Here is a 69,963-nt window from a genome sequence, read left to right as displayed (position 1 = left end):
GCAGATTTGGTGAGTACTGAAAAGTGTGTACGATGGATACAGTATATGCCCATGGCAGTGGTCAGTTAGTCTAAAACCAAACAAAGCCTACAATGCAAGTTAAACCTGGCGCAAGTTACTAAGAATATAGAGGGGAAAATTGCCCACTTTAAATTCTTCCTCATTACGTCGTGAGTTGTGACCCTGAACAATAGAAACATAGACAGCATGACCAAACAAAAAGAACATAAACATGACCAGGCAACATAATCATTATACCAAAATTCCTACTTCTGAAGTTCATGCCTTCATGGTAGGACTTACTGAAGAAATACATTTATGGACAGGTACTTGCTTAAGCATGCTAAATCCTACTCTTAGCAATGACTAGTTTTTTTTTTAACTCGGTTGCTGGGTTTCATATCTAGCATACCCCAACTTGCTTAGGAAAAAGGCTTTGATGTTGTTGTTGTTGTTGTGGTTGCAAATAATATGCATTGTTTTAATGGTGAAAAAAATCTGTATAAGAGTCTAGAATCTTACGCTTCCACCAGTAGATAATCATCAACATCTGCCCAAATTCCTTTCCTAACCATCGGAGATGCTAATGTATCGTACCTGAAAGTGCATCAGAAAGTGCGTAGAGAAGCACAAGATGGGAAAGAATAACGTAAATTAAAGATTGCAATGTACATAGTGTTTAGTACATATTGAGTGAGAAAATAAGATCCCGACCTCCCGAGTAACCTCCCCCCGGCGGCTCCAGAGGATCCCTCCTTCCCCAACCCTAAGAGCTCCACCTCTCCTCCCTCTCCTGGCCGCCGTTGCCGCCGGCGCTGGCGGTGATGGCGGCGCCTATCCGTCCGGTGCGACGGTGGGCAGGGGAGGTGGTTTTCTCAGCCGCTGTTCAGGGGAGTTGGTGGGCGGCAGCGGAGGGCCATTGGTGGCGCGGCTGGGCGTGGCCGGGGCCTGAGAGCCTCCACCGGATCGGCGACAAGGAAGGGGTGGTGCGCTGCCGGCGCCCTCCGCGCAGTGGTACTCTGCGCCGCCCCGACGCCCCGCCGTCAGGCCGTGCTGGACTGCCCTCTCCATGTCTTCCGATCTGGTTGGTAGTTGACCGACAGCGAGGGGGCTGATCGTCTTGCGAATAATGGTGGTGGTCCTCGGATTCCTCTCCCGCCAAATGAAGATTGGTCGGAAGCTTCTTCCCACTGGGTTGGCTGGATTGTCGTGTTCCGGAAGACCCTGCCGGCGAAATTCATTGTGCGGTCAATGACTGAAGATTGCTGGATTGGGTGTTTTCGGTCGTGCGCACCCATGTTTTTTATTTGACCGTTTGGTTTCAGAGGGAGCGCTTCGAAGCTCTACTGGTTGTTAATATCATGGAGCTCGTTTTCATTCCATGGTGCTGGCGGAGAAGGTCATGAAAGCCGAGATCGGTGGAAGAACAATGGTGATCGAATCTTGGTGGTGAGGTGGAATTGGCTTGGTGCTTCGTGACTTCAAATAGCGACTTGTATGTGGGGGCGACTGCATAGGAGAAGTTCAGAGTTCTATCTTTTAGGGTGAAAATCTAAGGTCTGGTCTTAATTGGTTGTGCCTGGCAATGTTCTTATTGAAGGCATTATTTTGAGAGTGAGGACTTTCTTCAGGGTGAAAACCTAAAATCTATGATCGGGCAACGACAGCGTTTGTGCACTGTTTCCTTCTTGGAGGCGTCACTTATGGAGAAACTGATCCAATGTTGATGTTTCAAGTTTTCGATCTCCGAAGCGGGACTTTTATTTTTTGTAATTCTTCTCTCTTTTTTTGGATGTGTGCATCCTTTATGCCATTAGGGCATGATGTTGTTGCAGAGGCTAGGTGTAATTGGTATCTCCGCGATATTAATATATGCTCTTTATCGAAAAAAGCAAACAGAAATACTTACCATTTGAGGCAGCAATTCTTGTGATTACGGGTGGTTAATTTATCACTGATGGTCTCCCAGGAAATGTTATCCCTTAGCTGATACAGAAAATAAGTAAACCAACTTCATTAGATTCAATCATGATTCATGTCAATATGAACAGCTACGACCATGGAAGCTGGAACGGAGTAAGTTCAGACCATGAAAGCTAGACTGAAATATCAACAATAGAGGTAAAATTACAAACCTTCCGATTATCAGGATTTTTGCTTTGATGAGCTTTCATACGCAAATCAAGGTTCACCAAATCAAATAACTTTTGGTACTCATCCTGTTCCCAAGACCCTGAAGAATTACCAGGCCAGGCAAAAAAGGCACACAGAATGGAAGAAGTTAGCAAGCTCTTAATTTTATCACATAATGGTACTAACATACTGGGTATGATGTAAAAAAACATCACATGACGATCCTGCATTCACAGGGTAGGGCAAATTGTTTGCACAGCGAAGCTCCATTAAACACAATTTGTGATCAGTACTTATCTCGTGAACAAACTTTCCATCTACTCTAACTGATATTGAACAACTTAAAACTGGAAAAATAATCATCTAGAAACACAGTTTGTGATCGTAAAGCTGTATTAGCCCCCAACTTTTTTTTTTTGACAGAGTATTAGCCCCCAACTTAAAGATGGTGTTGTTTCAACTATTTTTCAGAAATTTCTATATTAGCATTAACCAAATATGTGAGGTTTGTTGCTGTTGCACATTCCATACCTGCACCAAATATTAACTAGTACTACTAGCAGGTCCACAAAAGTAAGATAATAAACACACATATTTGTCTTCACACATATTACAACATAGTTGTCCTAGCATTCACAGAAATCATGTACCTGATAAGGTAGATCAGTTGTAATGACCACGGCGACGCTTGCGCTCATTGTTGTCCCAACTAGAGATGATTGGCCCCTCAGGGGATGCAGTCCTGGTTCACTATAGTCACAATGCGGGTGAGTTCATAGGTGACATAACCATCAATGGAAGCATACTCCAGGTTCATATCGGATAGAGGCTTCCATTGCCAGAAATTATGGCCTTCGAGTTTGTCGTAATCGTGCACAAACTTCTCCTTCATGCCAGCGTACTTGGGGTGAATGAGCTTGGAAGCCATAGTAGCCATCCCAGCCCTGTTTCCATAACCTGGTATTTTCAACATGTCCTGGAGGTCCAGTTGCTTGACAGGTGGAATGTACAGCCATTGCTTGCTTGTAAAGCAACTTGTGGTCAGTCCTTATGTCCACTCCTACAAATTTTGAAATCCTTATTCCTCAGGAATTCCCTTAGGGGGTATAGAGAGTCCTCGCACCTACATTGCAAAAATTACAATAAGATTGTTTACAATATTGTGCACTAAGAATTAGCAATATGAAACTCATAAGTTCATGAAAAAGCAAGCCTGGCTAGCAACATTTAAAGATCAAGAGTTGGAGCATGGGTTAGTTCGAAGTGTAACATTTTAATAGTGGCACAACACAAAAAAGTTAAGACACCACGCAGGGACATTCTATACTGCCACAGATGCAGACATAAAATGTACATATCTATACTGCCACAGATGCAGACATAAAATGTACATATTATGCAGAGATAAAATCTACATATTATGGCCACGTAGGGACACTCTGTACTGCTAGAGATGCAGAGATAAAATCAGTAACAATATTAAATTAGTGACTATGAGCAGATAATTGCAGATATGGTGAGAATCCTTAACAGATTTCGTACCAAATCGGCTCCAAATAGATTGAATCTGTAGTACAAAATCGGCTCCAAATAGAACCAAATCAGAAAGAGATGGAAGACCAAAAAAAATTCGAATCTCCATAATACATACCTGATCAAGTGGAAGACGAGAACGTGGTCCCTCAATGCTATCTGCATGACCGCAATTTTTTCTGCACGAAGTCGTACTCGAGGCCAACAAACCGGTACCTCTCGTCATTGAGCCACTCCAGGTACATGTCGAGGATGCGTTCGACGGTGTTGATCTCGTTTGTGTACACAGCTTGGATCGAAGTGTCGCCATGCGCAAGGAACTGGTGAACCTCCGTGGTCCGCTTGCCGTCGTCCTTCTCTCAGAGGACCGGCTCGAAGTTCTCCATGGATGATGCTGCCCCTCCCATGGTGTCAGCAATGGCAGAGAGAAGGAAGACGAGAAGGCAACCGACGCAATCAAGAACTGCCTCCTGACAAAGTGGAACTACCAAGCGAACTAAGTGGGGATGAGGAAAGGGGTGTTTTTACACGTGTGTCACTGCAAAAAGAGAAGGCAACTCTTTTTTCTTTGCAGGTTTATTTTTTTCCTTGCGCATTGAAACCAGTAGTGCTGACTCCTATCTATCCTGCATTAATCCAGGGGTGTAAATACCGGCCCAACCGTGCATTTCATTATTTGTTTTTCGATTCATTACATGTTTAAGTAAAGTAGTAATTAACGAACACTCATATTAAAGGGTCAGACACATTAGTTGTACACAGGTGTTTTTGACACAGTAATGTGTAAAAAATAATAGCACCACTAGATGAGGCCGTATTTATGGAATAGTGCAAATAAATTGATGAACACATTCGTATAAGTGCACACATTAAATAAGTGAAATCAAATTTTGAAACGATAATTTTGTAGCACAAGATCACACCTCAATGTCTTACAACCCATAACCCATCTTGCAATGGTGCACAAATAAAAGTCTTGAACGTAAATATAAAATTATTCAGGAGAAATAAAATTTCCCTAAAACTACTCAACTTCAATATCTGGAATATGGGAAACAAACAAGGAGGTGCCATGATCGCCAAGGTAGCAAGGGTGGGGCATGCCACTGATTAGGCATGGAATACTTTTTTACTAACATTTCTGGAAGTTAACACACCATTGGTCTGATAGCCATTACACAAAGTAGTTCAACCCATTGACAAAACACAAACTACAACTCTACACTTCACAGAACATCGAGCTATTTAGGGTGTGTTTGGGGCAGCTCCACTCCAATCTATCTTCGTCTCCTCGTCGGGCCACGGGTCCCCAGGAAATTGAAAATGGCTTCTTTGATCATAAGTACAAAACCCCCACGCAGCGGCACTCCATTTTTCATACCCATCCCCGGTGTCGATGTATGACCACCCTTCACCCCCTGGAGTGCTTGGTGCTGGTCGATTCTTTTCCCTTGCTGCTGCTCGATGCAGCTCGATGCAGAAGCCTTTGTGCCACTCATTGAACTGGGTTGCACTGCTGTTGGTGTTGCTTGCGGAGGTAGCAGGTGGCGCTGTCCATACCTGCAAAGATACAGTTCGTACGCCAAAAAACCATCTCTAGCTGCATACTCAAGATTAATTTCATCGAGAGTCTTCTTCTCCAAAAACTTGTGCTGCTCAGATGTGATTTCTTTCTTCATTCCTTTGTAGGTCTTGTCGATGAGGCCGGCTGCCATGTCAGCCATCCCAGTCCTGTCGCGTTCAAGTTTGAACAAGTCCTGCAGACCAATGTGGTATTGACTTGGTATCTCAATATTCTAACTTTGCGTCATTGCTTTTTTGTCATTTCTTATATCGACGCTAGCAAAGTGTACACCACTGCGTAGGAAATCCATGAGTTTCGGACACCACTGCTCGCTACTGTTCCACCAAAAAAATTGAAAAGAGAAAATGTTAAATATTGTTGTGAAAAAAAGATACTGAAAGTGAGTTGTGAAATACACTGAAATTATGTGATGATATTTCAATTCTACGTGTCAATTAACATTTTTTGTCTGAACTTGAATGGAAGTACCTATCGTTGTTCATATCAGTACCTTCAAATGGATTTGGAAGTTCAGATTGTAACCATAAAGATGAATGAGTAGTACTATGTTCGTGAGGGTGATTTAGCATTACTAAAAGCACATAAATATATAACAACTAACTAACCACATCAACAAGATTGACAAATAGCAGAAATAAACTAGCATGAAGCATCAGATGTAGATGAGAGAAGTTGTGTAAAACCTGGAACACAAAATTATGGAAGTTGTACTATCATACATAACAACAGATTTTCATATTTCAATTTTGTAAGCCCGACTGTAAAAATCGAATCTACATACCTTGACCATTGGTAGACCAATACATGATTCTTCATCGCGAGTTGGACGACGGCGATCCGACAGTCATCTTCGTCTTCCGGATCGCACTACTCGAAGTCGAGGCTCATGAACTTGTGGTCATCCTTGCTCATCCACTGGTCATACATGTCTACAATCTTGGTTGCTTCATAGTTGTCGTCGGTGTAGACGACCTCAATCGCGGTCGTACCATGTGCGACAATCTTGCGGATTTGAGTGTTATAGTTGGTAACCTTCCCTTCCTGCTCCATGGTGTGGCGTACGAGGAAGACGAAGAGGGCAGTGGAGGAACAGAGGAGAAAGGATGGGGAGGGGAGGGAAGACGGCTGGGTGGAAGACGAGAAGGCAACCGGCGCTCTCGAGAACTGATTCCTGATAAAGAGGAACTACCAATCGAACTAAGTGGGGATGAGAAAAGGGGGTTTTCACATGTGTGTCAGAGTGTCTGATCAGGAAGACAAGAAGGCAACTCGGGTTTTTTTTCAGGTTTCGTTTTTTTTTTGCAGGTTTATTTTGCGGCCGATATTCTGCCAAAAAAATTAAGAAAATATTTTTGGAAAGTAATATATTGATGAACACATACACATTAAATAAGTGAAATCAAACTTTGAAACGATAATTTTGTAGCACAAGTTTCCCCTGAATAATTTTCTATTTGCGTTGAAGACTTCTGTTTGTGCACCATTGCAAGATGGGTTATCGGTTGTAAGACATTGAGTGTGATCTTGTGCTACAAAATTATCGTTTCAAAATTTGATTTCACTTATTTAATGTGTGCACGTATACGAATGTGTTCATCAATATATTACTTTCCAAAAATATTTTCTTAATTTTTTTGGCAGAATATCGGCCGCAAAATAAACCTGAAAAAAAACAAACCTGGAAAAAAAACAAGTTGCCTTCTCGTCTTCCTGATCAAGCCCCTTTTCTCATCCCCACTTAGTTCGCTTGGTAGTTCCTATTTATCAGGAGGCAGTTCTCGAGAGCGCTGATTGCCTTCTCGTCTTCCTCCCACCCAGTCGTCTTCCCTCCCCTCCCCACATTTCTCCTCTGTTTCTCCACTGCCCTCTTCGTCTTCCTCGTGCGCCACGCCATGGAGCAGGAATGGGAGGTTACCAACTACATCACTCAAATCCGCAAGATTGTCGCACATGGTACGAACGAGATTGAGGACGTCTACACCGACAACTATGAAACAACCAAGATTGTAGACATGTATGAGCAGTGGCTGAGCAAGGATGACCACAAGTTCATGGGCCTCAACTTCGAGTACTGCGATCCGGAAGACGAAGATGACTATCGGATCGCCGTCGTCCAACTCGCGATGAAGAATCATGTATTGGTCTACCAATGGTCAAGGTATGTAGATTCGATTTTTACAGTCGGGCTTACAAATTGAAATATGAAAATCTGTTGTTATGTATGATAGAACAACTTCCATAATTTTGTGTTCAAATCAGTGGTAAAAACAGGTTTTACACAACTTCTCTCATCTACATCTGATGCTTCATGCTAGTTCATTTCTGCTATTTGTCAATCTTGTTGATGTGGTTAGTTAGTTGTTATATATTTATGTGCTTTTAGTAATGCTAAATCACCCTCACGAACATAGTACTACTCATTCATCTTTATGGTTACAATCTGAACTTCCAAATCCATTTGAAGGTACTGATATGAACAATGATAGGTACTTTCATTCAAGTTCAGATAAAAAATGTTAATTGACACATAGAAATGAAATATCCTCACATAATTTCAGTGCATTTCACAACTCACTTTCAGTATCTTTTTTTTTCACAACAATATTTAACATTTTCTCTTTTCAATTTTTTTGGTGGAACAGAAGCGAGCAGTGGTGTCCGAAACTCATGGATTTCCTACGTAGTGGTGTACACTTTGCTAGCGTCGATATAAGAAATGACAAAAAAGCAATGACGCAAAGTTAGAATATTGAGATACCAAGTCAATACCGCATTGGTCTGCAGGACTTGTTCAAACTTGAATGCGACAGGACTGGGATGGCTGACATGGCAGCCGGCCTCGTCGACAAGACCTACAAAGGAATGAAGAAAGAAATCACATCTGACCAACACAATTTTTGGGAGAAGAAGCCCCTCGATGAAATTAATCTTGAGTATGCAGCTAGAGATGGTTTTTTGGTGTACGAATTGTATCTCTGCAGCTATGGACAGCGCCACCTGCTACCTCCGCAAGCAACACCAACAGCAGTGCAACCCAGTTCAACGAGTGGCACAAAGGCTTCTGCATCGAGCATCAGCAAAGATGGGTTATCGGTTGCAAGACATTGAGGTGTGATCTTGTGCTACAAAATTATCGTTTCAAAGTTTGATTTCACTTATTTAATGTGTGCACTTATACGAATGTGTTCATCAATTTATTTGCACTATTCCATTCTGGATTTTATAATGGTAGTACATAAATACGGCCTCATCTAGTGGTGCTATTATTTTTACACATTACTGTGTCAAAAACACCTGATGGTGTACAACTAATGTGTCTGACCCTTTAATATGGGAGTTCGTTAATTACTACTTTACTTAAACATGTAATGAATCGAAAAACAAATAATGAAATGCACGGTTGGGCCGGTATTTACACCCCGGGATTAATGCAGGATAGATAGGAGTCAGCACTACTGGTTTCAATGCGCAAGGAAAAAAATAAACCTGGAAAAGAAATGAGTTGCCTTCTCGTCTTCACTGACACACGTGTAAAAAACCCCCCTTTCGTCATCCCCACTTAGTTCGCTTGGTAGTTCCGCTTTGTCAGGAGGCACGTCTTCCTCCTCTCTCTCTCTCTGCCATTGCTGACACCATGGGAGGGGCGGGATCATCCATGGAGAACTTCGAGCCGGTCCTCCGATAGAAGGACGAGGGCAAGCGGACCACGGAGGTTCACCAGTTTCTTGTGCATGGCGTCACTTCGATCCAAGCTGTGTACACGAACGAGATCAGCACCGTCGAACGCATCCTCGACATGTACCTGGAGTGGCTCAAGGACAAGAGGTACCGGTTTGTCGGCCTCGACCTAGAGTACGACTTCGTGCAGAAAGAATTGCGGTCATGCATATAGCATTGAGGGAGCACGTTCTCGCCTTCCACTTGATCAGGTATGTATTATGGAGATTCGACTTTTTTTGGTCTTCCATCTCTTGCTGATTTGGTTCTACTTCTATAGAATAAGCGGATTTTGTACTATATTTGTACAGATTCAGTCTATTTGGTACTACTTCTACATATTTAGCCGATTTGGTACGAAATCTGTTAAGGATTCTGACCATGTCTGCAATTGATCTGCTCACAGTCACTAATTTAATATTGTTACTGATTTTTATCTCTACATCTCTAGCTACAGAGTGTCCTTGCGTGGCCATAATATGGCCATAATATGTAGATTTTATCTCTGCATAATATGTACATTTTATGTTTGTGGCAGTATAGAATGTCCCTGTGTGGTCTCTTAACTTTTTTGTGTTGTGCCAGGTACTACTAAAATGTTACACTTCGAACTAACTCATGCTCCAGCTCTTGATCTTTAAATGTTGCTAGCCAAGCTTTCTTTTTCATGAACTTATGAGTTCCATATTGCTAATTCTTAGTGCACAATATTGTAAACAATCTTATTGTAATTTTTGCAATGTAGGTGCGAGGACTCTCTATACCCCCTAAGGGAATTCCTGAGGAATAAGGATGTCACATTTGTAGGTGTGGACATAAAGACTGACCACAAGTTGCTTTACAAGCAATGGTTGTACATTCCACCTGTCAAGCACCTGGACCTCCAGGACATGTTGAAAATACCAGGTTATGGAAACAGGGCTGGGATGGCTACTATGGCTTCCAAGCTCATTCACCCCAAGTACGCTGGCATGAAGGAGAAGTGTGTGCACGACTACGACAAACTCGAAGGCCATAATTTCTGGGAATGGAAACCTCTATCCGATATGAACTTGGAGTATGCTTCCATTGATGGTTATGTCACCTATGAACTCACCCGCATTGTGACTATAGTGAACCAGGGACTGCATCCCCTGAGGCCAATCATCCCTAGTTGGGACAACAATGAGCGCAAGCGTCGCCGTGGTCACTACAACTGATCTACCTTATCAGGTACATGGTTGCTGTGAATGCTAGGACAACTATGTAATAGTTCAGTGAGCGTGAAGACAAATATGTGTGTTTATTATCTTACTTTTGTGGACCTGGTAGTACCCAGCAGATGCATTCTCGCTAAATTTTGGACTGGATTCATTGCTTTCCTTAACCCTCTCCTTGATCTCTCCATGCTCACCTTTACTAGTATTTTTGGGTTGGCTGCTCTTTTCCAGCACAACTGTATGCTTCTTCTTTCTCTTCTTATCTTCTCTTGTCACAACTTGATCACCAGCAGAAGCCTCGCCAGCATCGCTACGCTTGCGTTTGCTCTTCCTTGACTTGCTAGATTGTTTGCCCTCAACCTCGCCTCTCTCCACCACTAAATTTTCAGCCGTGGCATCAAATGTCTGTTTCTGCCCTTTCGTCTCAGCTTCTTCCTCTTTCTTCTTCTTCCCCTCTTTCCTTTTCTTCTTGTCTCTCTTCACACTGTCTTTGCTCATATCGCCCTCGGCACGCTCCGAACAGCGCTCTGCCTCCATCAAGCCAGAAGTTTCCGCCCGCTCCTTACCAACAGTAGTCTGTCTCTGCTTTTCAAAATGGGTACGGGGGTTCAGAGTTCCATTATGCAGGAGAATAATAAAAGACATGAAAGTTCACAGCAAAGATGTTCCCAGTAGTGACATCGTCTCTGATAATTTAGTCGCATCGAAGAACAATCTTTACTCTACTTCCGGAAGCGAGGATATACGTCAACAAAATGCCTGCTTCAATTGATCCATTCTACTGATTCTACTGATGAACCAAATAACACATTAAGGATCATCCTATGTTCTCTTTTTGGGGGAAAACGTAAACTGAGAAGTTGAGACACTCACCGTGACCGTGCGTCTGCTTGCTACGGTGCTGGCCGTCGCGCACTAGCGGTGGACGGGCGGTGCCTTCCTAAGCTCAGAGGACGAGGGGAGCGCGAGGGTGGTACTGGCGGAGAGAGGACAGGCGGCGGCGCAGGGCGGACGGGCGGCAGCCGGCAGGTGTGGGCGCCACGGTGTCTTGGGGGCCGCGCGGGCGGTGCGGGGGCACGACGGTGGCGGTGGAGGTGAGGGCTTGAGGCAACGGCGATCGCCGTATATGGGCCAAAAGTGGGCCTCGGACTGGAGTGGGCCAGTGGAGGGGTAGTGGGCTCGTCCGAAAAGGAAAACTATGCGACCTTGGCTAAGAAACTAAAACGAGTACCGCTCAAAAAAAAAAAAAAAAACTAAAACGAGTCGACCTCGAGGCTGGAGACTGGAGTCGAACTCGAGTTCAAAGTAAGACTCGCTTAAATATAAACTTTTTTTCCTTTCATAATTCTCAAAAACACTACTGTATAATGAGTTTACAGTTGTTAGATTATTAGGCAATTTCTGAGTAAGTTTAATTACCGAAAACAACATTACAGATGCACTAGCATACTTAACCACACACGCCAGACTAAGCACATGCATCAGATCTGAACATAGAATAAGTAGCAGTGCAAGATAATTGAGAAAAAAACCCGTACATTGCGACTGAAAGGTCGCTCTAGCAGCATCACCACCACCATGGGCATCGTTGATGTCGCCCATGGTGTAGTCCGATTTGTCGAGGAAGTAGTTGAACCGGCGAGGAAAAACACGAACAACAGCGAGCAGTCGCGCCGAGACGCTCCCCGAAAACCTTATTGCCCGTCTCCCGGTGCAGGATCTCAACGGACTGGATTTCACGGACGGCCGTGCACGCAGTCAGCGGGATGGGGAATACTAGAGAGTAGCACAGCAAAAGGAACTTCATGAGAGAGAGACAGACGAGAGAGATTTTTCAGATATGTTATGTCTCCTAGTATAGCCTGGGAGGAGAGCCAACCGATCGCGTTGACACGTGCAGGAAGACAGGGACATGCGACGAGCATGCACATGCATGATCAACACGTATCCAACTCAGTTGGTGCACCAAGCAAAAATTTAGGCTTCACAAAAGGTGTTTCGAACTCGAACTCGAACTCCAGTCACGAAACACGATATGCGTGCGTGGCGTGGCGATGCGAGGCAGGCGGAGGAGGAGGAGGAGTACGCGAGGCCTCCTTCTCTTCTCACTCACTTGCAAGGACTAGAAGAGCGGCCCTTGTATACCACTCCAACTCCCACCCAGCTAGCAATGTGGGACTAAACTTTGTTCCCCAAGGTTGTCCCTGCAGTCCAGTAAGATAGCTCATGTAGCCTACAATTTTTGAAATCTCAAGGCCCATCACGTTGACAGCCCATCTACATCCAATAATCTCCCACAAGATCTCAGAGGCACATCAGATGGCACATAAGTTTCATTTGCTGTTTAATATACATGCACTTCAGTGGAGACTGTTAATTTGAACGTTCACCTAGGCAAGGAGCTACGCTTGACTAACACTGAATAATGGATTATACCTTGAATTGTCAGCCTTGTGCAGTAAGTTTCACTCAATGTCGGCACCGTACTAGCCTACCATAGCCTTCTCCTCGGGTGGAGATTATAAGTCATACTCATCGGCCATTCATGAGCTTACTAGAGATTCACCCAAATCTCCCACACTATGACCATCAATGTCAGTCATATAGGTGTGTTCTTCAAAGATCGCCCTAGAGGACAACGTCTTCGCTCGTCAAGAGCCGCACATAACACATTAAGACATTGTCAACCTGCCTTAACTATGCGAGAATTTTGCATCTGCAGCTAAGTGGGAGTATACAAATTTTCTCTCAACTCAGTTGCTCCGGTTTATTTTCTCAAGTCCTAATTCACGGGATCTCCAATCACATAGGTTGGGTTACCCCCTCGGCAACTCACGTGGGTCTCAAACCCATCTCAGTCGATGCAAGGTCTATCATGTTTCCTGATAATCCTTTTTATGAAAGGATCTGCCAGATTCTTAGCTATTTGGACATAATCCAATGCTATCACTCTAGAGTTTTTCAGTTTTTCGACAGACTTCAATCTCCTCTTGACATGTTTGGAATTTTTCATATTATCCTTAGAACTGTTCACTTTCACAATCACAGTTTGATTATCACAGTTCATGAGGATAGCCGGTATTGGTTTTCTAACCATAGGCAAGTCTGTCAAGAACTCACGAAACCATTCCGCTTCGACAGTATAGCTGTATGTAATGTTGTGAGTTCTGCTTCCATAGTTAACCTTGTTAAGATGGTTTGCTTGCAAGACTTCCAGGAAACAGCGTCACCATCAAGAGTGAAAACATATCCACTTGTGACTTTCATCTCATCAGCATCTGAAATCCAATTGGAATAACTATACATTTCAAGTCCTCTTGGATACCCGGTATAATAAATTACATAGCTTATGGTTTCCTTTACATAGCGCATCACTCTCTCAAGAGCATGCCAATGATCATCTCCCGGGCTGGCCACAAACCGGCTAAGTTTGCACATAGCAAATGAGATATCAGGCTTCGTAACGCAAGCTAAATACATAGCAAATGATTTGAGAGTATCTCAAGACACTAGGATCCAAGTGGGAGAGGATTTGCAATCGGCATAGCCAAATCTTCTCAACACCTTCTCAACATAATGAGATTGCACTAGTGTAATCTCATTATTCTCATCTCTCAATAAGTTGATGTTTAATATAACATCAGCTTCTTCAAGATCTTTCTTCTTGAAACACTGAGATAAGAAGGTTTTGACCTGCTCAATCACTTTGAGACTTGTCTCATCCACATACAAACATAGGACAACTCCCTCACCCTCACCATGGCGGTAATACACATATTTGTCAGCTTCATTAGCAACAAAGCCCATAGATATCAAAGTTCTTTCAAACTTCTCATGCCACTGTTTGGGTCCTTGTCGAAGATCATACAAAAAAAATTGTTAATTTACACACCTTTCTTTCTTAACCTTCTAGTACGAAACCATCAGACTGTTCCATGTAAATTTTCTCGTCCAACTCTTCATTCAGAAAAGCGTCTTAACGTCCATTTGATGACCGTGTGATGACGGGAGTGATGTTTTGGAACATGGGAGCATATGCTCCCTATATTTTAAAATGCATCTTACACATATTTTAAATTTCAAAAAAATTGAAACAAAAAATTTGCACGTACATCTTCATGTGCTACGCGCTCACAAAGTCGTTTCATAAAAAATGAACTTATCATGTGACGTATGTAAAAAAGACAAAATTCAGTGCTGAAAACAATGCTTTTCACATGATAAGTTTTCTCTTTTTTACATAGTTCACAAAAAATATTATTTTTTCGTGAAACTTGACGCATACACATATATTATGGAGATGTACATGTAGAATTTTTTGTCAAAAATTTTCCACACTTCGAAATATGTTTTGTTGGTATAGGGAGCATACGCACCCGGGAGCCGGAATTGAATTTCCGTGAACTAACTTGCTATTGTAGTACATCGCTGTTTTATTATCCATGCATGCCTCCCATGCTGATAGAGACATACAGTAAATATTTACTCATGTGATTTGACACGCAGGTTGGAAATGGAGGCAATTTTGCATCATCTTGAGCACGCGGGACACGGATGAATAACAAATAATATAATTAGATGCGTGCACGTTAAAAGTGGGTAGGTACTCCGTCAATCACTTGTACGTACTCCGTAGGGTAATATTTATATCTCTTCTTCTCAAACCAAACTGTGTCAAATCATTATAAATTAGTACACAAAAAGCGTGCCTAGAGGGTAGAGGCAGACGACGAGAAAAAGAAAGCAGAATGTCCTTGAAGCCTGTCCAAGCGCGTACCGCCGGGCGATGCCACCTCTTGCCGTTGCTCCTGCTGCATCTCGTTCCCGCCGTCCTCCTTCTGCTGCTTTCGTCCTCGGCGTCGGCGTCGGCGTCGACGGTGGTCACCCACCTGCCAGGATTCGATGGCCCTCTGCCTTTCTACCTTGAAACAGGGTGAGCACCCACACCTAACACTTCGCCGTCGCCTCGTCGGCCGGTTCAATCCTGATTCCTGAAACGGACGCGAGACTCAGCAAGACGGCACGCGATGCGCAGGTACGTGAGCGTGGAGGAGGACACCGGGACGGAGCTCTTCTACTACTTCGTCGAGTCGGAGCGGAGCGTCAGCACGGACCCCCTGATCCTCTGGCTGACGGGCGGGCCCCGCTGCACCGTCTTCAGCGGCCTCGCCTTCGAAGTTGGTCAGTACACCGGATCAACAAATTTTCTTCTGCATATATCCATGTCACACACATCGTCTTCTTGCACTGCAGGTCCCGTGAAGTTTGTGTTGGCACCGTATAGTGGTGGTCTGCCGCAGTTGGTATATAACCCGCTATCATGGACCAAGGTAAGAAGATCATCATCCATGATGCTTAAGATGATCCATGTTCCTCATTTTCTTCTCAGTTTTGTTGGCTTACTGACAACGACGATTATCAGATGGCAAGCATCCTCTTCTTGGATTCGCCCGTCGGCTCAGGTTTCTCGTATGCGCGTGATCCCAAAGCTTATGATGTCGGAGACTACTCCTCTTCTCTGCAAGTCCAAACATTTCTGAATAAGGTGGGGACAGTTACCATTGTTGGTGTCCCAAATGTTTCGTGTTGCTCGGCTGGACAATAATTTGCGCTGATTTCTTGCTTGCTGCTCCATATATGTAGTGGTTCATTGATCACCCGCAGTACCTTTCAAATCCTTTCTACCTTGGAGGAGATTCATATGCTGGCATGGTGATCCCACTTATCGCACAGTATATTTCAGAAGGTGATCACCCCTGCAGAATACTGCACATATCCTAATAGCATCACTTAGTTCATTCTTAAAGAAACATAAAGAAACCAATACCATTTCAAAAGAAGTCGAGTCACCAACTCACTCCTGAATTTATTGTTTTACCAGGAATTGAGAAAAGGCAGCAGCCTCTGATTAATCTCAAGGCAGGTTATTCTCTGGGCTTCAAACAATTATTATTTGCAATGACAACACGAAGTGTGCGCGATCTTGTAACACGTTCTTTTATTGTATTGACACAACTATTTTCAGGGCTATCTAGTTGGCAACCCTAAAACAGACCCAAAGTTTGATATAAATTTTAGAATTCCAAGTGCTCATGGCTTTGGAATAATATCTGATCAAATATACGAGGTAATTATGCATTCACTAATTTGCACTGGAAAAAGTTTGTACAATTTGTAGTGTGTGTCTATCGATCAAAACAATCTGTGGCATTTTTTTTTCACAGGATGCAATGAAGAGCTGTAAAGGGGATTACGTAAACCCAACGAATCAATTGTGTGCTGGAGTGCTGCGTAAAATCGAAAATGTGAACTTTATATACTTACCTATTGTTCTTCTCTGGACTTCTCTTATTGCTGCCAACATCAGCTGATGCGTATCCTGTTACCGCAGCTTATTTCTGAAATTGCAGATGCACACATTTTGTACAAAAAATGTGTCGTCGCTGTGCCTAAACCGTTTGACGATGCTTCACGAAGAAAGTTTCTGATGGAAGAATCTATTAAGATAAATGCAGCGCCTGGCCGACCCTCTTTAGATTGTTTTGTCAGTGTTTCTTCATCACTTGAGTGTTGAGTGTCAATTCGACGGAAGATTTTTTTTCTGAACGTGACAATGTCAGGTAGCACTTTGGTATCGAATCATGAACTTATTTGTATCCCTCTTTTCTAAACTGCAGACATACGGTTACTACCTTGCATATTTCTGGATGAACGACAACTTGACTAGAAATTCTCTCGGGGTCAAGGAGGTAAACTTGCTTTATGTTTTGCTATTTTTCTTTCCAGAAAGTATTTGTAGTATCGTGAGGTAGCATTAGCTTCTTTGCCCCTCTAATTAGATCTGGTGTGTAAAAGTCTCTTATTGCAAAGTAGAATAATATGAACAAAACAACACACTACTTAACCCTAAATTTTATCTTAAAAGTTTCTGGACACATGTAAAGTTGAGGTAAATTTGGGGATTGAATAGTTTACTTTATCCTAATCTCAATCATTTGGAACAATATTTGACTATAAATAAATCTGACAATAGGGAACAACCAGTGAGTGGATAAGGTGCATCAAAGGACTTCCCTACACATTTGATATGCCAAGCAGCATACCGTACCATCTCAACCTTACCACAAGAGGTTACCGTGTACTTGTATACAGGTGAAGGCAAAAGCATCAATGCAAGTTTTCTTATTCATATTGACTCAAAATTTTCTTTCGCATCCTCTAACTAGAATCCTGTGTGAGCGTAGTGGTGACCATGATCTAGAGGTGCCATTGCTCGGGACACAGGCGTGGATCAGATCCTTGAACTTCCCCATCGTCGATGACTGGAGGGCATGGCATCTCGATGGCCAAGCTGCAGGGTTAAGTCATCTTTCCGGCAATTTTGAATATTTGCCACACGGATTGTGTGCTATTTCTTGTATGTATCCATCTTTTGAATGGGTCATTTCTTTTGCACAGATTTACGATAGCATACGCAAACAACTTGACATTTGCAACCATAAAGGTGATATTGTTTGACTTTGCAGATCACGTTTCTTGTCCATGCATTGAATGGGAGAACTGTACGTGTTATCTATTGTTGGAGCCCCTGATGGTTTACTTGTGTGTGCAGGGTGGTGGTCATACTGCTCCAGAGTACCAGCCTGAAGAATGCTTTGCCATGGCCCAACGGTGGCTGAACAATGAGCCTCTTTGACGCCTCTGCTTCGATCGCTTCAGGGTTCAGATATCCCAACAACTTTTGAAGCATCAACTAGCTAACAGTCTCATGATCCAGCAAGCGCAAGACATGTCTTAGGCTGAATGACATCATCATAAGGGGGTACCATGACACACATTTATGTTCAAGAAAAAAATGCAGAGCCGATGTACCGCACCATATATTCTACCAGGCAACACCATTTATTTGAAAATGCTGGAAAATTATGGGTCTTTTTACGTACATCAAATGGATTTGGACAGCTTATTTTGGCAGTTCTAACGAGATGCGAAATGCTACACCAAATTTCGTGTATATTTCAGCATGATGGGGTATTGCAAGAATTACACATAGCCCACTTCGGTTAACATTTACACATCCCACACTGGATTGACTCGCTGTACGAGAGGATCTACTCCGGTGCCAGGTTCCACGAGCCCAACACCAACCTCTTCTGCAAGTGCATGGAGCTCGTCGAGAAGTCCCTCGTCAAGATGGGTGAGACCCCCAAATCCACGAGATGTTCTCATCAAAAGCTCCACTTGGATCGCCAATGGCTACTCCAGAATTTCGTCAAACGAAGGAGAGCCCTACAAGAGCATCAATCCTCATGAGGCTGCCGCCGTCCAGGCTGCCATCCATAGTGGCGAGGGGAACCAGAAGTTACAAGAACCTTCTGCTGATCAGTTCTGCACTACCCCCGCTCGGGTTGAAGATAAACGAAGGGGTGGGCTACACATCTTTATTTACGTCCACCTGGAGTATATAAAAGCGTACCATGTAACTTGTATATGCAATATGTTTAAGCCCAAAATACGAGAGCATTTCAATATAAATAAGTTAGTTGGCTGTGTTTCCTTGGTATCTAGAATGTGAGTTTATGGCCTTATATATAAAAACGGAGGGAAACCCAAAATAAAAGGTTAAGTTTACATTACAAGTTTGAACATTCTGACTATGTATAACTCGATCGTACAACATACATCCAAAACTGCTCTCTACTCATCTTTTCATACATTAAAATTATATAGTTACCTGCTAATCGCTGTTTGACATAATCCATAGAAAGAGGTATACAGATTTTCTACAATTAGCCTAGATCAGTTTTACCGCAACCAAGCTCGAGCTTCTAGTGTATCAAGCAGTTTGCCGACTCCTAAAATTAATTATCCCGAGCTTCTTTTGGAAGTACTTCACGCCTCCATAACCGTGAAGGGAATCTCCACGCTGAGAATAATAAAATTATCAGCTATGGCTAACAAAAATAATATAACTGGTGAAGCATTTGCAGAAAAACTAAAAGTTTCAAGGAAAATGTGCAGTTAGATAACATACCTCTAGAGCTTCTTGAGAAAAATTTCAACACCTCATCAATCAAAATTACCTAATAATTATATAAAATTACTTCATCAAATAGTGATGAAGGAAAAGCTAAAATAAATGTCAAGTTCTTAACTAGCCACTGCTTTAAAAACTTAAGTAGATGCGGAATTCCCGTGTGCCATTTTCTTATATGTGAAGACTAGATTCACTAGATATTTGAATAACATGGCAAGTCAAGGTTGAAAAAAATACTAACCGGAAATGACAGATAAAGAACAACTTTCCACTCGGCCCAAGATAATGGAGATACCTGCACAAGTAAACCACCATTTACTAAGACTTCCTGGGGAATACTATAAGCTTACTATAAAGAGCAAATGACCATATGACTAACTGCGTAGTGCGGGTACACAACTGCACAAAAGTGAAGATGGGCGACTTACTGAGAAAAGAGCTGACAGGGGTTCCATATACAAGACTGATATGTGAAGAAGCATTGTCAGAATGATTGACCCAACAAGCCATAGGTTACTCCATGGGTGAATGACACTGTTGAAAGAGAAGTGCAGAAAATCATTTCAGGTTATGTGCTAATTTACATATTCAACATGTGTCCTACATTAAGGATACAGGCCAAAGGGCAGGATAGTGCCACTGGGCCAGAATTAGTAAACAAATATTTTGCATGTGCCACAAGCTTTTCGGAGCACTACAAACTGTAAAATATCTCAGCCATTAACTGGTTACTGGTGGTTACCAGCCTTACTGCCGGGTGCCAACTAAGGGGCCACCATTTATTTGAAATATATTGACATCCATCTATATTTCCGCATATATTAATTTCATGCATGCTTCACTTCGTCCATCCAATTTTATAAGGCTCCCTGTATTTCGAGATTTAACTTTGACCATCAATTAACCAATAATGTATGAGGCATGGGACATAAAAATTACACCATTGGAAACTTCTTCCAAACGTGAATTTGATACTCCCTCCGTCCCAACAAAAGCTGCTCAACTTCTTCTAGATATGGATGTATCTATAACTAAAACGTGTCTATATACCTCCGTATCTAGACAAAGTTGAGCAGTTTTTTAGGGATGGAGGGAGTAGTACATTTGTTGTGATTTTTGAATGGTTTGTGGGAGAAGAAAAAAATGACGTTTAAGAATATGTAGTAAGCCAGAATATAAGGTACACAGGCCACCTAAAATGGAGATTCTCAAATGTAACCAAAGGGAAGAAATAAAATACATGAATTTCTTTTTTACGTTTCAAAATTTAAAGAAATCTATTGGTGTGGCGCCTAAGCAAAGAAATAGCACAACTATATTTCCTTTTTATGTTTCAAATTTAACAGAAGTCTATTATATTGGTGTGGCTATTACCTGGGAAATTGGATTGCTAAACAGGTTAAGCAGATATCTAAGAATAGGATTACCTTCGACAACTTACTAGAATAATTATAATTGCTGACTCGCAAGTCAATCAAAGAGAAACAGACACAAAAAGAACTAAAATCACTAATGAAAGCTAATTGTTGCAGGCACATTACAACTAGTAGATGTCAGTATGGCTATTGGGTGCTATGTAGAAAAACCTTAGGTTCAAAATAGTGATAGAGATGAGGAATAAAGGATCTTACAGGAGAGATTGATTTTCACTTAGGTTATTCAAGGCATTGAACATCTCAACTACAACAAGAACAGTCATTGAAACAGTTGATGGATGACGATCCTCAAAGATGCTGCATGGATAGGAAGTTTGCCTGGTTGAACATGAATCAAAATTGACCTGCGATAGGAAAAGAAAGATATTCAAAAGTTACAGAATCAGTAACGTTTGAATAAGAGACACGATAAGGAACTGCAAACAAGAACAAAGAAGGGATGATAGACAATAAGATATATTGTCAAGCAGGCATGAAGAGGGAGAGGAAGCATATAGTATTAATGATTTAACGTTTAGTAAATTGAGCTATGCTAATATGCAAGTGAACTACCATTCTGTGGTGGTAAATATCTCGATAACCACAGTGAGATCCAGAGGCAATGTACCATCCTGGAGCCGGATCAAAGTCTGTTCTCTTTAAAATTTTGATCAGTCGATAAACCAGGAGGAACAAACCAAATTCAAAGTACATGCACAACTTTAAAATAGAAGCTACCAAGGACAAAACCCATTCCTAACAGGCACTGGCTGTGAGCCAGAACATTTTTATATAGAATATAAGCGATTTTCTTTAATACATGGGTACATCCAAACAACCATATGAATTGGAAATCTGAAACTTCATTATCTGTCCATCCATCGGCCCACCAAAGGGTATATCTTTGTATAAGCTAATTTGAGCATGTTGCCAAGATATGGTCATGGTCAATCCTGAACCATCAGTTCATAATGTTTCATAATGCACATCAGTTCATAATGTTTTCCATTTGACAAGGAAATAATGAGGTTTCTTGGCAACACTCACTCAAACATGTGGGATCAATATCTCCTGGAAAATGCAACCCAATGATATAGGCAAGCAGTGCCACTGCCAACAGCAGAGACATATGATAATCTAGATGAATATATTTTTAAGTATAAACCTATGCGGTTTACTGTAACCCTTGTCATGTGCAGGTATTACAGAGCTTTGAGACTCTCCAATAAGGACCAAAAAGTAACAGAGCAAAAACTAGAAAGAATTTCAGATCCCCAACTTACCAACTCAGAGTATGGCAACCTAGGACCATTTTCAGAATAAACAAACCACCAAACGAACCCCGCAATAGTAGCAAGACCAACGTAAGCTGCATAAACAAAACTATTATAAGAAAAAAAAATGGAAGCAAGTGTAACAATATTTTTCAAAAGCAGAGCTAACAATAAGTAGATGCTACATAGAGGTAGCAAGTGCATACCACCAATGACCAAATAGCGGAAAAAGAGCCATCCACTAACTACAGCTTCGTTCACCTACAATTCAAATATGCAGCAGAAGAGCGCATTCAATTAATCAGTCTACAAAAGATAAATCATAGCTACCACTTGAACTGGCCCACCCAGTACTGTGTGGTTTCCTTTTAATTACTTTTTGACCAATACCTAGAACTTAAAACCACACAGTAATTAAAAGGAAACAAGTCAACAGTTCTCATGGACGCAACAAGGAACCCAATGTAAACATGACATAGAGCATAATGTGCATGCAAAAGGAACAGAAAGCGATTTGATGAACTGCAACATCCAGCACTTAGCAATATCCCTGTGCCAAAAGATTTTTACTAGTGAAAAGTGATGTTCCATAAGTCCATTATATTGTGGACTTTCTCTATGTCACAGTTGATAGAAGATTCAGAATTTCCATCTTCAGAAAAGCTACATGGTCATAGATGAATTACTCACTATACCAACACAGTCAACTGATAAACAACTTTTAACTGAAGTCAGCATAATCACTAAAGTAATGACGATGATAAACTAAAATGTACATTAGTTTATACAAATAATTGAACAACAATGTACCAACATGAATATTGAGAAAGCACTAATCACGTTAATGAATAAGATGGAAAGTTCCCTTTCATCGGATACATTACAATTTTTAGTTACCTTGCGGGGCTTAACTGTCATGATGTTGCCATCGGGCTTGTTAAAACCAATTGCAGTTGCAGGCAACCCGTCAGTAACAAGGTTTACCCAGAGTAGCTGGACCTACAAAGTGGTGAGTAGAGACCGATTAAAAATCAGCAAGCTCCACACATATGAATGTGATGGATGTTAAGAAAAATCATGTTAGGAAGTACAGTAGTACACAGGGGAGAAAATTTAATGGCAAGGTAAACATTATACATATGACTCTATTTATTGCCACATTAATTCAAAACAAAGAATGTGATTGAATACTAGTTACTAATTCAACTAAAGATGATAGATTGTAAACATAAGTTGATGTATCTCATCTCAAGAAGCATAGAGCCTAAGGAGTTTTGACTTACAGGTACAAGTGTGTCAGGCATCCCAAGCACTGCAGCCACAAAAATACAAACTACCTCCCCAATATTTGATGATATCATGTACCGAATAAACTGCTTGGTGTTGTTATAAATGGCCCTCCCCTCTGCAACAGCCTATGAATAAACAATAATCAAAAGTTTAAGTACACAAAGAGCATAATAAGATCCAATGGTCATGTATTATTTGTATGTCAATCATGAGAACTTAATCTTACTGCAACAATTGTAGCAAAGTTGTCATCAGCCAATACCATGTCTGAAGCACTCTGAAATAGAAAGGTAAACATATGTTTAGAAAATCCAAAACGACGGTAACAGCAACTTAAAAAAATGAATAAATGAAATGGCTGAAGATATCGTTAAAAGGAAAAAAGGCTCAAGATATTTGCTAAAAAAAAGCTCAAGATAATGATCACTAATGTTCCTCTTTACTTCAAGAAAAGCAATACCTTTGCAACAGCAGTTCCTGAACCCATTGCTATTCCTATATCTGCCTTCTTCAGAGCAGGTGCATCATTGACGCCATCACCAGTCATTGCAACCTTGCATGTGAAATGAACATGGCTATTGTGTAAACTGGATTATTGCATGAAGAGGGGGAAGCGAAGCATAAATTGCCATAACCAATTACATGGCAATTGAATAAATTTCATTTATCATAAAGCTACTGAAGCCCAGTGGAGACTTTATCAACAGGTAGAATTTGTGCATAAATTTAGAAGCTTACCACTTCATTCTGTGATTGCAAGGCTTCAATGAGGATCTTTTTATGAGAAGGTTCCACTCTGCATCATCCAGTAAAACCTCTCAGATACAAAAAGGAAGTCAAGAGTACAAAACTGGAAGAGCGGTGATTAAGCCATACATCTGTTGATGGTACAATCATTTTAGGAACTTTTTGTCTGATTTATCACAAAGCCCCATGTAGTCATTTGACACATAGGTAAGTTGGCATATATTATGTTCCACGCCACTAGGTTGCCATAATTACTATTTCAAATTGTGATTGTCGATGCCATATTATTCTTCTGAGCTATATAAGAAGTAACAATGCACACGATACTAGAACAAATCTAGTAGGAAACACACTAAAAAACTCCTATCGCAGTCACTGGATGAACTTATGACCATTTATAGCAGCACTAGCTGTGTGAATCACTAGAGCTACTTCATCAGCAATGAACTGGGTGACCTGGACAATTAATAAGAACATTTTCCATCCAGTAGAATAATGCTCTAGCATTTTGCATTATACACTTTATGTCCACGGAGCTGATTACAAGAGAAACTGGGATGTCATTACCCATTCGGCAAGGGGGTAGCTAAGTCCTAAATTTTGCTCAAATTACCTGGAGATTTTGAAGGGGGGAAATAGCCAAGTCCCCTTCCATTTTTTCAATGAAATGAAACATAAAGGTTTTTTGTGTTTTCTCTAAGAAAAAAAAATCACCTGGAGAACAGAACCATCCTTCGCAATGCATTCGCCCTTTCCAAAGGAGGAAGCCCTTCAAATTCTGATGCTGTATATGAATACCCCGTAAAATCATCTAAATGCTCAAAGGCCCCAATTTGCCTACACAGAGATTCTGCAGTGGACTATAATAGCACATATTTATTTTCTCGCCAGTAGCAAAAGATCATCTCAGAGCAATGATAAACCAGTAAGTTGACAAACCTTGTTATCCCCAGTAACAACAATAACACGAATCCCTGCAGACATACAAGACTGGATCGCACTGCGAACTTCTTCTCTTGGAGGGTCAAGCATCCCAACCTAAACCAATAGCAAATGAACATGTAGTCAATATTAATGTCTACATTATCTTAACTAACATAAATTGATGCCTTACTGCAAAAGCGAAGCACAAAACGAAAAAAGTAGAAGACTACTAAAATAGTAACAGCTGAACCAGAAGGAGTGACAAAGCATACCAATCCAATAAATGTGAGATTTGCCTCATCGTCATAGGAAAGACTTTGTTGGCCTTCTGGTATTCGTTTTAAAGCTAATGCTAAGCACCGCAGGGTGTCTTTTCCTGCAAAACTGGAATATTCAGAGATTATTAGACATAATCGACTACAAAATTCAATGTAAAAAAGATGTTACGAGTATATTTGGAAAAAATAACAAAATCATTAGTAATGATAATATTGCCAAGTTCTAACTCAGAGGCAGGGTTTGATCAAAATTATCGAGGTCAAATGGCGTCAGAAATATAATCAGTTCTATTGTTAAATCTGCCTCTATGAAGTGAATATTCAACTAATATATTCACATCCATCAAGAAACATACAACCACATGAACCTACAAATTAAATATGTGTGCATCTAGCCTTTACACTTTAAGGGGCATATCTGAAAACATATTCTCTTGCCGTTTTGGGCTGCAGAGGATGCTAACCTTTGAAATCTAGATTCCAGCTCATTGCGTATGTCCATAGTCAATGGTACAGAAGAACCATCATCATTGCACAATATATGTGTGCATCTAGCCATTACACTTTCAGGGGCACCTTTTGAAAACATAATCTCCTGTCGTTTTCGACTGCAAAGGACGCTCATCATTTTGCGATCTCTGGAAAAGTCTAGAACTGATATCTAAAGAATAAATCAGAAAAAATTTAAAACCATAAGAGCTTTCATACTATAAATCTGAAGAAATGGAATCACAAGATAAACTAAATGAGCCACAGGTAGTCAGACAATACAGCATACAGAAAATGATATTTCTCGCAGATAGGAAGTATAGTCAAAGTGTGTGCAAATATTTATCCGTGACAACTGCAGTTTAACTAAAATAGTGACTTAAAGATGAATAACTTAACACTTAATAGTTACACAAATAGGTACCTAAATAAACAGTTGGAACCTTCCAGTATATCTCCTGATACTTTAAGAATTTTGGAAATACTTCTGTAGTTGCATAAAGTATCAGAAATGTATTTTTTTAGTAACTAAACAGTATTGCTGCCTGATACAATTAAGGATGGCAATAGTGCAAATGGCATCACAACCACAAAATCCACAAGATAGGAATGCATGTGTCATGTGGGAAACTGTGCATGTTCAGTTCGGAATGAGAATATGCACGATGAAGGATGGAACATCTATTCATCAGACCAGCAATTTCCATACAACAGCTGACCTTACAGTACTTTGTCCAGTTATACATGGATAATGATTTTAATGCCTATGTGTGCTAGTAAAATAACTCCACAATGAAGGAAGCTCTGTTGAAAATGGAGTGGACAAGGGGAGGGGAGGGAGGGGAGGGGGATGCCACTCTTAAAAGAACTGCAAATACAAGCCACAGAAAAGAAGAAGAATAAATCAATGCAAGCAAGTAGAGGAATATAACCTTTCTGAACTGATTTTCCCAGTAATGATTGCAGTACGATGCGCGCTCATGCTTTGTTAGCATGTTCAGAGCTGAAGGCATCGAATCAAAACCAGGAAGACCAACCTAAGCAATAAAAATTAACATGAAATTGAGATTGACATTTCCTATGAAAGCAATCAAAAATGCACTGGTAAGTCAATTCCATAGCTAACAACTGACCTTCTCCACCAGCACACGCAGAGCAACTTCAGTGGACTCCCCAATTTTCTCATAACATTTTTTATCAGGATTGTACTGTAAAGTGGACTCATTGCAAAGAGCTGAACACATGGCTATATGAAGAAGACATGGGGATTGAGGAGGAAACTCCAGCTGCAGCAGATGAGAATCCCCTCAAAAGTTAATTCCTCAAGCCAAATGGTACATATCAATGTTTGCAGCAGTAACTAAGGGACATCGTGGATCACTCAATAAATAACCCGAAGGGTTCCCCAGTCCTGTAGTATAGTGAAGCAGCTGCTCACGCGATTAATCCATCTACAGAGGCCCTAACACTTGCCTCAATGTGTGTACAGGTGTTGCATAAATCTCAGTCAAAGTTTGCATCCTAACTCATCGTACTGTGGAGCAAGTCTGGGAGTCCTTTCCACTCATTGAGGATTCTATCTAAAAAAGAAGGTCAACGGGGGAGACTACAGTAGCTCGAACTACTGTCGATTCAACAGTCACCTACCGGTTACCTTTGTAACTATACCAAAGTAGCTGTACAACAGAATGCCCTTCGCCTTTAGTACTTTTTTCTTATATATATTATGTTATATACTAAATGTGTCAAAGCAATAGAACTTATTGAAAAAAAAAAAAAACAAGCCCATCTTTCTCAAAAAGGAAGAGAGGGTGCGCCCCCCCAGAGAGAACCCCATTCTTTCCAGAAAGTTCGAATTCATTATGTCTAAAAAATTTAGAAGGCTATGTCTACTGTTCATATCATATGCACCATCATAATCTGTTGTTCTACTCTATTGCAAGACACACTGGTAAAACTGATGTTAGAAGAGCAATGAGTACAAGACTAGTGAATAGTGATAATCTTGGTCAGATGGCATGGGCTGTACGAGTTGGTATCGTTCAGGAAATGTGTTATCATACTGCAGTCAATAAAGCATAACTTTAAGCTGTTAGCCACATGAAATTACAGGGTTTAGGCTGCTGCACTATAATGATCCACAAATTAATGAAAACTGTGAAAAACATCTTTATACCTGCAATTTACTGGCATCATATATAAACCCATCAGGAGCAAATGTTGTTCCACTAATAGAATACTCGTCAGTTATGGGTCTCTGGTGCACAGACCGCACAACGCATACCTGTGATATTAAAAATAATTCTTAGTTCTGGGTGAAAATAATATAATGGCCTAAGGGAGTGGAGAAATGGAGGCCAAGCTACATGTAGCCCTTTATTTTTTTAAAATCGAAATCATAATTTTAAGTTTCAGAAAAATCTGAAAAAAAAATCCTGGATGTAGCCAATGATGAAATCTACAAAAATACAAAATCTCAATGTGAATTTCTTTGTATTTTAGGCTACACAGAAATGAAAAATGTGTGAATCTGAGTATAGTGAATGGTTCACATTTCAAAACTACAAAACTTGCCAGATTTTGTCATTTTTCTGTATCCTAGAATACAAAGAATTTCACATTGAGATTTTGCATGTTCGTAGCATACATCATTGGCTACATCTAGGATTTTTTCAGATTTTTTTGAAACTGTAAAATATAATTTTGGATTTTTTTTAATAAAGGGCTGCATGTAGCTCGGCCTCCATTTACAGTTTTTACCGAGTTTAACAGACTTTGACCTTCAATGTATATAGCATTTTAGTCAAATACTACTGCGATTTTATGCCATAATAAATGAAAATAAAATGAAAAAGGCCACCTAAATGATATTTGATGTTGTAAACTGAAATATTCACCTTAGACACAGACATCATGTTTGTTGTAAGAGTACCAGTTTTGTCACTGCAAATGACTGTGGTGCATCCTAGTGTCTCCACAGAGGGTAAAGACCTGACAATTGCATTCAAGCGAGCCATTCTCTTGGTACCAAGAGCTAAGCACCTATAAGCAAAAACAGATCAATGATATGTTACATTCACTTCAGGAAGGAACAACCCAAACCAATGAACTTGAGCATAAAATGAACAAAAAACTTAAACATCTAGACGGAGGATAGGATTGGTAATGCACAGCATATGTTCTGATGTTTTTAACTGGAGTCATGGCTGACAAGGCTGCACACAACCGATTCTCCCCCTCTCCTCGAAAAGTCAGTCAGGTAGAATTGACTAATTTTGTAGAAAGCGGTAGAAATGGTTGACAGCATATACAAGGAAACGAAATTTGTTAAGTAGCTAATAGCGACAAAGGGATCTCGTTATATTACAATACACAAACCTCCAAAGCTTAGCTACTTCGCACTTGTTTAAACTTGATTTACAAGGTGTGCCCATAATTAGCATGTTTACGGACTGGTTGGGTCGAGGGACAGGAATGAGGGTTGAGAATCGCCGGGTGGAAAAAATGGGATCGACGTGGACATACATCTCTCAACAGACCTGATCGATCGGCAGAACACGACCCAGAAATTTTGGGACGATAGCAAAACCATACGACTGGAGTAGATGGGTCACATCTAGTCATAGCCCACAACAATCTGAGACCCAGTCGGTGTCTGCCCAAACCATGAACCTGTACGTCAACTTGATTTTCCTGCCAGGTTTCCCCAGACATGCCACCGGGCCTGGATGCTTGTCGTCGGCTACCTAAGGCGCACAAGCTCTCGAGAAAGTCATCAGTGCGTCGCCTCCGACCTCTGGCTGCTATGCGGCCATCGGCTGCCTACAGAAGCTGGCGCAGCCGAGACCATTTGGCAGGTTTAGCGAACCTGGTGGACCTCGGCCCCAACCCTTGATCAGGGTGGATGATCCTTGGTCAGGGGATGCAGCATCATTCCATGTTTCCGGCTACTATGGGCGTGCCCTACACTCCTTCAAACTTCCGAACTATCACACTTCCCATTTTAAGATGACTCCATATCCTGCTTTACTAATAACTGACTGAGAAACATCATAACATAGCAAAAAATCATTAATCTGGAAATAATAATTATACCTTGCATTAACTGCTTGAATTTAGATAGTACTTTATATTGATAGTTTAACTGGATCCCATAACAAGATTTACTTGGGACTACTGGAAATCTATAAATTGTATGTATGGAAACTCACGTTGTTACTACAGCTGGGAGACCTTCTGGAATGGCTGCGACAGCAAGGGCAACAGCAACCTATCAAAAGAAAGTGTAAGTGTAGAGCGTGTATATTTTCCGAAAATTAAAGTTGGGCACGATACTTAACAATTAACAATGGTTAAAGGCAAGCAGTATAATTAGTCACCAAGGTGGAAGTACCAAAACTCAACTAATCCCTCCAATTGTAAGTACAGCTCATTCTAGCTTCAGGTACATGAAAGTACCGAGTAATACAGCCCTTCACTATTCCATTTTTTTCTCTCAGTATGTGGTACAGCTTCATTTAACGGTGATAACGTGAACATTTACTATGCCATGGTATAACTACGACACAAAGGAATGAGTAAATAAGCTTCAGGTTGTAGAACAATCTATATTTAATGGGAAGTTCATAGGTCATAGGTCTAAAAGCAGTTGGAAGTAGTAGAAACAGAAATGCCTAAATGAAGGTAGACTATTGACAGGTCTGTACTAAAGCATGTAGGTAGGTGGACTTAATGGACACGATTAAACATAATTATACGAACAAGGATCACATTTAAGATTTTAAGTCAGTCAACTTGACATGAAATGAAACCAAATTTGCTAGCATCAACCATATCTAAGCAATCCAGATACAAGGCATAGACCATACCAGGCAAGATCATGAAATGGCCTGCACATATGACTAAACAATGCCATTCTACACGTGTATGTAAGTGTAGATCACAACAACAAACTAAGGCTAATTTTTGTGGATGTAGCATCCATGAAAGATGAGGTTTCTCAATAATAATCAAGTCAGAAGACCACCACTACTAGGTCATGCAGATGCAGTCTAGAAAAGAGAACCAACTATACCAAATTCTGCACTTCGTCTTAACACTCAACGACCAAATTTCTGCTTATTGTTTTACAGAAATATTTGTCAACTCTCACGATGTAAAAAAGAGATAATATATAACGGACTGCTGGTCAACCTAAAATGAACGAATGCTAGGAAATATACATTCAAACAGAACAGGAACAGTGATATACCTTAAAATAATGAATGGCACCCCTAAGAAAACCACCATGAGAAGGATCACGGAAATGGCCAATATTTACAACCCAAACAAGAATACAGATCCCTGCTATCACCTGAAAAGAAAAAACATAATCTGATGAAGCCTCAAAGAAGTATCCTGAAACAACAGCGGTGATTCACGGCCACTCACAACTTATATGCAATTCATCATTTGTGCCATTGCAATAATTCTCACATTGTTACAATAATTCTCACATTGTTACATGTAATATATTCATAAGATACACTAATATCACTTGTGTTCAAAGCTTTGTACTGATTAACTTCTAATCTGCATTGGCGTTTGTTTTGAACTAGACTATTATTCCTCTCTACGACTTTCCGCTAGTCAGTGTAAAAATAGAAAAGCTACATACTCCCTCCATCCCAAAATGCAAGGGGCCTAAGGATTAGTCAAAAGTCAACGTTTTTAAAACTTTGACTAAGTTTATACACAATAATATGAACATTTACAATACTGCATCAATATCAATAGATTCATTCTTAATGTGTCCATCCAATATTGTGGATGTAAATATTTTTTCCTAAATATTTGGTCAAATTTAGTAAGATTTGACTTTTGACTAATCCTAAGATGCCTTACATTTTGGGACAGGAGGAGTAAATAAGTAGGAGCAAACTAAAATATTACTGCCTCCTTGCAATAATATAGTGCATGAGTTGTTTTAAAAGTCAAACCTCATCAACTTTGACCCAAGTTTATTGAGAAAAATATCTATATCTACAACACCAAATGGATACCAAATGAAAATATACACCATGATGAATCTAATGGTATTGATTTGGCATTCTAGATGTTGATGATTTTTTCAACATACTTGCTCAAGCTTTACATCGTTTGACTTTTAAAAATTCTAATATGCACTACATTTTGGTGAGGGAGTACAATGTTATTGTTATATTACCAGAAAAAAATGGATATAGCAAGCCACTAAGGCCCTTGAACAAAAGGAACCCAATTCAGTTTTGTTAGTTTTCATTGAGAAGCCTTCAATCCAATAAATGTTTCAATCAATTCGCTTCAGTCATAATATTTCAGGCAATATTTTCCCTTGATTTTGGAAAGAAAACTACTCATATGTATTGAAAAACCCATGGTCAGATACCTTTGCCAAAAAGGTGCCAAATTCATCCAGTTTTTTCTTCAGTGGAGTCGCTTCCTGAAAGTGAGTGGGAATGTTGTCAATGCTTAGAATCATCACTATACATAAAGCAGCAGGGTAATGTCACCATTAACCAAAGTTCTAAGAAGAAAAATAATACTAACGCAGCAAAAGGCCTAAAGTGACTACATATAATTTGAATGAGAAACATAATTGGTCCATTTTATCATAAAATATGCGTAAGAGGGGCAAACCGCCGATTACTTACATCCTCTGTTCTCAGCATCGCATCACGTATACTTCCCATTGCAGTACTAGAACCAACACCAATAACAACAGATCTTGCTCTACCAGCTACAACAACAGTGCCCTGGGAAGCAAAGACAGCAGACAGCATGCAAAGCTCAGAACAAGCAACTGGAGGATGGTTGCAATGAGCAAAAGTTCAAAAGAGGATGTGTTCATATAGATGTAATTTAAAATTTGATCCAGGAATTTGAGCAGTTCATAAAGATTTATATAATTACTATATGTGTTAAAATGCTCATTAATAATAAGAAAGGACAAGAGATATCTAGCACCGATTTCAATTATTTGTACAGGTATGAGCAGTGTTTCCACAGCGAAAAACATGGAGTGCGAACTCAACTGTAAGTGCAACCCTGCAAATATCAAGTACAGGTATGATGGACATTTTTCTGGGTAACCGCCTCACACGGGCTCCAACATTTTCAGTAACATCCAAATCTGATCCATTCATCTCTCATCTAATGGTTCGCATGGGAGCTCATATATTTTCACTTAAAGATGCATGTTTACTTGATTTGTCCCCTACATTTATAACACTCAAAAGGACAAATCTATGTAATATACATGATTGTGACTACCAAGATGCAGAGTGCAACAGTTTGCTTCATATACACCTACCGAGAAAAGAATGTTTGTTTTGTCCTGGTAGACAGCATTCATTGCTGAAGTTGAATCGAGCTCTTTAGCCACTGAACAGCTTTCCCCTAGAATAATCCAAAAAATAAACAAACGATTCAGAAACACTAAGTAGAGCTTCTGACAGATTTACAGCATGCATTTAACAGTGTTTAAATTGATAGCTACATTGCCAGAACAATGCATGGATCAAAAAAGACATAAACTATCCATTCTGCATAAAACAACAGTGCCACAATGAATTGCTCATATTAAACTTCAGTTCATATTAGGACGAATAAGAAGATGGCACGGGACAACACTAAGAGTACCTGTCAGAATCGCCTGGTCAACACGCAATTGATGACTTAGCATTTCAACCATTCTCATGTCAGCCGGAACTTTGCAACCAACTTATCCATAAAAAAGGTATGACCAAGTTACATCAGGAACATACTCAGCATGGTACTAAATGGAAATATTCGGAGGAATTGGACAGTACCTCCCACTTCTACAATATCCCCAGGAACAAGTTCCGTTGCTGGAAGTATAGAAAAGCAACCTACCAAATTGAACATTGACAAGTACCTCAGCCATATGAATAACCATGATCCAAAGAACATAAGGAATATTTAATAATGAGTCTTTAAAGTGAAGATAAATCAGTCCAATCACAAATATCCTGATAAAACTTCATTTTCATATATACAAATACAAGGACCTTTATGAGATTAAAGGTGATACAAAATAGCACTTCTCAAGCAAGGAAGTATGAATTGAATATGTTGCTCTTAGCCAAAGCATTTTTGCTTGAACTCGTCTTCTTCCAAACCAGTTTGATTTCAAAAAAAAAAAAAAAAAAAAGAAGAAGAAGAAGCTAAAAACGAAGCCCAATTCCTACGTTGTCAATACATATATATGCGCGTACAAGACGTATGCGCAAACCAAATAACTGCAAGGAACTAGGGTTTGTACAAGAGTCTGCTTAGCATGCTGCTACCACAATACAAGTATAGAACGGACCAAAGCCGCTGATGTTTGCAGGGGAACTTTAATCCATATTGCAGCTTATGTCTCAATGACATGTCAGCTCGTGCCTCCCATGACAGTGCCACAGCAAGTAGATTATTTTGAATTTAAATATTTCAAATGAAATGGTTATATTACATATGTTAGATTTCAAAACTAAATGAGTAGTTGCAACTCGGTCACAAATTAGCAGACGTTCAGTCGGAATACAGCAAAAATAAAATTGCACGGAAATATGCTTGCACGATTGAGATACAACAATCAATTCGAAAAGTTAAGTACCATTGCGCAGTACCGTTGCAACATCAGCTTGATATGCTCGCAATTCCTACAGAGTTTTTTTATCAACAGGTCATTATGGATGGTCATCAAAGTTGGCCATTCTGATGCCAATTGTGGTTACATACTGTAAGATAAAGTTAAGTAACAAGATTAGCAATGCATAGAAAAATAACAATTAGGACCAAAGAGCCTGCTTCCTATTCCCTACGCATGACAGGAAAAACGAACGAACTGTAACATGAGATTTGAGTGGATGGAAATCCAGATGGATCCAATCCTGAGAATCAAACAACCTATAGAGGAAAAAACCTAAGGATTTGAATCCTCCAAAAATCCTGAAATTCCTTTGAATCAAATAAGACATTACTGTTGCTCTAAAATATCTGAAACAAGCTACAATGAAGACGAAAACAAGAGAACATAACCAGGATAAACATGGTGTATACACAATTATGCATCCTAGTGATTAGATAACAGTTTTTAAAGCACTTCGAGTTCCAGTTCTACTCAAGTTATATGCTCCCTCCATTCTCTTTTAATTGACTCTAATTTACAAAGTTGTACTAAATTAGAGTCAATTAGAAGGGAACAGAGGGAGTAGATGTTTGAAGGAAAGTGGAAAATAAAAAAGCATAGGGGCAGCCAAAGATTAAAGGCACTCATATCAAAAAAGAAAAACATATCAAACAGCAGCAAAACATATCTGCAGTACTAGGTACAACAATAGAGCCTTATTTAAAGAAAGAACCTCGAGAGCTTTTTCAGCATTTGTTTCTGTGATCACTCCAACTGCTGCATTTGCTGCTAGTATCATAAATATGACCTTTACAAAAATAATCCACCCTGTTAGTTACTGCCTGCATGTGACACTTCACACATCATTTCCACACAGCATATATCCACCAAACAGTACGACTTACAGAGGGTTCCAAAAATGCTGTTAATCCGGTTTCCCCATTCAGTCGAGCCAAAAGGAAGGATACCACAGCAGCTGCTACCAGTATTTTGACAAGTAAATCATCAAACTGCTTCAAAACTAACTTCCAGAAGGGGGTACCTGGGTCAGAAGTTTCATGTTAACAGATTGAAAGGTACACAAAACTACAATACGGCAGATACCCCTAACACACATACTATTATGCTACTATCCTTAACATTTCGACTGCCTTAACAAGAAAGAATCGTTTTAAGATCAGAATTACCAGACGTACAGTTCAATGATACTCTCATTTTCATAATATAAGTCCAAAATTCCGAAATTGTTGTCCCACTAAATAAGTACATTGAGAAAATCAAGCATACATCCATTACAATATTTTCGATCTATATTCATATTAAAATTCTAGCAAGTAATATTGGTAACTATCTCTTAGTTTACATGCATCATTTGTTCTTATACATGGTGCACTTGGACTTATATTCAGGGAGAGTAGATGATAACAAAAAACAGCACTCGTGGGTATGGCTAGCAGGAAACAACTTATTTGGATTGCGTGCAGTTACGGTATATGTTGACTGTACAATTATGGAATAACATATCAGAGCTATGTCAAGCTTACTAGAAGATAAAATTCTGAATATTTTCTGTAGAGAAATTCGTTGACCATTTGTGCTCCCATACGATTAAAAAAGAAATGCAATACCAAGTACCAAGATTTCTGATGGCAAACAATTTTGAAAAAGGGCATATACAGGAAATGTGTTGCAGCACATAAAATAAACATTAGAAGTTAGATCCGATAACTTACTTTCTTCATGGGGCAGCTCTGGACATAATCCATGCATGATAACAAAGCACAGAACTCGGTTAGAGGCCACAATAATGATAAGAAGAATCAAAGTAGGTGAGCGCAATGCAAAATCGGACGAAAACATAGATATGCCTGCCCTCAAAAACTGTGGAGAGGTCTCAGTTGAAGGTTTCAAGTTTTACTGAGAAAACAGTAGGTGTCCAAGGTCTAAACTACATTCCAAGCATGAAAGCTGAACCAATCCAGTTAAATCGGCATTACGGTGAGTTTTCAAGTTTCAGCCGGGCATTGGAGAAGGTAAAACCTGTGAGTTGTGGCACTGCTATGTCTGTATTGAAACGGTTGTGCTGGATAATCTCAGCGGTTAGAAGGTATATGAGTTTTCTAGAGGTACAAAGAGCTCGTAGAGCAAATTCATGCACGCCACATTTACTTGTTGAGGAACGCGTAGGGCAGCACGAAGCTTCTCACCGTTTTTGCCGTAGAGCACGGCATGCTGCTCCACCTGCCGAGACAAAAGCCAGAGACCAAATCAGTCCACAACCCAGACCAAAATTCCGCAGCGCGGGACGGGTCGGAAGTCAGAAGCAGCACCTGCGAGTCGGAGAGGCCCTTGGTCCGATCCACGCCGAACGCTTCGAGCACCTGCGAGGACGGGCGGGGCGGGCGACCAGATCCGTGAGAGGCGGCGGCAGCGAAGGGGGATCAAGTGGTGGTGTGGGAGCAGTGCCCTACCTCCGAGACGGATTTGGCGTAGGCGTCCTCCATGGTCGGCCGGCGCGGGAGCTTGGAGGCGGAGAGGAGGGGTGATCGCGGCGGTGCGGCGGTGCGGCTATGGGGAAGTGGCCGGATTTCTCAGTTCGGGTTTTTGGCTTTGGTGGTGTTTAGCAAGCAACGGTGGGATTTGCGCTCATCGGTGGACAGGTGGCGATGGGATCTCTTTGACCGCAGTTGGTGTGGTCCGGCTCGACCGCTGGGAACACATGGGACATGGGGAAGTGAAGTGCGAGACAAGCGATGCACGCTTTTGCTTTGCTTTCCATCGTCGCCAACCGGTCAAGAACAACTAAAACTGTTCCTATATTTGTGAACTGTGGTAGTTAAATGGTTAGAAGGTCAGTGGCATTCTGAGATCATCATGTCTTGTTAAATGGTTAGGAGGTCAGTGGCATTCTGAGATCATCATGTCTTATAAATGTGGAATATTCGGTGATGTTTTTATCGACAGCGAGATGAATGTGGTGACTTTGTTAATCCCAAGACCTGTTAAACCAATTTCTTAGACGCGGTTCGGAGTTGCTTATAGAACAGGATGCATGTGTGCATTTATAGGGGGTGGGTCTATGTACATATATGTGGGCTTCTTTTGTGTTTCGCAAAAAAAAATTATCCTCCAAACTTATAGAAGAAATATAAAAAAACTATCCATCTGGACGTGTAAAAAAAGGAAGAAAAAAACTATTCATCTGGATGTGTAAAAAAGGAAGAAAAAAAACTATCCCTCCGAACCTGTCAAAATGGAGAGAAAAAATATTATAAATCTTTTGTTAGTAGAAGCCTTAAATATATATATAATAAAAATAAGGGAAGTGGTTATGGTCTATGAATGAGATCGATCTTCTTCTACACAAAAATAGTACTCTATGTCAATTTGATGGTCATCAAATTAGAACTATCTCACTTTATTCGTTTGCATAATTTCTAAAGTTTAAAATAAAGACCAAGCCAGCCCTTGGTGACAATTTTTTTACAGAAGCGGTTCTTAGTGAGAATTCTAAAAATTTGTGTGCCATTGCTACGCTAACCATTGGGTCTCTTCCCCATTCTCAATTTGTGAAGTCTCATTGGGCAACTCGATGTGAACTTAAAAAATAAAAATAAGATCTTGAAAATAATTTGTACCACTATGGACAAGTGCTTGTTTTGGTACTTTCATAGTCAACGAATTGGAAAATATGCAACTAAATTAAATCGCGTAGAGAAATTGTAGCCAAAGACTAACTTAAACTACGTATAAAAAATCACAAATTCCACACCCGTGTTAAGAAAATGACGCTCACACAATCTCTTTTGTTAAATTTGCATTTAACACACGATACTCCATTGTGGGAGTGATAACTATTCACACGAAATTTTAAGATCTATAACGAATAAAGCTAAAAATATAGACACGGAAAAAATTGTATTGACTCGACATGATTCTACTTTCAGCGTGACATCATTCAAAAAATAAAAAAAACTTTCGGTTTCCAATACATAGCTCCCAATACGAAGATGTTTCACTTCCAGAAATCTCACATGCTTGAACTCAAGATCAGAGCTTTCAAATAAATGCACTGTTCAAAAAATCATCCAATTCAACGATTAATAGGTCAATTAATCGCTACTTGATGGTCACCGATTAGCCGATAAACTCATTGATCATCCGATTATCTCATTTATCGTCCGATTACTAGGCTAATTTGCATATTAATCGCTAATCGCGAGCTGACCGAGTTGACATCGATAAGCGATTTCCTCAACATTGAATAAATGTAGTTAGAATTGCCAAAGCTGAGAGTGGCAATTTGCCAAGTTTTAAAAATAAATTGACATTGATGTGTAGGCTGCTTCTGAGCGCGAGGTCATGAACATGATCATGACTTAAACGTTGACTTTGAGAAGACTGGTAATGTCGACGTGTCAGTATCACTCTCATTTGAATCTATCAGCATGTGGTTTCTATAGATAATGGGGTTGCTAAGTTAGCAGTGTTGACATCTGTACATAGAGCTATGGTCACTAGGTAGATTTGTGTTTTCCTCGCCACCTTAGTTGTTGCCTTCCCTAGATCCAATAAAGCTTTTGGGTGTAAGGTTATGTCCAAGAGAGTTGATGTTATCCCAAGATCAGAATTTGGGAATGAGAAATCAAGCAAGTGTAGAAACAAGAAGAGGGGTGCTACAGGGGAGGGTTGTTTGATGGATGCCACTATCCCTTGGCATGTCATTGTCGGTGAGTTGTAGGCGTGTACTATTTAGAGTGTTCATTCTTGTGTTTGGCTCTTTGGTCTCATGTGGTTGACAAGAGTGATTGCGGCCTTGTTCTTCGGGTCTTCTATTAGGCTTGGTGGTGACTGTGGGTGTGGCTCCTGCCTGGTTGGTGTTTGGGTCGGCTAGGCCATACTATTGTAGGTTTTTGCTCTGTTTTCTCCTAAAAACCTGAGTACTTTCTTCTTAATTAATGGCCTCTGTTTCAAAAAAAAAAAGGCATATTATTGATTCTCCGTTGTAACGTGCTACCTCCGTTCCAAAATATAAGCATTTTTAGAAGGCTTGTATTTGGGTATGGAGGTAATAACTAGTAAGACTGAAGTTTGCGGATCATAAAAAAACACAAATGCTTACCAATACGTACTATGCTCATCCACATGTATACACCCATACCCCCATGAACAGCTTCGAGAGATTGAGTCCAACAAATCGATTCAGTGGGTCATGTGATGAACAATGTGACCACAAACTCCTTGCTATCAACGGAAACATCACATCTCACAAAAGAAAAAAACATTGTATCCACTAAAGTGTGAAGCCCGAGTTGGATCTGTGGTGGGCTGGAGTGCCGGTGCCCTCCTAGCCATCCAACCGAAGATTGATCATCAAATTTGCATCACTCCCTCTATTTCATAATTCTTGTAGTGTTATTTAAATTTAAAATAAACTAAAATCACAATAAAAGTTATACTCCCTCCGTGTAACCCTAGCATGTTTTTTCGTAGGGTAAGACGCTAGCATGTATAGTACGCGATGTTCGGCGTTGATTAAATGGAAATGGAAGAAGTGGTACGTATACAACGGATGGACGGCGGGACGATCGAGTACCAGTACGGCAGTACTGTACTCTGTACTGCGTAATTTGGGATTCCACGGCGCAACGCGCATGGGCAGTAGATCCCCACAAACCACGGTACACGTCCGCAGTTCCGCACGACTTGACGAGACCACGACGGCAGCACCCGCCCCAGCCCAAGGATCTCTCTCGCGTCGCCTTTGTCAAACCCGCAATCCACAACATCTCAACGAACCCGGTCCTCCTGCGCCACTCTCCGTAGCCTACACCTCCCGGAGACCCATAACCTCTTTCTCCCGTAGACCCAGTCCACCATTACTGGAGACGACACCCGTGACGCTACTCTTCCCCCGAGGTCCCCGGTCCCAACTCCCAACCCAAGGCTGGCCTCCAGTTCCAGTCCAGAAACCCACCACCGCCGCCGCCCCCCACCAGGCCACCGCCACCAGCCGCTACGCCCAATCCAAGTCCGCGCCGCACCAACCACCGCCCTTCTCCCCCCAGATCTAGCCCCCGCCTACGTGTTGCCCCTCGATTCGGCGCGCCCCTGTCCCGGCCTCGTGCCGGAGATGCCACCCGCGGCCTCAAATCTGGCAGATTCCTCCGCCACCTCCTCCTCCTGGTAGCAGCAGCGGCACGATGCAGGCGCGGGTGGCGTCCATGGAGGACATGAAGGAGCCGCGGCAGGCGGCCCAGGGCCGGCTCTTCCCCACGGGGATGCTCAAGCTCTTCCTCGGCTTCCTCCTCCTCGGCGTCGGCCTCTCCGCCGCCGGCATGTACATGGCGCGCCACACGCTCGCCGCCGCCGCGCCCGCCCTCTTCCGCCCCTGCCTCGGCACCTCCTCGCCCCCCGCCTCCTCCTCTGACCTCGAGACGCTCGACCGCTGGACCCGCCCGCCGGCGCGCGCGCGCCACGCCATGGCGGACGACGAGCTGCTGTGGCGCGCATCCTTCGCGCCGCGCGTGCGCGCCTACCCGTTCCCGCGCGTGCCCAAGCTCGCCTTCATGTTCCTCACGCGCGGCCCGCTCCCGCTCGCGCCCCTCTGGGAGCGCTTCTTCCGTGGGCACGAAGGGCGGTACTCCGTCTACGTCCACGCGCTGCCGTCCTACCGCGGCAACTACACCTCCGACTCCGTCTTCTACCAACGGGATGTCGCCAGCAAGGTTTGCTCCTCGCCTCCTCCATCACGCGCGCGCGCGCGCTCGACCCCATGCCGGTAGTGTGATCGTGTACTCAAACTTTGCAACGGGCCGTTTTAGTGTGATACTACTAGGTATCTTCCTGCCTACTCATGCTCATCTTGTGAGACCACAGACCAACAACAGAACATGCAGTGCCAACTTCTATACTAGGTTTATCTTCGCACTAGAGGGCAAACTGTGAGTTTAGCAGGGTGCTTCAATGCCTAATTGATGTGAACCAGATCCGTGTTCTGTTACCAGCTTACTCTGGGGAAAGATTCTTAAATTCAGTAACCTGTATTAGTTTTGTCACCCATCTAGCAGCGACTAGGCAGCCTAACAGTCTGACTGGTCAAGCTGGAAACGTTTATCCTTTGAGCACCCTGCACTCCTACCGAGGCAACTACACCTTCGACTCCGTCTTCTACCACCGGCATATCGCCAGTAAGGTTAGTTCCCATCACGCGCGCACCACTTGGCGCCCCATGCCATCGCAGACTAGTAGTGTGACCACGTACTCAACTTAGCAACAAGCCGTTTTAGTGTGATACTAGGTATCCTGCCTACTCATGCTGGTCTTCTGAGACCACAGACCAACAAACATATGGTGCCAACTTCCATGCTTGTACAATTGAGCTGTACTGTAAGGTTCCTCTGCCATTCCTTGGTTATATGATAAGCTTGTTACTGAATTCCAACGTTTCAGCCCTTCTAATGAATTCCATGGCAGTATGGTTTTTTTTCTTTGAAACGGAGGCAAAAGCTTTGCCCCATTCGTTAATTAAGAAGAGAGTGCCCAGTTTTTAGGAGAAAACCGGGCAAAAACCTACAATAACAGAGACAGACCATGACATTGGGGGCACTCATCAAACCACTCCGGATCCAGGGTAGGCAGCAGCTAAGGTGGCGAGAAAATAAGTCTGGACTGTCGGCAGCGGTGCCCAGAGCTGGAGTATGGGATATTGGTACACTAAACTGTGGTAGTACTTACCCAATAGAAAGTTGCCATTCCATTCTGATGTAATTCGCTAGAAATGTTTGTTTGCCCCCTGATAGCGCTAGCACTGTTCTAGAAAACAACTCTACTAGGTCATCTGCTCGGCCGACACAAGGTGTACCTGTTTTAGAGTCTCCTAACTCTTCCTGCTGCATTATAAGTTGGCAGACCTGCAATTGGTCAGACTTATCTCCATCAGTTTTCTCTCAGAGAAAAACATATGGCTTCCCCTTTCAGGATTTCCACATATCCATGTAGGAGAAGTTGAAATTTTCTGTAGATTCCCTGTTGTGTTGAGAACTTAAGATATCTGAGTGCCCGACACTAATATTTGATCTGCTTTGCTGCTCACAGGTTACAGAATGGGGTCAGATGAGTATGTGTGACGCTGAGAGACGCCTGCTGGCAAATGCTTTGCTGGATATATCTAATGAGTGGTTTGTGCTTGTGTCGGAGTCATGCATTCCTATATTTGATTTCAACACCACATACGAATACTTTCAGAATTCAAGTCAAAGCTTTGTCATGGTGTTTGATGATCCTGGACCATATGGACGCGGCCGGTATAATTATAACATGACCCCGGAGGTTGAGCTCACACAATGGCGCAAAGGCTCGCAATGGTTTGAAGTAGACAGAGAACTTGCTATCGAGATCATTAGAGACACACGCTATTACCCGAAATTCAAGGAGTTCTGCAGGCCTCATTGTTATGTTGATGAACACTACTTCCCTACCATGCTCATGATTGAAGCTCCGCAGAGCCTTGCTAATAGAAGTATCACTTGGGTGGATTGGTCAAGAGGCGGTGCACATCCAGCCACGTTTGGTAGGCGAGATATCACAGAGGAATTCCTGAAAAGGGTTCAAACTGGGCGGACTTGTTTATACAATAATCAAAATACAACGACATGCTTCCTATTTGCTCGGAAGTTCGCTCCAAGTGCACTGGAGCCATTGTTAGCGTTAGCGCCCACTGTGCTCGGTTATGGCTGATGGATGATTTAACAGGTGCCCCCTGTAAGTTTTGGTATAGATCAGTGTAGATTTACATGTGTTGGGGCATGAGCTTATTTTGATGGATGACTACCTGTACTCTGCCCACATCATTATACACAAATTTGTACTATTATTTTGTACAGTAACCTGACAGTGGACAAGAGAACTATTCTCTTGGGCTATTGCGCTGTATATTTTGGGTTAAAAGAATGTATTACTAAAATTTTGTTTGGGGTAATGTTGAGATAAAGGCAACAAAGTTGTTCAATTATATGGCCTGAAAATAAATAAAATACAGATATCAGAAAAAGCAAAAAAAAGGTTAAATGGAAGAATGTATAACATATTCCCTCAATTCCAATGAGTAACACATATTTTATTGAAAAAGTCAAGCTAAGTAAAGTTTAACCAAACTTTTAGAAAAAAAATATCAAGAACCATGATATTATATAGATATCATATGAAAATATATTTCGTGATGTATCTAAATGTGTTGATTGTGGATTGTACATAATAATTATTTTTTCTAAAAACTTGGTCAAACTACTTTTAGAAAAAAATATAAGCCTGATTCATTACAACGGAGGTAGTATCAAACAATGTGACGTGTGACTGCTACAAAACCGAAGCGGTACTGCATTTGGTCGGATTTGCCCCCATCTGCTTTCCATCCAGAGAAAAAACCTGTGGCCTTTGTCCAATCCAGGATTTTAACATATCAAGCAGTAGCAACGTGGCTTCCTTTCCATGTAGGAAGCACACTGGAGAGCAAGCTAGAGCGTCATCTCATTCCATGGCTCAGTCTCCAGGTAAACTGATGGACGCAATCAGAAGGCCAGTCACAGCAGCTTCATCTGTTCATCAATCAGCGGCAAATCATCTCCAGCCAGTCGTCACCTTGGCTCGGAGGAATGGAGCTAGCAGGAGGTGTCTTCTCACTCTGCTGGCATCCGCTGCAGCCATACCCGAGGCCAGTGAATCAAGAAAGGCCCTATTGCAAGGTATGAAAGCATATGTTCTGATTTTCCAGCCGTTTGCTGCACACCTTGGATAGATAAATGATTCTGCCTGGATATATGTAGATTATGTGAAGAGATCAAAGGAAAACAAAGAAAAAAATGACAAGGAGGTATGTGGCCTTCTATCGATTCTTTTACCTTGGTATCCCATCATGGGCCATGGCTAATGGAAGAATCCCTTTGCTATTGCTTTGACTCAGTAATCTATACGCACCTCTATATTGAATCATGAGCTCGTTGCTTCAGTTTACTTTATACTTCATGAAAAACTTGAGGGGATTTTTTTCTTTTGAGAAAACAGGCAATTTTTCCTAATTTTATTTTTAAAAGTAGAAGGTAAGTTTGACCTGTGACATCTGCGAATGCAGCCTACACATTTAAACATGACTATTATACTGCATTATTTAAGTCTCGGGTTAATTCGGCTGTAGCCTCTTTACAGTGGCAGTTCTGTCAGCAAATTTACTGGAGCAACAAAATTGATCTAGAAGAATTGTGGTTGCAACTAATTATGTGTTGCTTTTTTCTCATATTCAGAGACGGGATGAAGTCTACAAGAGGAATTACAAGGATTATTTCGGTTTCATGGAGGGCCCGGTTAGAGAGAAGAAAGAGGAGGATCTCACAGAGTCAGAGAAAGGAATTCTCGCATGGCTTGACAAGAACAAGTAGCTTTTGTATAGGAAAATTCCTACAATGGTGAAGTTTGTTAATGAGAATGTATTACTGGAAATTTGTTGGGGAAATGCTGAGATAAAGGCAAGAAATGTTATTCAAATATATGGTCTAGAAATAAGAAATATAGTGTACATAACGGAAAAGCAAAAAAGGTTAAATGGAAGAACCAGTCTGACATGTGACTGGTCCAAAACCTGGGGAGTGCTGCACATGGTCAGATTTGCCCCTGTCTGCTTCTATCCATAGAAAAACCTGCGGCTCATATAAAATCCAGGATTTCTTGATATCAAGTACTAGTAGGAAGCTGGCCATATCTACAAAGGAGTTAAGAGAGCACGCTGGACAGTCATCACATGGCTCAGCCTCCAGGTAAACTGATGGACGCAGTCAGAAGGCCAGTCTCGGCAGCTTCATCTCTTCATCAATCAGCGGCAAATCACCTCCAGCCACTGGTCACCTTGGCTCAGAGGAATGGAGTTGGCAGGAGATCCCTCCTAACTCTGCTGGCATCAGCTGCGGCCATACCCGAGGCTAGTGAATCAAGAAAGGCCCTATTGCAAGGTATGTGAGCATATGGTCCGATTTTTCGGGTCTACAGGCAACCATTATTTGTGGCCGGTTTGCTGTTCACCTTGGATAGATAAATTATTCTTCCTGCATATGTAGATTATGTGAAGAGATCAAAGGAAAACAAAGAAAAGAACGACAAAGAGGTATGTGGCCTACATTCGATATTTTTTCCTTGGTAATCTCATTCATGGCTAGTGGAAGAAGCCTTTTGCTATTGTTTTGAGTCGATAATCTATATGCACTTCTCTATCAAATCATGAGCTCTTTTCAATTACTCATCTGGGTCCATATGTTCCAATTTCATTGTTTCGGTTGATTTAATACTATTGTCCCTTTGCTTTTTCATTTTTCATGAAAAACTTGAGGGAGGTTTGACCTGTGCTGTAATTTACTACCCTTGTTCGTAGTACAGGTTCAAGTTTCTTGGCGTTGGAGGAGATGCCTCTGATTCAAATAGGGAACCTTCTGCCACATATAAACTCAACCTACATAGTTAAATGCAGCTATCATAGCAGTTTAAGTCTCGGATGAATTCAGCTGCAGCCTCTTTACAATGTCAATTTTATCACTATATATAAGTTTACTGGAGCAACAAATTGATCGAGAAGAGAGCTTTCGCTGTGGTTGCAACTAATTTTGTGCTGATCTCATATTCCAGAGGCTGGATGACTTCTACAAGAGGAATTACAAAGATTATTTTGGTTTCATGGAGAATTCGGTTAGAGAGAAGAAAGAGGAGGAGCTCACGGAGTCGGAGAAAGGAATTCTCGCGTGGCTCGACAAGAACAAGTAGCTTTTTGACCACGAGAGGGGCTCGCCAACCAAATAGCTGAAACAGCTTTTGTAGTTCGTTCCGCTATTAAGTTCTCAAGGAGTTGTTGAGCTTAGCAGGTAGTCCTCACTTGCCTCTGAAGCTGGTGAAGCTCATTTTGTTTCATCATTTTTATCTCAATCTGTGCAGTAGCACAACTCTTTGCTTGATCTGATAGTATGATTCAGCTTTGCAAAATCGGGAATTTTCATTAACTTTAGATTCCAGGACAGAGAAATAGGGAGAATTCTTCCATCCCAAATTCCCAATTCATACATTAGTACTAAGCCATCACCAAATAAACTGAAAGTAAACTCACTGTCATGGGTAACAAACAAAATTTGCATAGGTACTTATTTGAAGAAAGACTGAGTACAAACATACCCCAGAATGACTGAAGACTGAGTACCAAGTCTTCTGCTTGTTTCATGGAGGAAGTAGAAGCCATGGCATACCAAAGGGAAGGGAAGTTCCAAAAATTATAACTTCAGGTTAATGATAGTTTGTAGGCTTCAAGTGCTTGATTTTGTTGCCAAGTTCAAATTTCTGTTGCAACCCACAACCCTTAACCCTTTCCAAGTTTTCATAGCAAGTACTAATCATGAACATGCTTCAAACATAAGCATGCAGTCTTACTGGTCAACCCAAATAAAATCCTAAAACCAACCATCCATGATTATTGAACATAATACAATGTTCTCTTTAGAAAGAGTAAAGATGCTAGTACCAGAATGAGGTGCCCATACACGGACCCAACACACAAACCCTGAATTATGCAAATAAACCTACGATGAGGGGAATAGCAAATGCGACAGTTAGGGAGAGCGCTGGCGCAACATTATCCATTCAGAGCACCCAGTTGATGCTATCATACCCGAAGTCATAACGTGCACACTTGTGCTTGACCACCTTAAGGCTCTGATCATCACCAACACCAGCTGTCATCTCTATGCCGGTGAACACAGCAAACTGCTCACTGGTCTCATCTATTTCAAATATCCTAACGATGAGAAACTTGCCATCGCCCAGGTTGACAAGCTCGAGTTGTATTGGAATCCAGAACTCTTCGTCAGGTAGGTTCAGATCTTGCCCAACATGCAGCACCGTGGGTGGTCGTTCACCGTCGACGTCTATTGCAGAGAGGTCCACAGCACACAGGTGTTTGGGGTCAAAGAAGCCAAACCATAGGTTGAACTCAGAGACGTACTGAGCTCTGCCATCAAAGGGCAGCTTCCATGCCCCAACGTAACTCCATTCCTCTGAGGGACTCCATCCTAGACTGCTACTAGGGTCAAGGTGTGCCGTCTCGAACCTGTAGGTGCCGATTCCGTCATCGCATGATACAAAGATGGTGGAACAGCCGTTGCCGTCGAGTACTGTGCCATAGGCAGTGATGGAGGAGGGTCCGAACCCAGGTTGGCGGATAAATGGAGGCGGTGGAAGAACCCGCCAACGCCAGATCGGCATCATCAAGTTGCTACCCAATTCTCTGTGTCTGGACACAGGCTCAAGGACCTCAAAGCATCGACCATTGGCCTTACCAGGGAACCTGTCGAGGACATACATGCTGTTTTGGTTGGTGCCAGGATGCGGCACTGTGGACATCCACATGGGGCTTATTCCCTTAGAGCATGTCTAACAGACCTCTTATTTTTCTACCCCTTAAAACACGAGTAGAGGGCCCTGTATTCACTTTTCGCTGGCCAAAAACTCGTCTGAGCTAGCAGACCCCGTATCCCCACCCCGTAAAACAGAATCCGACGGAATATTCTGTTTTCAGCGGCGGCGCGCGGGTGGCTATGGCGGCGGCGCGGGGAAAACGGTTGGGATTTCTGAAATGTCCGCGCGCCATAATGAAATGGGATGAGGGGTTGGCCCTGTATTCAGCCTCCCGCCCCTTACAAGTAAGGGGCGAAGAGCCGCCCCGTAGCCAAAACTGTAAAAAATCGATGCGGGGGCTTGTTTTACATGGTCTGCTAGACGGCCGGGTAGCGCCCAACCCCTTATTTTAGCGGTTATTATACGGGTTTGCCCCTTTTACGGGGTCTGTTAGACCTGCTCTTAGGCGCCTTGAGGGCGCTGAGGGTGGTGTGTACATGTTTGTCAGCGTCGTACAGCCCGGCCTCGCCGAACTTAGTGGTATAGACAATTCTGCCTTCGCTGGTGGCGTGGGGCCTGAAGAGCGCAAACATATCCATGATGCCCCCATAGTCTGCTGCAGTGAAGTTCGTGCTTGAGGGCGGCAGCTGCAGGGTCTGCAACCCTGGAATAGATTGCTTCATGGTTGCTTCATCTGCTGCTTCAGTTGCGGCTTTTGCTGACTGGTAGAAGAAGTGCTTGTAAGGATCCATGCGGCGCACTGAATGGACGCATTCGTCACAGTTAGTCGTCACCAGATTCACAAACCGCCTCATCATCTTCGTCACCAGTGGTGCAGTGCGGCAGCTGGGCGGCGATTGGGGCGGCGGCGGAGACTGGAATTGGGGCGTGTCGGGGGGAAGCCGTGGGCGCGTGTGGCCTTTTTTGTTGCTGGGCCGTCCGACGCAGCAGTGGCGTTTTTGTTACATAATAGGTAGTAGGCAATTCGATCGTGTCCGGCCCATCCTATTTTTCATCTACGTATCTACGTATAAAGCAAAGTCAGAAACCCTAAAGCATCCTCGGCCGGCGGCTTCCGGCACATGATGGAGCACGGCAAAAGGAAAGCGACGGATCTTGAAGGAGGAAGAGGCGTCCAGGCTTCCCCTGACAAGATCGTCCCGGCGGGTGATTTTGATGAGGTACAGGAGGGGCGGTCGGCCTACCTTGTGGCATGCCACTGGGACTGGTCTAGGGCTTCCAAGCCGTTCTCCGTGTACAAGATGGACGTAGGCCCCTCCGATGCGGCGCTGGCGAGCGGGAGGATCCGGCGCTCTAGACTTCGCCGCGCCGCGTCCCTGGAGATGGCAGCGGGGGGCAAGACCTTCGCGGCCGTGCGGTCGAGGCGCCGCGCGTGGATCGTCGGCGCCGGGGGCACTGCCGGCGACACCGTCTTCTTCGACACCGAGACGCGAAAGGTGATCGCTGGGCCGGCTCTCACCTCAGCGAAGTGGAACCCTATCCTAACGGCCGTGGGGGACCGGGTCTATGCCATGTCTAGCACTCCCTCATGGGTCCTTGATCCCAACTTCCCGCCCTGGTTCGAGGTGCTTGATCTTTCCGAAGCCAGAGTCGTCACCGTCGACGACCGCTCCCATCTCGAGGGGTGCTCTTGGAGCGCCCTGCCGATTCCACCTTGCATGCCTTGGATGCTCTCCCCGTTTGAATACCACTACAAGTGGTTGATGGTAGTCGTCATGTCCTACGCGGTGGTCGGACCCTACATCCTGGTGTCGTTCAATGAAACCTGGGGCACGCATGCACTCGACACCAACTCGCTCCAATGGCACAAGGTCGACGACGAGAGGCTGCCTTTCTTTGGCTGTGCCGACCCGGAAGGGGGATCATCCATCTTCCTTGCCTTGTCCAAGAGAAACGGGCCTCTCAATGCTTACCGCATCCGTGTCGCAGATTCTGGCAAGGACGACCATGCCCTTAAGCTATCCATCACCGTGCTCCCGGTGAGATGCATGGAACAACCTGAAGTGGACGAGGAGCCCTGCTTCGCTTCGTTGGATAATGGGCGCTTCTGCTCGTTGAGTTTGTCGGTTGACAGCAGCAGCATGACTCTTCACCCCGAGTACCTCGAATTGTTTCCAAGGAAGGCTCGTGTGAATTTGAGAATCTATCAAATAGAGAACCCGGAGTCACTCCTGGATGCTCCAGAGGAAACGCTGCTTGCTAGGAAGCCAAAGATCAGAATCTCCAGCCAATGGGAGCGGGCGTTCAAGATTTCCAATTCATCCCAAGGATTCTGCCCCTTTTCATTCACTCTTCTATTTGTATAAGATAGTATTTTACAGTGGAGATTTCTTAGCGATGATCATAGGTATTTTTTTCTGCTTATCTGACACTATATTTAATGAGGGAAGATATTACTGTTGTATCTCCAATGCATCGGTTCTTAGCGTGATCTCCTAGATAGGTATGCATTTTAGGATATACTACCTCTGTTTCAAGAAATAAGACGCACGCGTATTTCAAGACGAATTTTGACCTAAAAATTAAGCAACAAAATCTTGATTATATTATGTGTAATTAGCACCGTTGGATTCGTATTGAAAAGCACTTTCTAATGATGTTAATTTCATACAAATAATTTTTATATATTTGAAGTAATTATTGGTCAAACAAAAAGCACGTAAAACGAGGATGCTTTATTCCGTTTGTTAGGGCTATATCTAAATGATGTTAGGCTAAATGAGTTTAGGGATCATAATTGCATTTCAACATTGTGGCCTAGATGTGGTGACTCGTGTGTATCCATTCGAAGTACAAACGCATCAAACTAAAACGGAGGGAAAGAACGGTTTGCCCTGCCTAGGCATAAGTGCCAAGAGCGGTTTAGCTCTAGCACGTGCTCCTAGATAAGTTGTGTAAATGAAAATTGAGTCATCCACCGAGAAAGTAGTAGTACATTCTTATAATCAACTAGTTGAATGCCCGTGCGTTGCTACGGCTCCATAAAATTTTAATTGTCACTCGAGTAAATATAGTGAACAAGAAAATTCACATGAATTCGGAATTAGATGTTTCGATCTAATAACCCTTATTTCCTAAAATCACGGAGTGACCACTTGCAGAGCACTGGTTGGAATGATCTTTCCAGTGACATGTAACATGTGGCATAACAATAGGTAGATAAAACATAATATACACCCCAATAATTGACCATATATAAGAGTTAGGATGTAAAGATCACATACCATCAGTTTCATATAAAATTCAGAAAAGATATACAGAAAACACATCTTTATTTTTTAATCCATTCAATAGCATATAACTGCAGGAAAGATCTTTGAACTTGTTTTAACTTTCCTTCAACAAATGGAAGCAAATTATTTCCATGCAATAAAATTTCCACACACACATGTAAAACTTTCTTGTTCCTCATATAATGTAACTTCATACACAAGGCAGTTCTCTAATAGACCTCTCCAGGCCACTTATACAACCTAGAGCACTTTGTGTGCATGGTGCCTTCCAAATATGCATCCCTGCAAAGTAAATTGATACTGCCACTTTGGTATTGAAACCTTAACCTGAAAAAAAGTTCTGAACACATTATTAATACACGGAACATCAAAGCATGCACTTTTAGTTTCAGTCTTGAATGAAATTGTCTGTCACCGACTCACCGTGTCGACTCGATGTATTTATTTCCGATATAAACCAAACACATTCAGTATGAAATGTATCTATACACTAATACCTAGTAAACACAAATCAAAATTTAGTCTAGTCAAACATAGTAAGGTTTTACTTGTATATATCATGATCCTGAATGTACCAACTTTCATTTTTGGTCTGACAAAGTAATTCTTCCTGACGGTAAGTAGACAACATAAAATGTACAATTATAGTTTCTGATTATCCTCCTAAGTCTAACTGAGCAGATACTCTTTGGACAAACATACTCTTTGGCCATACAAACATATATATCAGAAGAAAAATGAATTGTCTTTGAACATTAACAACGTGTTTAGGGACGCAAACCAACCTGGCACAAACACATCGCTTCTTGAGATGGCACACTCGTAACCCAACAAACCGGATTGTTGTACTATAATAACTTTCCTGATGGTTCTTCGGACAACAAAAATATCAGCGATCAACACCTATGCAGTGGGGGAATTACCATGGGAGTATTAAAAGAATATATCTTATCACCACACAAGAACAAACTAACAACATGGCAAAAAAAGAAGCACACACCTTCGACTACGTCAGTTTCTTCATGCATGGCAGCTGCTTGCTTGGTAGAACACATCATATCATGGGTGAAGAAGGAGAATCTAATTTAGTAATTAAGCTAGCATCAGCAATATCAAAGTTTATAAGTAAAGCAGAGAAAGATCATATGCGGCAGATATGAACCAACATTATTTCTTAATTAGGTAGAGTTAATAAAGCATACAAGAGTATACAAAATGTAACCTTTGTACAAATATATCAATTAAATGAGCATCAAAAAGGCATACTTAATTTATGACCTGCATGATGATACATCTGATGAAAACACAATGGGACAGTGCAACATTAATTTTAACCCGCAACAAAATATGCCAACATTTCGATGCACTGAACTGTCTGGACACAAGCACATCAATATATTCATACCTGCCTTCTATTAGGAAAATACTGCCAAAAGAAGCCTGTGCTAGGTGTCATTACTTCGTTCTTTATCACATCAATGAAAGCGGCAGTGATCAACACACGTAAAGTAACACCTACATATTCTATACGCAAACAGATACACAATACAGAATACGTGCATAGAAGAACAAAACAATCAGATAGAGAAACAAACAGAGTCAATCACCTAGTGTTTGGGTGAGATCCTAGACATTTCTTCTAGCAGCATAACGTGATATGAAGACATCAACAAGACACCCTGTCTATTAAGCATGGTTTTCAAGGCGTGCAAGGGGGGGGGGGGGGGGGGGGGCGCAACGCCTAGGCACTTAAAGCGCGAAGCGAGGCAGCGACTTACTTAATTTTTACACAAACATGGTGATGAATATTAGGTAAATACCTTGAATTTTCTGGTTGTTGAGCCCACATAGCATCCATTCCTCCCATCTTTTCTCCCATTTCTTCCTTGCATAATAGAAATCTGCATAAAGATGAACAAATTGGTGAGTTAAAACTTGACTTAATACTTTAATAGATCAACAAACTGATGTTCCCTCTTTCTCTCTCCCCTCTATTTTCCCTATCTTTGGCTCCACATTCCCGTCCCAATTTTTATTTCCCGCCATGGTTCCTGCTCGGCTACTCTGCTTCACGCGCAAGCTTGCAAATGTGTCCAAAATCGCTTAAGACGACGCCTACCTCGCCTAGTCGACGACTTGGACGCCTCAAACAGGGAATCTGGATGCCTTACGTTATTGTCTAAGGCGACATTGAGGCCTTCCCATCTCGGGCCGCTCAGACGCTTAGGCGACGCCTATGCGACGCCTTAAAAACCATGCTATTAAGAGGGTCAAACACCCAGTATCAGGAATGGAGAGCTTGCATCAAGTTAAGGTTTAGAAACATACATGAATACTCCATCCTAGCACGGTACTCCATATGGTGAATATCAAGAGGCACTAACTCAATATAGGCAACAATTGAAAATTAAATATAGAAAAAATGCAGCACGAAGAAAATTAGCCAAGTTGGCTGCATCGTTTCACTGCATATGAGTGGGTTATCTGAGATGCGCCCATCTACTGAATGTGTCACCTCACTAAAAAGATCATAGGTTTCGAACAATCTAACTGGTTGTAAAAAGTTAAAAACTGAAAGATAGAAATAGGAAAAACAAAAACCCAAAGATTTGAAATACCAGAGACTTTCATGACATGGTAATTTAAAACAACATATGCGGCTGCACCTTTGTTCACAAACATAAGTTTGGCAAATGTGAAAATCCTTAAATTTTCTCTCATGCCATATCCTTCGTGGGTTGTCATTATTGCCGCACCCTTCTTTTTTGTTGTGGAGTTTTCATATCAACCTGAACAAAAGTCGACAAATATTTCTGAGTAGTGTACCATTGAGGCATTGACTGAAGAAGGAAAAAAAGAGTAGATATAATACCATAGATATGGTGTTTCTTGTGTCTTTTCATATGCATGCGAGATTTGAAACAAAAAAACCTAGACAAGAAAGAGACTCACTCAGTTAGTCCAGTAAGTACCAGAGATAGATCTCCATCTCCCTCGCCACTTATACTGAAGCAAAAGAAAATAAGCATAAGCTAAATAATTAGCACAAGTGTCCCTGATTGCACGGATAGTGATTCATGTTCCTACAGTTAAAACTAACACTAACATGCTTGCAAAGATCGGAAAATAACATGTTAGTTTTGGCAGGTTTGATTATAGTAGCCAATGCATCATTGGACATGACTAAAGATTCATGCAAGTGATATTAGCACTAAGCCAAACAGACAATCAATGATTCTGCTGCAAAATATAATCATACCTTTGTAAATAATTTATGTTATTGGTATATTGAAATAACTTAACATCAACCGATTGAATCAAAGGACACAGTGTAGAAGGGCATAACCAATTCAATACTCTATGGGCATATAACCGAACACCTTCAGTGCATATTGGTATTTACTCCATGGAGGACAATAAACGTCTTCGTTGTGTGTCGTGTGAGGGGAAGGAAACAAGGCAGACACCCTGCAATGACGGCGAGGAGGACAATCCAGAACAATGAGCGGCAGAAAGGAATCGTTCATGGCGAGGCATCGTGGGAGAATTTTTCTTCCAGCGGATCTTCCATAGCCACCTCACCAATTGTGTACCCTTCCTCGAAACCGCAAGAGGTTCTTCTCCTTCCTTCATTCCTTAGATGGACAGGAATTGGGTTCCACTGCTCGCCACCACTCGGTGCCACGAGGAGGAGATGACACATGAGGAGGAGGCCGGTTGGCTGCTAGGGTGGGGTGTGCATCGCCGTGGGAGGAGACAATATTAAACCATGATTTATTTCCTTTTCTATTTGGAAAAAGAAGGAAGCTCTTTCCAAGTTATTCAAAAGTTGATTACCGTGAGCACTTGATATGGCTGTTACATTTTTTGCAAATAAATATATCTTTCCTAATTACATCGGATGAAGCAGGTACGGAAAGTTTTGATTTGTGATTGACTATTGATTGGGATTGAGCAATTAGTGGGATATATGCAAAATGGAAAATACTTCATGCGTGAGGATATTTGTTTCCTTGTACGTCAGAGAAAAAAAAGGCTGAGGGCAAAGCATTAAAAGATTTTTTCCAAGTATTTTAATGCTTGCTGGATTTATTGATACCGCACATGATTGTTTCCTAATTAGATTGGGTGAAATGAAAACCGTGCGATTAGATTGGACGGACAGGGTGCTTTCAACGACGACCACCAAAGTGCGTTGAGTGTCAAATGACCAACTCCCATTTAATAGTAAAGACTATTGTACTTGTTAGCTATAGATGACTGATACGTCTCAAACGTATCTATAATTTCTTATGTTCCATGCTACTTTTATGATGATCCTCACATGTTTTATACACACTTTGCATCATTTATATGCATTTTATGGCACTAACCTATTGACGAGATGTCGAAGAGCCAGTTGTTGTTTTCTGCTGTTTTTGGTTTCAGAAATCCTACAAAGGAAATATTTTCAGAATTGGACGAAATCAACGCCCAGGGTCTTATTTCTCCACGGAGTTTCCAGGAGACCGAAGGGGATACGAAGTGGGGCGACGAGGCGCCGACACCACAGGGCCGCGCGGCCAGGGTGGGCCCCACGCCGCCCTAGTGTGTGGGCCCCTCCTGACTCCTCCAACCCTACCCTTCCGCCTACTTATAGCCTCCGTCGCGAAAACCCCTGTACCGAGAGTCACGATACGGAAAACCTTCCAGAGACGCAGCCGCCACCAATCCCATCTCGGGGGATTCAGGAGATCGCCTCCGGTACCCTGCCGGAGAGGGGAATCATCTCCCAGAGGACTCTTCATCACCATGATCGCCTCCGGATTGATGTGTGAGTAGTTCATCCTTGGACTATGGGTCCATAGCAGTAGCTAGATGGTTGTCTTCTCCTAATTGTGCTATCATGTTAGATCTTGTGAGCTGCCTATCATGATCAAGATCATCTATTTGTAATGCTACATGTTGTGTTTATTGGGATCCGATGAATATGGAATACTATGTCAAGTTGATTATCAATATATCATATATGTGTTGTTTATGTTCTTGCATGCTCTCTGTTGCTAGTAGAGGCTCTTGCCAAGTTGATATTTGTAACTCCAGGAGGGAGTATTTATGCTCGATAGTGGGTTCATGCCTCCATTGAATCTGGGACAGTGACAGAAAGTTCTAAGGTTGTGGATGTGCTGTTGCCACTAGGGATAAAACATCGATGCTTTGTCTAAGGATATTTGTGTTGATTACATTACGCACCATACTTAATGCAATTGTCTGTTGTTTGCAACTTAATACTGGAAGGTGTGCGGATGCTAACCCGAAGGTGGACTTTTTAGGCATAGATGCATGCTGGATAGCGGTCTATGTACTTTGTCGTAATGCCCTGATTAGATCTCATAGTACTCATCGTGATATGTATGTGCATTGTTATGCCCTCTTTATTTGTCAATTGCCCAACTGTAATTTGTTCACCCAACATGCTATTTCTTATTGGAGAGACACCACTAGTGAACTGTGGACCCCGGTCCATTCTTTTACATCTGAAATACCATCTACTGCAAACATTGTTCTCTACTGTTCTTCGCAAACAAACATCATCTTCCACACTATACATCTAATCCTTTGTTTACAGCAAGCCGGTGAGATTGACAACCTCACTGTTACGTTGGGGCAAAGTATTTGTAGGATAACGTTGCATAGAAAACAAAAAATTTCCTACCGCGAACACGCAATCCAAGCCAAGATGCAATCTAGAAGATGGGAGCAACGAGGGGAAGATCAAGACTAACCCTTGAAGAGATTCCAAAGCCTACAAGATGAGGCTCTTGTTGCTGCGGTAGACGTTCACTTGCCGCTTGCAAAAGCGCGTAGAAGATCTTGATCACGATTGCTTCCGGCGCCACGAACGGGCAGCACCTCCGTACTCGGTCACACGTTCGGTTGTTGATGAAGACGACGTCCACCTCCCCGTTCCAGCGGGCAGCGGAAGTAGTAGCTCCTCTTGAATCCGACAGCACGACGGCGTGGTGTCGGTGGTGGTGGAGAAATCCGGCGGAGCTTCGCTAAGCGTGCGGGATGTGGTGGAGGAGAGAGGCCGCTAGGGTTTGGGGAGAGAGGGGGGTTGGGCACCGGCCCTCTAAGGGGTGCGGCCAAGGCTGAGGCTTGTTGTGTTTAGCCCCCTCTCCTATGCCCCTCATTATATAGGTGGAAGCCCCAAGAGTTCTAGTCCAAGTCTTCGAATAAGACCCCAACACTAAAACCTCCCATATGTGGGAAACCTACTCAAGGAGGGAGTCCTACCCAAGGTGGGACTCCCACCTTTCCTTGAGGTGGGTTGGCCGGCCACCCTAGGGGAGTCCACCTTGGACTCCTCCCCTTTAGGGTTGGCTGGTCATGCAATGTGGAGTCCCTCCGGGACTCTACTTTCCATGGTGATTTCTTCCGGACTTTTCTAGAACCTTCTAGAACCTGCCATAAATGCACCGGATCATTTCCAAATTTGGAATATGACTTCCTATATATGAATCTTATTCTCCGAACCATTCTGAAACTCCTTGTGATGTCCGGGATCTCATACGGGACTCCGAACAAATATTCGAACTCCATTCCATATTCAAGTTCTACCATTTCAACATCCAACTTTAAGTGTGTCACCCTACGGTTCGTGAACTATGCGGACATGGTTGAGTACTCACTCCGACCAATAACCAATAGCGGGATCTGGAGATCCATAATGGCTCCCACATATTCAACGATGACTTTAGTGATCGAATGAACCATTCACATACAATACCAATTCCCTTTGTCACGCGATATTTTACTTGTCCGAGGTTTGATCTTCGGTATCACTCTATACCTTGTTCAACCTCGTCTCCTGACAAGTACTCTTTACTCGTACCGTGGTATGTGGTCTCTTATGAACTCATTCATATGCTTGCAAGACATTAGACGACATTCCACCGAGAGGGCCCAGAGTATATCTATCCGTCATCGGGATGGACAAATCCCACTGTTGATCCATATGCCTCAACTCATACTTTCCGGATACTTAATCCCACCTTTATAACCACCCATTTACGCAGTGGCGTTTGGTGTAATCAAAGTACCTTTCCGGTATAAGTGATTTACATGATCTCATGGTCATAAGGACTAGGTAACTATGTATCGAAAGCTTATAGCAAATAACTTAATGACGAGATCTTATGCTACGCTTAATTGGGTGTGTCCATTACATCATTCATATAATGATATAACCTTGTTATTAATAACATCCAATGTTCATGATTATGAAACTAATCATCCATTAATCAACAAGCTAGTTTAAGAGGCATACTAGGGACTTCTTGTTGTCTACATATCACACATGTACTAATGTTTCGGTTAATACAATTATAGCATGATATATAAACATTTATCATAAACATAAAGATATAAATAATAACCACTTTATTATTGCTTCTAGGGCATATCTCCTTCAGTCTCCCACTTGCACTAGAGTCAATAATCTAGTTTACATTTGTAAGATATAACACCTTGGCATTCTGGTGTTTTATCATGTTTTGCTCACGGGAGAGGTTTTAGTCAACGGATCTGACACGCTCAGAAACGTATGTATTTTGTAATTCATTTGCGTCGCAACGCATCACTCATTTTCAAATGAGTCGGCATTAAATATGTTTGATCTTCTGGTGTAACCTTAATTCCGCTGTCTGAAATATGTCACTAATATTGTCACACACAATATAGCTTCAAAGTTCTGACTCTGTCGGAACTACACTAAGTTCTCAAAGATCCTCTTGACTTTAATATCCTTTGTCATTGTCAAAACAATGACATACTCTGCCTTCTTTTGTAGAATCCGTCACAATATTTAGAACTCTTCTAAATCTAGCATAAACAACTTCTAGCTCATTGTGCTACCTTTTAAACAACACTTAGTCTAATTTGAGATTGAAATTATATTTTATATGTGACAAAACCAATATTGGTGTAACACCTTACAGCGATTTGTTTGTCATTTCTTCATACAAATATATATATATATATATATATATATATATATATCCTTAGTTCTTCTAAAGTACTCAAGGATATTCTTACTGTCGTCCAATGATCATCATATGAATCATTCTGGTAAATGCTCATAACACTTTATAGCACATGATATCTGATTGTGTACATATTATTCGTGATCTATAATCACTCATGTGTTTTTACTCATTGAGTGTTAGATACACTCAAGTCTTGTTAAAACTTTAACATGACAAGAATATTTTCTTAATATTTCTATATTGAACTATTTCAATATCTATTCTATGTACTTTGACTTAAACTTATTTATGTGTTTCAATCTATCTTCATAGATCTTGACACTAAATTTGTTTCAGTCCATATCCTTTCATTGAAGTTAATTTCTCAATGAAAACTTTTAATCAAGTATATAATTACATCATTTATAACCAACTATATGTCACCTACATAAAGTATTATAAATATGTCTTAGCGCTCCCACTTAATTTCTTGCAAATGCAAGCCTCTTCATCGTCTCTGATGAAATCAAAAACTCTTTGACTATTTCATCTGGTGAAGATTCCTACTCCGCGATACTTACTTCATCTAATTGAAGTTCGTATACCTATCTAGTATTCCATAGACCAGCAAAACTCTTGGTTGTATCTTGTATACACCTTTAATACATACTTCTGATAAGTAATGTATTTTGCCATCCTACTAGCATATTGATACGTCTCCGACGTATCGATAATTTCTTGTGTTCCATGCCACATTATTGATGATATCTACATGTTTTATGCACACTTTATGTCATATTCGTGCATTTTCTGGAACTAACCTATTAACAAGATGCCGAAGTGCCAGTTGTTGTTTTCTGCTGTTTTTGGTTTCAGAAATCCTAGTAACGAAATATTCTCGGAATTGGACGAAATCAACGCCCAGGGTCCTATTTTGCCACGAACCTTCCAGAAGACCGAAGAGGAGACAAAGTGGGGCCACGAGGTGGCCACACCCTAGGGCGGTGCGGCCCAGGCCCTGGCCGCGCCGACCTATAGTGTGGGCCCCTCGTGCCGCCTCTTTACCTGCCCTTCCGCCTACAAATAGCCTCCATCGCGAAACCCCCAGTACCGAGAGCCACGATACGTAAAACCTTACTGAGACGCCGCCGCCGCCAATCCCATCTCGGGGGATTCTGGAGATCTCCTCCGGCACCCTGCCGGAGAGGGGATTCATCTCCCGGAGGACTCTTCACCGCCATGGTCGCCTCTGGAGTGATGAGTGAGTAGTTCACCCCTGGACTATGGGTCCATAGCAGTAGCTAGATGGTTGTCTTCTCCTCATTGTGCTTCATTGTTGGATCTTGTGAGCTGCCTAACATGATCAAGATCATCTATCTGTAATTCTATATGTTGTGTTTGTCGGGATCCGATGGATAGAGAATACTATGTTATGTTAATTATCAAGTTATTACCTATGTGTTGTTTATGATCTTGCATGCTCTCCGTTATTAGTAGAGGCTCTGGCCAAGTTGATGCTAGTAACTCCAAGAGGGAGTATTTATGCTCGATAGTGGGTTCATGTCTCCATGAATCTGGAGGGGTGACAAGAACCTCTAAGGTTATGGATGTGCTGTTGCCACTAGGGATAAAACATTGGTGCTATGTTCAAGGATGTAGTCACTGATTACATTACGCGCAATACTTAATGCAATTGTCTGTTGTTAGCAACTTAATCTTTGGAGGGGTTCGGATGATAACTTTGAAGGTGGACTTTTTAGGCATAGATGCATGCTGGATAGCGGTCTATGTACTTTGTCGTAATGCCCAATTAAATATCACTATATTTATCATGACATGTATGTGCATTGTTATGCTCTCTCTATTTGTCAATTGCCCGACTGTAATTTGTTCACCCAACATGCTTTTATCTTATGGGAGAGACACCTCTAGTGAACTGTGGACCCCGGTCCTATTCTTTACATCGCATACAATCTACTGCAATACTTGTTTTACTGTTTTCTGCAAACAATCATCTTCCACACAATACGGTTAATCCTTTGTTACAGCAAGCCGGTGAGATTGACAACCTCACTGTTTCATTGGGGCAAAGTACTTTGGTTGTGTTGTGCAGGTTCCACGTTGGCGCCGGAATCCCTGGTGTTGCGCCGCACTACATCCCGCCGCCATCAACCTTCAACGTGCTTCTTGGCTCCTCCTGGTTCGATAAACCTTGGTTTCTTTCTGAGGGAAAACTTGCTGCTGTGCGCATCATACCTTCCTCTTGGGGTTCCCAACGAACGTGTGAGTTACACGCCATCAAGCTCTTTTTCTGGCGCCGTTGCCGGGGAGATCAAGACACGCTGCAAGGGGTGTTTTTGTCTTGCTTTATTTTATTTACTACTTTGTTTGCTGCATTATATCAAAACACAAAAAAATTAGTTGCTAGCTTTACTTTATTTACTGTCTTGCACTCTATATCAAAAACACAAAAAATTAGTTACTTGCATTTACTTTATCTAGTTTGCTTTATTTACTACTGCTAAAATGAATACTCCTGAAAACACTAAGTTGTGTGACTTTACAACCACAAATAATAATGATTTCTTATGCACACCTATTGCTCCACCTGCTACTACAGCAGAATTCTTTGAAATTAAACCTGCTTTACTTAATCTTGTTATGAGAGAGCAATTTTCTGGTGTTAGTTCTGATGATGCTGCTGCCCATCTCAATAATTTTGTTGAATTGTGTGAAATGCAAAAGTATAAAGATGTAGATGGTGACATTATAAAATTGAAATTGCTTCCTTTCTCATTAAGAGGAAGAGCTAAAGATTGGTTGCTATCTCTGCCTAAGAATAGTATTGATTCCTGGACTAAATGCAAGGATGCTTTTATTGGTAGATATTATCCCCCTGCTAAAATTATATCTTTGAGAAGTAGCATAATGAATTTTAAACAATTGGATAGTGAACATGTTGCTCAAGCTTGGGAAAGAATGAAATCGTTGGTTAAAAATTGCCCAACACATGGACTGACTACTTGGATGATCATCCAAACCTTCTATGCAGGACTAAATTTTTCTTCGCGGAATTTATTGGATTCAGCTGCTGGAGGTACCTTTATGTCCATCACTCTTGGTGAAGCAACAAAGCTCCTTGATAATATGATGATTAATTACTCTGAATGGCATACGGAAAGAGCTTCACAAGGTAAGAAGGTAAATTCTATTGAAGAATCCTCTTCCTTGAGTGATAAGATTGATGCTATTATGTCTATGCTTGTGAATGATAGGACTAATGTTGATCCTAATAATGTTCCGTTAGCTTCATTGGTTGCCCAAGAAGAACATGTTGATGTAAACTTCATTAAAAATAATAATTTCAACAACAATGCTTATCGGAACAATTCTAGTAATAACTATAGGCCATATCCCTATAATAATGGTAACGGTTATGCTAATTCTTATGGGAATTCTTACAATAATAATAGGAACACACCCCCTGGACTTGAAGCTATGCTTAAAGAATTTATTAGTACACAAACTGCTTTTAACAAATCTGTTGAGGAAAAGCTCAATAAAATTGATATTCTCGCTTCTAAGGTTGATAGTCTTGCCTCTGATGTTGATCTTTTGAAATCGAAAGTTATGCCTAATAGGGATATTGAAAATAAAATTGTTACTACAGCAAATTCCATCCAAGTTAGAATTAATGAGAATATAAGATTAATGGCTGAATTGCGTGCTAGGTGGGATAGAGAAGAAAATGAAAAACTAGCTAAAGAGAAAAATGTAGCTAAAGTTTGTACTATTACCACCACAAGTAATGTTGATTCTTCAAATGTTGCTGCACCTCCTACTATTAATGGTAAAATAATTGGTGTTGGTAATGTTTCTACTCCTAGTGCAAAGCGTACAAAACTGCCTGAAATTGCTAAAGCTATTGGCCTTTGTGATAAAACTGCTGAAATTTTTTCCAACCTTGGGGATGATGATCCCATTGCTGTAGCTCATAATGATTTAGATTTTGATGATTGTCACATCTCTGAAGTTATAAAGTTCTTACAAAAACTTGCTAAGAGTCCAAATGCTAGCGCTGTAAACTTGGCCTTTACAAAACATATTACAAATGCTCTCATAAAAGCTAGAGAAGAGAAACTAAAACTTGAAACTTCTATTCCTAGAAAGTTAGAGGATGGTTGGGAACCCATCATTAAAATGAGGGTCAATGATTTTGATTGTAATGCTTTATGTGATCTTGGTGCAAGTATTTCTGTTATGCCTAAGAAAGTCTATGATATGCTTGACTTGCCACCATTGAAAAATTGTTATTTGGATGTTAATCTCGCTGATAATGCTAAAAAGAAACCTTTGGGGAGAGTTGATAATGTTCATATTATGGTTAACAATCTTGTCCCCGTTGATTTTGTTGTCTTGGATATTGAATGCAATGCATCTTGCCCCATTATATTGGGAAGACCTTTTCTTCGAACCTTTGGTGCTACTATTGATATGAAGGAAGGTAATATTAAATATCAATTTCCTCTCAAGAAAGGTATGGAACACTTCCCTAGAAAGAGAATGAAGTTACCTTATGATTCTATTATTAGAACAAATTATGATGTTGATGCTTCGTCTCTTGATGTTACTTGATTTACACTTTCTGCGCCTAGCTGAAAGGCGTTAAAGAAAAGCGCTTATGGGAGACAACCCATGTTTTTACTACAGTACTTGGTTTTTATTTTGTGTCTTGGAAGTTGTTTACTACTGTAGCAACCTCTCCTTATCTTAGTTTAGTGTTTTATTGTGCCAAGTAAAGTCTTTGATAGTAAAGTTCATACTAGATTTGGATTACTGCGCAGTTTCAGATTTCTTTGCTGTCACGAATTTCGACCTGCCTCTCTGTAGGTAGCTCAAAAAAATATGCCAATTTACGTGCGTGATCCTCAGATATGTACGCAACTTTCATTCAATTTGAGCATTTTCATTTGAGCAAGTCTGGTGCCATTTTAAAATTCGTCTTTACGAACTGTTCTGTTTTGACAGATTCTGCCTTTTATTTCGCATTGCCTCTTTTGCTATGTTGGATGAATTTCTTTGATCCATTAATGTCCAGTAGCTTTATGCAATGTCCAGAAGTGTTAAGAATGATTGTGCTACCTCTGAACATGTTAATTTTTATTGTGCACTAACCCTCTAATGAGTTGTTTCGAGTTTGGTGTGGAGGAAGTTTTCAAGGATCAAGAGAGGAGTATGATGCAATATGATCAAGGAGAGTGAAAGCTCTAAGCTTGGGGATACCCCGGCGGTTCACCCCTGCATATTCTAAGAAGACTCAAGCGTCTAAGCTTGGGGATGCCCAAGGCATCCCCTTCTTCATCGACAACATTATCAGGTTCCTCCCCTGAAACTATATTTTTATTCCGTCACATCTTATGTGCTTTGCTTGGAGCGTCGGTTTGTTTTTGTTTTTGTTTGAATAAATGGATCCTAGCATTCGCTGTATGGGAGAGAGACACGCTCCGCTGTTGCATATGGACAAGTATGTCCTTAGTTTCTACTCATAGTATTCATGGCGAAGTTTCTTCTTCGTTAAATTGTTATATGGTTGGAATTGGAAAATGATACATGTAGTAATTGCTATAATGTCTTGGATAATGTGATACTTGGCAATTGTTGTGCTCATGTTTAAGCTCTTGCATCATATGCTTTGCACCCATTAATGAAGAAACACCTAGAGCTTGCTAATTTGGTTTGCATATTTGGTCTCTCTAAAGTCTAGATAATATCTAGTATTGAGTTTTGAACAACAAGGAAGACGGTGTAGATTCTTATAATGTTTACAATATGTCTTTTATGTGAGTTTTGCTGCACCGTTCATCCTTGTATTTGTTTCAAATAACCTTGCTAGCCTAAACCTTGTATCGAGAGGGAATACTTCTCATGCATCCAAAATCCTTGAGCCAACCACTATGCCATTTGTGTCCACCATACCTACCTACTACATGGTATTTCTCCGCCATTCCAAAGTAAATTGCTTGAGTGCTACCTTTAAATTCCATCATACCTTTGCAATATATAGCTCATGGGACAAATAGCTTAAAAACTATTGTGGTATTGAATATGTACTTATGCACTTTATCTCTTATTAAGTTGCTTGTTGTGCGATAACCATGTTTCTGGGAACGCCATCAACTATTCTTTGTTGAATATCATGTGAGTTGCTATGCATGTTTGTCTTGTCTGAAGTAAGGGAGATCTACCACCTTATGGTTAAGCATGCATATTGTTAGAGAAGAACATTGGGCCGCTAACTAAAGCCATGATTCATGGTGGAAGTTTCAGTTTTGGACATATATCCTCAATCTCATATGAGAATAATAATTGTTGCCACATGCTTATGCATTAAAGAGGAGTCCATTATCTGTTGTCCATGTTGTCCCGGTATGGATGTCTAAGTTGAGAATAATCAAAAGCGATAAATCCAAAATGCGAGCTTTCTCCTTAGACCTTTGTACAGGCGGCATGGAGGTACCCCATTGTGACACTTGGTTAAAACATGTGTATTGCGATGATCCGGTAGTCCAAGCTAATTAGGACAAGGTGCGGGCACTATTAGTATACTATGCATGAGGCTTGCAACTTGTAAGATATAATTTACATAACTCATATGCTTTATTACTACCGTTGACAAAATTGTTTCATGTTTTCAAAATAAAAGCTCTAGCACAAATATAGCAATCGATGCTTTCCTCGTTGAAGGACCTTTCTTTTACTTTTAATGTTGAGTCAGTTCACCTATTTCTCTCCACCTCAAGAAGCAAACACTTGTGTGAACTGTGCATTGATTCCTACATACTTGCATATTGCACTTATTATATTACTCTATGTTGACAATTATCCATGAGATATACATGTTATAAGTTGAAAGCAACCGCTGAAACTTAATCTTCCTTTGTGTTGCTTCAATACCTTTACTTTGATTTATTGCTTTATGAGTTAACTCTTATGCAAGACTTATTGATGCTTGTCTTGAAGTACTATTCATGAAAAGTCTTTGCTTTATGATTCACTTGTTTACTTATGTCATTACCATTGTTTTGATCGCTGCATTCATTACATATGTTTACAAATAGTATGATCAAGGTTATGATGGCATGTCACTCCAGAAATTATCTTTGTTATCGTTTTACACCTTCGGGACGAGCAGAACTAAGCTTGGGGATGCTGATACGTCTCCGACGTATCGATAATTTCTTGTGTTCCATGCCACATTATTGATGATATCTACATGTTTTATGCACACTTTATGTCATATTCGTGCATTTTACGGAACTAACCTATTAACAAGATGCCGAAGTGCCGATTCTTTGTTTTCTGTTTTGGTTTCAGAAATCCTAGTAACGAAATATTCTCGGAATTGGACGAAATCAACGCCCAGGGTCCTATTTTGCCACGAAGCTTCCAGAAGACCGAAGAGGAGACGAAGTGGGGCCACGAGGTGGCCACACCCTAGGGCGGCGCGGCCCAGGCCCTGGCCGCGCCGACCTATAGTGTGGGCCCCTCGTGCCGCCTCTTTACCTGCCCTTCCGCCTACAAATAGCCTCCGCCGCGAAACCCCCAGTACTGAGAGCCACGATACAGAAAACCTTACTGAGACGCCGCCGCCGCCAATCCCATCTCGGGGGATTCTGGAGATCTCCTCCGGCACCCTGCCGGAGAGGGGATTCATCTCCCGGAGGACTCTTCACCGCCATGGTCGCCTCCGGAGTGATGAGTGAGTAGTTCACCCCTGGACTATGGGTCCATAGCAGTAGCTAGATGGTTGTCTTCTCCTCATTGTGCTTCATTGTTGGATCTTGTGAGCTGCCTAACATGATCAAGATCATCTATCTGTAATTCTATATGTTGTGTTTGTCGGGATCCGATGGATAGAGAATACTATGTTATGTTAATTATCAAGTTATTACCTATGTGTTGTTTATGATCTTGCATGCTCTCCGTTATTAGTAGAGGCTCTGGCCAAGTTGATGCTAGTAACTCCAAGAGGGAGTATTTATGCTCGATAGTGGGTTCATGTCTCCGTGAATCTGGAGGGGTGACAAGAACCTCTAAGGTTATGGATGTCTTTGTTGCCACTAGGGATAAAACATTGGTGCTATGTTCAAGGATGTAGTCACTTGATTACATTACGCGCAATACTTAATGCAATTGTCTGTTGTTAGCAACTTAATACTGGAGGGGGTTCGGATGATAACCTGAAGGTGGACTTTTTAGGCATAGATGCATGCTGGATAGCGGTCTATGTACTTTGTCGTAATGCCCAATTAAATATCACTATATTTATCATGACATGTATGTGCATTGTTATGCTCTCTCTATTTGTCAATTGCCCGACTGTAATTTGTTCACCCAACATGCTTTTATCTTATGGGAGAGACACCTCTAGTGAACTGTGGACCCCGGTCCTATTCTTTACATCGCATACAATCTACTGCAATACTTGTTTTACTGTTTTCTGCAAACAATCATCTTCCACACAATACGGTTAATCCTTTGTTACAGCAAGCCGGTGAGATTGACAACCTCACTGTTTCGTTGGGGCAAAGTACTTTGGTTGTGTTGTGCAGGTTCCACGTTGGCGCCGGAATCCCTGGTGTTGCGCCGCACTACATCCCGCCGCCATCAACCTTCAACGTGCTTCTTGGCTCCTCCTGGTTCGATAAACCTTGGTTTCTTTCTGAGGGAAAACTTGCTACTGTGCGCATCATACCTTCCTCTTGGGGTTCCCAACGAACGTGTGAGTTACACGCCATCACATATCTCATAAAAGAAATATGTAGTGATTATTAGAATAATCCACATAGACTATATGCATTGCTACGGAAGATCTAATCTTATCGTAGTCAACTCTTTGAACTTTGTCGTAAACAATTTTTCGACAAGTCGAGCTTCTTCAAGGATATTTCATCCAAGTCTATAGATCCATTTACTTTCAAAAAGTATTCATCTATTATGGATTTCATGGCGCATGGCCATTTTAACGGAGTCAGGGCCCATCATAACTTCTTTGTTTGTAGTTGGTTTATCATTGTTCAAAATCAATCCTTTGTCCACAAATCATTTATTTGATCACAAAGTAAACCATACCTACAAGGTTCAATATGTACTTCGATCTCCATGGCTAAAAACACTTTGTAGTCATGGGAGCCATGATCGTCGCGGTCGCTTCCGGAACCAATTTCCGATGCTGCGCTACTCTGATCATTATGCTCAGGTTCATAAACCTTATCAAGTTCTATTGTCCTCCCACTCAAATACTTCGCTAGAAACAATTTCTTGGAAATAAGAAACATTGACAAATACTTTTGTCTTTGTCTCGTGGGAAGAATTCCCAATTAAATCTCTGGGATAACCAACAAAGACATTCATCCGATTTTGGTTGTAAACTCTTAGACCAAAATTTAAAGAAAAGACTATTAGGGTTTATACCCATGCCATAACTTGTATGGTGTCATTTCATCGGATCATGATGATGCTCTATTCAGTGTAAAAGCGGTAGTCACTAAAGCATAATCCACAAAAATATAATGGCGTCATAATATTTTATCTCATCATTGACCCAACAAGGTTTGGATACATCTCTTGGATACTTCATCATCACTATGATACTCCAAGAAACGTGAGTTGTAGAACAATTTCATAACTCTCTTAGATGTTCGCTAAAACTCGTAATTCAAATATTTCCACCATGATCCAATCATAGATATTTGACTTTTCTATTACGATGATTTCCACTTCATGCTGAAATTTATTTGAATCCATTCAAATGTTTCAAACTTCTTCCTTATTGAATATATCCACATATATATACTCAATTCATTGTTGGAAGTTTTTATGAAGTAGAAGAATCTCCCGCACACAACTATGCCCAGTGAACCACATCACATACATCATCATGTATTTTTCCACTAAGTTTGTTGCCCGTTCAACTCTTGGCCTATGAACGGTATTTTAATCATTCTCTTTAGAAAAGATTTACAAGCGCCAAATGATTCAAAAATCAAATGACTCCAAAAATCCATTTGCATGGAGTTCCTTCATGCGTTCCTTTCTAACATGACCTAAGTGGCGGTTCCACAAATAAGTGATATTCAAATCATTTGCCTTATGGCATTTTTAGCGTCAGTGTTATGTATGTGTGTTTCACCATTAAGATTTATAATAACTTATCCATCGTACATGGAGTAATGTCATAATTTAAACAACTCATTGTTTTCATTTGACTAGAGCAAAATAACAATTATTAAGTTCTTTATTATAAATTCTAAGGGCTAGATAGAATGCTAACGAACATAATAACACTTTATTTTGTTCCAGGCGTGCATTCTTATCATATTCCTTGTCAGTCACTTAGGCCATTGTATTCTTGTATTGCGTTGTTTTGTATGACACTTCATACCAACTAATATAGTACTAATACCCAAGAATTTCATAGTGTGACTTAACTAGGAATACAACCATAACATGTATATCATTTATATACACCTGAGCTAGACTTTCTAGTCTTTTCTTTTCTTTTTGCCAAAATACCTTTTGCAGTTTCTCTTTTAGCTTTCCTCATTATTCAGAGAAACACATCAACTTCAATAACTTCTCGGTTTGTTGGTCAAATATCAATAACCTTGAGGTTCTTACTTTGAAGTTGATCATCATATGACAAGTGTTCCAGATTTCACTATTAGTAACTTTGTAATATGATGAACAATTTCACTCATAATTTTATCCATCATATCATGACGACTTTCCGAGACCATGTCTGTACATGCTAGGCTCGTAAAGTTTTAACCTTGGTATTTGCATGTGTAAATCTAGCTTGCACCCGTTGTATGCACTCGTAGAATCTATCACACCCGATCATCACGTGATGCTTCGAAACGACGAGTCTTAATAACGGTGCATATTAAGGATGGTCACTTCATGGATATGCGAATATTGTTAGTGCCCCAATAGTTGGAGGATTGTGAC

The 69,963-nt window shown here is 41.3% G+C and overlaps 8 protein-coding genes across 9 annotated transcripts in view; 5 read left to right on the top strand and 3 right to left on the bottom strand.

Moving 5' to 3' along the window:
- Positions 1-2,831, bottom strand: part of LOC127346920 (uncharacterized) — a 5,275-nt gene extending 2,444 nt beyond the window's left edge. Inside the window, exons 1-5 of the mRNA XM_071829030.1 lie at positions 2,784-2,831; positions 2,324-2,357; positions 2,136-2,233; positions 1,910-1,986; positions 523-597 (exon numbers count right to left, since the gene is read on the bottom strand). Coding sequence (XP_071685131.1) covers positions 523-597; positions 1,910-1,986; positions 2,136-2,233; positions 2,324-2,357; positions 2,784-2,831 — 332 coding nt within the window. The remainder of the gene's footprint in view (positions 1-522; positions 598-1,909; positions 1,987-2,135; positions 2,234-2,323; positions 2,358-2,783) is intronic.
- Positions 2,832-14,862: 12,031 nt separating this feature from the next.
- LOC127293022 (serine carboxypeptidase-like 7) lies at positions 14,863-18,721 on the top strand. Its single transcript, XM_051322572.2, has 14 exons — positions 14,863-15,100; positions 15,203-15,348; positions 15,421-15,497; positions 15,590-15,712; positions 15,811-15,913; positions 16,049-16,086; positions 16,193-16,294; positions 16,392-16,472; positions 16,559-16,711; positions 16,845-16,916; positions 17,201-17,319; positions 17,412-17,525; positions 17,626-17,671; positions 17,780-18,721. Exons 1-14 carry the CDS (start codon positions 14,916-14,918, stop codon positions 17,861-17,863), a joined length of 1,443 nt encoding a protein of 480 aa, XP_051178532.1. The 5' UTR covers positions 14,863-14,915; the 3' UTR covers positions 17,864-18,721.
- A 61-nt stretch (positions 18,722-18,782) lies between these two features.
- LOC127293021 (calcium-transporting ATPase 3, endoplasmic reticulum-type) lies at positions 18,783-36,921 on the bottom strand. Of its 2 annotated transcripts, XM_051322570.2 has the most exons (34): positions 36,746-36,916; positions 36,605-36,655; positions 36,482-36,515; positions 36,008-36,025; positions 35,180-35,316; positions 35,008-35,082; positions 34,260-34,305; positions 33,451-33,510; positions 33,281-33,361; positions 32,952-33,037; positions 32,293-32,394; positions 32,028-32,081; positions 30,873-30,974; positions 29,833-29,891; positions 28,519-28,663; positions 27,798-27,905; positions 26,755-26,907; positions 26,554-26,658; positions 25,597-25,793; positions 25,127-25,238; positions 24,870-24,968; positions 24,645-24,790; positions 23,922-23,979; positions 23,644-23,736; positions 23,410-23,460; positions 23,177-23,308; positions 22,791-22,892; positions 22,100-22,154; positions 21,903-21,988; positions 20,836-20,984; positions 19,633-19,738; positions 19,446-19,499; positions 19,202-19,250; positions 18,783-19,093 (listed from the first exon to the last, which is right to left on the bottom strand). In XM_051322570.2, exons 1-34 carry the CDS (start codon positions 36,776-36,778, stop codon positions 19,029-19,031), a joined length of 3,003 nt encoding a protein of 1,000 aa, XP_051178530.1. In that variant the 5' UTR covers positions 36,779-36,916; the 3' UTR covers positions 18,783-19,028. The 2 variants fall into 2 exon arrangements, 1 of the variants encoding a protein (XP_051178530.1); XR_007845554.2 differs by lacking the exons at positions 18,783-19,093; positions 19,202-19,250; positions 19,446-19,499 and adding an exon at positions 19,947-20,073 and having other exon boundaries at positions 36,746-36,921.
- A 3,274-nt stretch (positions 36,922-40,195) lies between these two features.
- LOC127293024 (glycosyltransferase BC10) lies at positions 40,196-43,246 on the top strand. The gene is made up of 2 exons (XM_051322574.2): positions 40,196-41,002; positions 42,372-43,246. Exons 1-2 carry the CDS (start codon positions 40,478-40,480, stop codon positions 43,011-43,013), a joined length of 1,167 nt encoding a protein of 388 aa, XP_051178534.1. The 5' UTR covers positions 40,196-40,477; the 3' UTR covers positions 43,014-43,246.
- A 429-nt stretch (positions 43,247-43,675) lies between these two features.
- Positions 43,676-44,813, top strand: LOC127293026 (uncharacterized). The gene is made up of 3 exons (XM_051322576.2): positions 43,676-44,017; positions 44,099-44,145; positions 44,573-44,813. The coding sequence occupies exons 1-3, from the start codon at positions 43,810-43,812 to the stop codon at positions 44,705-44,707; spliced, it is 390 nt and encodes a 129-aa protein (XP_051178536.1). The 5' UTR covers positions 43,676-43,809; the 3' UTR covers positions 44,708-44,813.
- Positions 44,814-44,907: 94 nt separating this feature from the next.
- On the top strand, positions 44,908-46,292 carry LOC127293025 (uncharacterized). The gene is made up of 3 exons (XM_051322575.2): positions 44,908-45,274; positions 45,380-45,426; positions 45,942-46,292. Exons 1-3 carry the CDS (start codon positions 45,067-45,069, stop codon positions 46,074-46,076), a joined length of 390 nt encoding a protein of 129 aa, XP_051178535.1. The 5' UTR covers positions 44,908-45,066; the 3' UTR covers positions 46,077-46,292.
- Positions 46,293-46,819: 527 nt separating this feature from the next.
- On the bottom strand, positions 46,820-47,810 carry LOC127346917 (uncharacterized). The gene has a single exon (XM_051373160.2). It carries the CDS (start codon positions 47,703-47,705, stop codon positions 46,941-46,943), a length of 765 nt encoding a protein of 254 aa, XP_051229120.2. The 5' UTR covers positions 47,706-47,810; the 3' UTR covers positions 46,820-46,940.
- A 710-nt stretch (positions 47,811-48,520) lies between these two features.
- Positions 48,521-50,093, top strand: LOC127293023 (uncharacterized). The gene has a single exon (XM_051322573.2). The coding sequence runs from the start codon at positions 48,776-48,778 to the stop codon at positions 50,018-50,020; it is 1,245 nt and encodes a 414-aa protein (XP_051178533.1). The 5' UTR covers positions 48,521-48,775; the 3' UTR covers positions 50,021-50,093.
- The last annotated feature ends 19,870 nt before the right edge of the window (positions 50,094-69,963 follow it).

This window comes from Lolium perenne, chromosome 4 (genome assembly GCF_019359855.2).
Source record: "Lolium perenne isolate Kyuss_39 chromosome 4, Kyuss_2.0, whole genome shotgun sequence".
Classification (NCBI taxonomy): domain Eukaryota; kingdom Viridiplantae; phylum Streptophyta; class Magnoliopsida; order Poales; family Poaceae; genus Lolium; species Lolium perenne.
Note: the sequence above shows the minus strand (reverse complement) of the source record. Positions and strands in the feature narration are given on the sequence as shown.

What these genes read in the sequence shown, in the direction of transcription:
- LOC127293023 (XM_051322573.2), top strand. Translation starts at nt 48,776, where the DNA reads ATGATGGAGCACGGCAAAAGGAAAGCGACGGATCTTGAAGGAGGAAGA.
- LOC127293025 (XM_051322575.2), top strand. Translation starts at nt 45,067, where the DNA reads ATGGCTCAGCCTCCAGGTAAACTGATGGACGCAGTCAGAAGGCCAGTC. An exon ending in AAGAAAGGCCCTATTGCAAG is followed by an intron (nt 45,275 to 45,379) that starts GTATGTGAGCAT and finishes CTGCATATGTAG; the next exon opens with ATTATGTGAAGAGATCAAAG. An exon ending in AAGAAAAGAACGACAAAGAG is followed by an intron (nt 45,427 to 45,941) that starts GTATGTGGCCTA and finishes CTCATATTCCAG; the next exon opens with AGGCTGGATGACTTCTACAA.
- LOC127346917 (XM_051373160.2), bottom strand. Translation starts at nt 47,705, where the DNA reads ATGTGGATGTCCACAGTGCCGCATCCTGGCACCAACCAAAACAGCATG.
- LOC127293022 (XM_051322572.2), top strand. Translation starts at nt 14,916, where the DNA reads ATGTCCTTGAAGCCTGTCCAAGCGCGTACCGCCGGGCGATGCCACCTC. An exon ending in TCCAAACATTTCTGAATAAG is followed by an intron (nt 15,713 to 15,810) that starts GTGGGGACAGTT and finishes CCATATATGTAG; the next exon opens with TGGTTCATTGATCACCCGCA. An exon ending in CTCGATGGCCAAGCTGCAGG is followed by an intron (nt 17,526 to 17,625) that starts GTTAAGTCATCT and finishes TCTTTTGCACAG; the next exon opens with ATTTACGATAGCATACGCAA.
- LOC127293024 (XM_051322574.2), top strand. Translation starts at nt 40,478, where the DNA reads ATGCAGGCGCGGGTGGCGTCCATGGAGGACATGAAGGAGCCGCGGCAG. An exon ending in AACGGGATGTCGCCAGCAAG is followed by an intron (nt 41,003 to 42,371) that starts GTTTGCTCCTCG and finishes TGCTGCTCACAG; the next exon opens with GTTACAGAATGGGGTCAGAT.
- LOC127293026 (XM_051322576.2), top strand. Translation starts at nt 43,810, where the DNA reads ATGGCTCAGTCTCCAGGTAAACTGATGGACGCAATCAGAAGGCCAGTC. An exon ending in AAGAAAGGCCCTATTGCAAG is followed by an intron (nt 44,018 to 44,098) that starts GTATGAAAGCAT and finishes GGATATATGTAG; the next exon opens with ATTATGTGAAGAGATCAAAG. An exon ending in AAGAAAAAAATGACAAGGAG is followed by an intron (nt 44,146 to 44,572) that starts GTATGTGGCCTT and finishes TCTCATATTCAG; the next exon opens with AGACGGGATGAAGTCTACAA.
- LOC127293021 (XM_051322570.2), bottom strand. Translation starts at nt 36,778, where the DNA reads ATGGAGGACGCCTACGCCAAATCCGTCTCGGAG. An exon ending in CAGGAACTGCTGTTGCAAAG is followed by an intron (nt 23,461 to 23,643) that starts GTATTGCTTTTC and finishes TTTCTATTTCAG; the next exon opens with AGTGCTTCAGACATGGTATT. An exon ending in TGACAGTTAAGCCCCGCAAG is followed by an intron (nt 22,155 to 22,790) that starts GTAACTAAAAAT and finishes TTTGAATTGTAG; the next exon opens with GTGAACGAAGCTGTAGTTAG.